The 72089-nt window shown below is 54.5% G+C and overlaps 2 protein-coding genes across 3 annotated transcripts; one reads left to right on the top strand and one right to left on the bottom strand.

Annotated features, from left to right (window-relative positions):
* The first annotated feature begins 25972 nt into the window (after positions 1-25972).
* tjap1 (tight junction associated protein 1) lies at positions 25973-52049 on the top strand. Of its 2 annotated transcripts, XM_031901846.1 has the most exons (10): positions 25973-26088; positions 35847-35983; positions 37435-37480; positions 39156-39280; positions 41813-41841; positions 43843-44004; positions 46019-46085; positions 47260-47367; positions 48296-48379; positions 49737-52049. In XM_031901846.1, the coding sequence occupies exons 4-10, from the start codon at positions 39167-39169 to the stop codon at positions 50937-50939; spliced, it is 1767 nt and encodes a 588-aa protein (XP_031757706.1). In that variant the 5' UTR covers positions 25973-26088; positions 35847-35983; positions 37435-37480; positions 39156-39166; the 3' UTR covers positions 50940-52049. The 2 variants fall into 2 exon arrangements, with proteins under 2 accessions (XP_031757706.1, XP_031757705.1); XM_031901845.1 differs by lacking the exons at positions 25973-26088; positions 35847-35983; positions 37435-37480; positions 39156-39280 and adding an exon at positions 39287-40309.
* A 3680-nt stretch (positions 52050-55729) lies between these two features.
* Positions 55730-67606, bottom strand: lrrc73 (leucine rich repeat containing 73). Its single transcript, NM_001126883.1, is given in 6 exon segments — positions 55730-56427; positions 56553-56739; positions 62093-62193; positions 64293-64415; positions 64692-64852; positions 67331-67606. Coding segments are annotated over 6 exon segments (915 nt in total). The 5' UTR covers positions 67603-67606; the 3' UTR covers positions 55730-56356.
* Positions 67607-72089: the final 4483 nt, after the last annotated feature.

The following is a 72089-nucleotide window of genomic DNA, read 5'->3' as shown; positions in this document are numbered from 1 at the left end:
TTTGGCCCCTTACGGTTCCATTGTGGCCCTGGTAGATCCCATTGAAGCCAACGTTACAGGATCCGCAGAGCCCAAATCCAGGTGACAGAGGGAAGCTCCAGCCCAGCGGTACCGGCGGGGGGTTCTGAGCCCCTATAATCCAGGAGTAGGGGAGATGCAGCGAGGTGTCCCTGGGGCAGTCAGTGGGTGAGTGGGGCCGGGGGGACGGTACCTGCGGCGGGAGGAGCCCCCGTTGGGGAGTAGGAATCCGCGGTGCAGGCAGGCACTTGTGCTGACAACACCTTCCCCTCTAATCCCCGCAGCAAAGTGAGGAGCGGAGGGACAGCTGCCGGGGGGGTCACAGCTCGTGCCCCATTGTCAGGCACAAGCCGAGCGGAACAGAAGGGTGGGATTAATGTATAGAAACAAATGTTTAACTGCCCCCCCTCCTGCCCCCAGTGCCACAAGCAGTGTGATCCCCTCTACTTATCCCATAATATCCGTCCCACAGAATCTGCCCCCCCCTGTAACTGGATCCATCCATTGTTTCCTATATTTGTGTGTGTCGCGCGCCTGTGTTTGGCTACAGCCCCATTCCCTGCGTGCCCCACGTGCCCCCGGCATAACTGCCCCCCCCCGTCTCCACTGGCCCACTGCCCGCCTCTAGCTCCGCTCCAACCCTCACTGCTGGGTCCAGTTCTGGCACAGTCATCGGGAGGGGTTCCACTCTCACTGGATCCAGTTCTGGCACGGCCATTGGGAGGGGTTCTACTCTCACTGGATCCAGTTCTGGCACGGCCATTGGGAGGGGTTCTACTCTCACTGGATCCAGTTCTGGCACGGCCATTGGGAGGGGTTCTACTCTCACTGGATCCAGTTCTGGCACAGTCATCGGGAGGGGTTCCACTCTCACTGGATCCAGTTCTGGCACGGCCATTGGGAGGGGTTCTACTCTCACTGGATCCAGTTCTGGCACGGCCATTGGGAGGGGTTCCACTCTCACTGGATCCAGTTCTGGCACGGCCATTGGGAGGGGTTCTACTCTCACTGGATCCAGTTCTGGCACGGTCATCGGGAGGGGTTCCACTCTCACTGGATCCAGTTCTGGCACGGCCATTGGGAGGGGTTCTACTCTCACTGGATCCAGTTCTGGCATGGCCATTGGGATGGGTTCTACTCTCACTGGATCCAGTTCTTGCACAGTCATTGTGAAATGTTCTACTCTCACTGGATCCAGTTCTGGCACGGCCATTGGGAGGGGTTCTACTCTCACTGGATCCAGTTCTGGCACGGTCATAGGGAGGGGTTCCACTCTCACTGGATCCAGTTCTGGCACGGCCATTGGGAGGGGTTCTACTCTCACTGGATCCAGTTCTGGCACGGCCATTGGGAGGGGTTCCACTCTCACTGGATCCAGTTCTGGCACGGCCATTGGGAGGGGTTCTACTCTCACTGGATCCAGTTCTGGCACGGCCATTGGGAGGGGTTCCACTCTCACTGGATCCAGTTCTGGCATGGCCATCGGGAGGGGTTCTACTCTCACTGGATCCAGTTCTGGCACGGTCATAGGGAGGGGTTCCACTCACTGGATCCAGTTCTGGCACGGCCATTGGGAGGGGTTCTACTCTCACTGGATCCAGTTCTTGCACGGTCATTGGGAGGGGTTCCACTCTCATTGGATCCAGTTCTGGCACGGCCATTGGGAGGGGTTCTACTCTCACTGGATCCAGTTCTGGCACAGTCATCGGGAGGGGTTCCACTCTCACTGGATCCAGTTCTGGCACGGCCATTGGGAGGGGTTCTACTCTCACTGGATCCAGTTTTGGCACGGCCATTGGGAGGGGTTCTACTCTCACTGGATCCAGTTCTTGCACGGTCATTGTGAAATGTTCTACTCTTACTGGATCCAGTTCTGGCACGGCCATTGGGAGGGGTTCTACTCTCACTGGATCCAGTTCTGGCACGGCCATTGGGAGGGGTTCTACTCTCACTGGATCCAGTTCTGGCACGGCCATTGGGAGGGGTTCTACTCTCACTGGATCCAGTTCTGGCACGGCCATTGGGAGGGGTTCCACTCTCACTGGATCCAGTTCTGGCACGGCCATTGGGAGGGGTTCTACTCTCACTGGATCCAGTTCTGGCACAGTCATCGGGAGGGGTTCCACTCTCACTGGATCCAGTTCTGGCACGGCCATTGGGAGGGGTTCTACTCTCACTGGATCCAGTTCTGGCACGGCCATTGGGAGGGGTTCTACACTCACTGGATCCAGTTCTTGCACGGTCATTGTGAAATGTTCTACTCTTACTGGATCCAGTTCTGGCACGGCCATTGGGAGGGGTTCTACTCTCACTGGATCCAGTTCTGGCACGGCCATTGGGAGGGGTTCTACTCTCACTGGATCCAGTTCTGGCACGGCCATTGGGAGGGGTTCCACTCTCACTGGATCCAGTTCTGGCACGGCCATTGGGAGGGGTTCTACTCTCACTGGATCCAGTTCTGGCACGGTCATCGGGAGGGGTTCCACTCTCACTGGATCCAGTTCTGGCACGGCCATTGGGAGGGGTTCTACTCTCACTGGATCCAGTTCTGGCATGGCCATTGGGATGGGTTCTACTCTCACTGGATCCAGTTCTTGCACAGTCATTGTGAAATGTTCTACTCTTACTGGATCCAGTTCTGGCACGGCCATTGGGAGGGGTTCTACTCTCAGTGGATCCAGTTCTGGTGCGGTCATTGGGAGGGGTTCTACTCTCACTGGATCCAGTTCTGGCACGGCCATTGGGAGGGGTTCTACTCTCACTGGATCCAGTTCTTGCACAGTCATTGTGAAATGTTCTACTTTTACTGGATCCAGTTCTGGCACGGCCATTGGGAGGGGTTCTACTCTCACTGGATCCAGTTCTGGTGCGGTCATTGGGAGGGGTTCCACTCTCACTGGATCCAGTTCTGGCACGGCCATTGGGAGGGGTTCCACTCTCACTGGATCCAGTTCTGGCACGGCCATTGGGAGGGGTTCTACTCTCACTGGATCCAGTTCTGGCACGGCCATTGGGAGGGGTTCCACTCTCACTGGATCCAGTTCTGGCACGGCCATTGGGAGGGGTTCTACTCTCACTGGATCTAGTATCTATCCAACTATATCTATCTATATAACTAATATCTATCATCTATGTATTTATCTTTCTTCCTATCTGTCTGTCTGTCTATATATCTATCTATGTTTGTCATGTTTATCTATATACCCCTATTGGGGCCAGTTAGAGGTCTGGTTGGCACGCGGGGGGGTTACATAGTTTTCCCGTGGGTGCCAGTGGGGCAGGAATGGCATCTGACCTCTGACTCTTTATAGGAACCTCACATCCCAGGGGTAAAACAATTGCACAGTAAATGCCCGGCAGCTATGTGCCCTATGGCAGCGCCTGCAGGGCCCGGGGGCCCCTTTCTATAAATGATATTAGAGAATGAGAGGGAGAAGGGAGATTAACCAAACGCTCCAAATATTTCCCTGTATGTATGCGCTCTAACTGCCCTATTTACTAACATCTCTCCCTCGGCGCCATGGCAACAGGGACGGCTTTTGTTTGTATTAAACACCGGGGGAATTTGGTGTAAATTCTGTTACATGTTCCACTAGCCCAACGGCCTCCTAATAACCGCGTGGCGCTGCATTCCCAGCCGTCTGTACATTAGATGGCAAGCTCTTGGGACCAGAGCAGAGCCAGACCAATGGGCTGCACATAATCATTTATCCACCGTCAGCGGCACACACAGGGTTAAGGGCCACTAAAATGCCGGGAATGGAAATTGCTCCCCTGTGGGCCAACAGCAGGTCGGGAATGGCTCCCAGCAACGCCTGCAATGTCAGGCACGAGCGGCGCCGGCCAGTGGGGCTCAGGGTACTGATCCGACAGCCGCCGGGGGGGAACCAGCCCTGACTGGCACCTTACTGGGCTATGGGGGCAGGTAACAGTTCCCTGAGGGGCCACATTCAGTATCTTATTGAAGGGACCATTCTTAGCAACTTTTCAATTGGTCTTTTTTTTTTTATTCTTTATAGTTAACAAATTAGCTCTTTCCGGCATTCAAATGGGGGTCATTGACCCCAGAAGGGAAAAGACGATTCAGTTTCTATTGAGACTCTCAATCCGCTGCCTGGTTGCTAGGGTAATTTAGACCCTAGCAACCAGGTAGCTGCTAACAAAAAGCTCAAAAACCACAAAAAAATGAAGAGAAATTGCAGTATATCAGTGGGAGGGGTATTATTAGTAGGGTGGGGTATTATTAGTAGGGTGGGGTATGTAAGAGTCCGACTGTGTATGACGCTGGGGGGGGCGGGGGGGTAACTGAAGATGAAAGAGAAGAAATGTTCTATGATGACCAACATTCTATCCTACTCTCCCCTCTTCCCCTGAAGGGTTAATGTTGCCCCCCTGACCCAGACTCTGATCAGCTGGTGTGACCTCTGCTGGGCAAGTGCCCAAGGTCAGGCTGTGTGGGGGTCCCAGCTGGCACTTGACATTGTGTACCTGAGGGTCAGGCTCAGAGGGGGACGTGGGAGCAGCTGTCCTGAGTCTTGTCACTGAGGGACATTAACCCGTCACCCCTATATAGTCACAGACTGTGTGTGCCCAGAACATTCCTTCTCTGTATATTTGTATTTATACATATGGGTAGGGGGTGCCATAGTGTTTCCCTTAGACAGTACAGTATGGGGGTACAGCTTATTGTGTGCCCAGAACATTCCCTCTCTGTATATTTGTATTTATACATATGGGTAGGGGGTGCCATAGTGTTTCCCTTAGACAGTACAGTATGGGGGTACAGCTTATTGTGTGCCCAGAACATTCCCTCTCTGTATATTTGTATTTATACATATGGGTAGGGGGTGCCATAGTGTTTCCCTTAGACAGTACAGTATGGGGGTACAGCTTATTGTGTGCCCAGAACATTCCTTCTCTGTATATTTGTATTTATACATATGGGTAGGGGGTGCCATAGTGTTTCCCTTAGACAGTACAGTATGGGGGTACAGCTTATTGTGTGCCCAGAACATTCCTTCTCTGTATATTTGTATTTATACATATGGGTAGGGGGTGCCATAGTGTTTCCCTTAGACAGTACAGTATGGGGGTACAGCTTATTGTGTGCCCAGAACATTCCCTCTCTGTATATTTGTATTTATACATATGGGTAGGGGGTGCCATAGTGTTTCCCTTAGACAGTACAGTATGGGGGTACAGCTTATTGTGTGCCCAGAACATTCCCTCTCTGTATATTTGTATTTATACATATGGGTAGGGGGTGCCATAGTGTTTCCCTTAGACAGTACAGTATGGGGGTACAGCTTATTGTGTGCCCAGAACATTCCCTCTCTGTATATTTGTATTTATACATATGGGTAGGGGGTGCCATAGTGTTTCCCTTAGACAGTACAGTATGGGGGTACAGCTTATTGTGTGCCCAGAACATTCCTTCTCTGTATATTTGTATTTATACATATGGGTAGGAGGTGCCATAGTGTTTCCCTTAGACAGTACAGTATGGGGGTACAGCTTATTGTGTGCCCAGAACATTCCCTCTCTGTATATTTGTATTTATACATATGGGTAGGGGGTGCCATAGTGTTTCCCTTAGACAGTACAGTATGGGGGTACAGCTTATTGTGTGCCCAGAACATTCCTTCTCTGTATATTTGTATTTATACATATGGGTAGGAACAATAATTATAAGAGCAGTATTTTGGGGGGCAGGGGGGGCAGTTTGCCAGTCGTAGGGGCAGGTAATGGGTTTGGGATGCTGTGCGGCACCAGTGTAACAAGGGAGAAATCCCCCCGGACAATGTGCTGGGAGGAATGTTAAAAGGAATGCACAAAGTGCTCCTGGAACAATAAACAATCAGTGCAGCTGGGGGGGGGGGAAATACTGCACCATCGGAAACTTCAAATGATCTAAATATAGAGAGAGGGCAACTAATTGTCCCCACAGAACAACAGATGGATGGAGACACCGGATCCCCACACAGATCTGCAGCTTGATGGGTTTGTGTGTTCTACACGGGGCCCCCAAACCACGGCCGGAGCCCCTAGCAACGTGATTGGTTCCTCCTCCGAAAGGGACAAAAATGACCATCACTGTGGCAACTGGGGGGGCTACAGAGTGATACGCAATATGGCATCTGTATAGGGGGTCATTGTGACTCCCATGCACTGCCCAACGCTGCCTGGCACTGCCCAACACTACCCAGCACTACTCACTGCCTGGCACTGCCCAACACTACCCAGCACTACTCACTGCCTGGCACTGCCCAACACTGCCCAGCACTACTCACTGCCTGGCACTGCCCAACACTACCCAGCACTACTCACTGCCTGGCACTGCCCAACACTGACCACTGCCTGGCACTGCCCAACACTGACCACTGCCTGGCACTGCCCAACACTACCCAGCACTACTCACTGCCTGGCACTGCCCAACACTACCCAGCACTACTCACTGCCTGGCACTGCCCAACACTGCCCAGCACTACTCACTGCCTGGCACTGCCCAACACTACCCAGCACTACTCACTGCCTGGCACTGCCCAACACTACCCAGCACTACTCACTGCCTGGCACTGCCCAGCACTACTCACTGCCTGGCACTGCCCAACACTACCCAGCACTACTCACTGCCTGGCACTGCCCAACACTACCCAGCACTACTCACTGCCTGGCACTGCCCAACACTACCCAGCACTACTCACTGCCTGGCACTGCCCAACACTACCCAGCACTGCTCACTGCCTGGCACTGCCCAACACTGCCCACTGCCTGGCACTGCCCAACACTACCCAGCACTATTCACTGCCTGGCACTGCCCAACACTACCCAGCACTACTCACTGCCTGGCACTGCCCAGCACTACTCACTGCCTGGCACTGCCCAACACTGCCCACTGCCTGGCACTGCCCAACACTACCCAGCACTACTCACTGCCTGGCACTGCCCAACTACCCAGCACTACTCACTGCCTGGCACTGCCCAACACTACCCAGCACTACTCACTGCCTGGCACTGCCCAACACTACCCAGCACTACTTACTGCCTGGCACTGCCCACTACTACCCAGCTGTACTCACTGCCTGGCACTACCAAACACTACCCAGCACTACTCACTGCCTGGCACTGCCCAACACTACTCACTGCCTGGCACTGCCCAACACTACCCAGCACTACTCACTGCCTGGCACTGCCAAACAACACTCACACTGCCTGGCACTGCCCAACACTACCCAGCACTACTCACTGCCTGGCACTGCCAAACAACACTCACACTGCCTGGAACTGCCCAACACTACCCAGCACTACTCACTGCCCAACACTACCCAGCACTACTCACTGCCTGGCACTGCCCAACACTGCCCAGCACTACTCACTGCCTGGCACTGCCCAACACTACCCAGCACTACTCACTGCCTGGCACTGCCCAGCACTGACCACTGCCTGGCACTGCCCAACACTGACCACTGCCTGGCACTGCCCAACACTACCCAGCACTACTCACTGCCTGGCACTGCCCAACACTACCCAGCACTACTCACTGCCTGGCACTGCCCAACACTGCCCAGCACTACTCACTGCCTGGCACTGCCCAACACTACCCAGCACTACTCACTGCCTGGCACTGCCCAACACTGACCACTGCCTGGCACTGCCCAACACTGACCACTGCCTGGCACTGCCCAACACTACCCAGCACTACTCACTGCCTGGCACTGCCCAACACTACTCACTGCCTGGCACTGCCCAACACTACCCAGCACTACTCACTGCCTGGCACTGCCCAACACTACCCAGCACTACTCACTGCCTGGCACTGCCCAACACTACCCAGCACTACTCACTGCCTGGCACTGCCCAACACTACCCAGCACTACTCACTGCCTGGCACTGCCCACTGCCTGGCACTGCCCAACACTACCCAGCACTACTCACTGCCTGGCACTGCCAAACACTACCCACACTGCCTGGCACTGCCCAACACTACCCAGCACTACTCACTGCCTGGCACTGCCCAACACTACCCAGCACTACTCACTGCCTGGCACTGCCAAACACTACCCACACTGCCTGGCACTGCCCAACACTACCCAGCACTACTCACTGCCTGGCACTGCCCAACACTACCCAGCACTACTTACTGCCTTGCACTGCCCAACACTGCCCACTGCCTGGCACTGCCCAACACTACCCAGCACTACTCACTGCCTGGCACTGCCCAACACTACCCAGCACTACTCACTGCCTGGCACTGCCCAACACTACCCAGCACTGCTCACTGCCTGGCACTGCCCAACACTACCCAGCACTACTTACTGCCTTTCACTGCCCAACACTGCCCACTGCCTGACACTGCCCAACACTACCCAGCACTATTCACTGCCTGGCACTGCGCAACACTACTCACTGCCTGGCACTGCCCAACACTACCCAGCACTACTCACTGCCTGGCACTGCCCAGCACTACTCACTGCCTGGCACTGCCCAACACTGCCCACTGCCTGGCACTGCCCAACACTACCCAGCACTACTCACTGCCTGGCACTGCCCAACTACCCAGCACTACTCACTGCCTGGCACTGCCCACTGCCTGGCACTGCCCAACACTACCCAGCACTACTCGCTGCCTGGCACTGCCCAACACTACCCAGCACTACTTACTGCCTGGCACTGCCCACTACTACCCAGCTGTACTCACTGCCTGGCACTGCCAAACACTACACAGCACTACTCACTGCCTGGCACTGCCCAACACTACTCACTGCCTGGCACTGCCCAACACTACCCAGCACTACTCACTGCCTGGCACTGCCAAACAACACTCACACTGCCTGGCACTGCCCAACACTACCCAGCACTACTCACTGCCTGGCACTGCCAAACAACACTCACACTGCCTGGCACTGCCCAATACTACCCAGCACTACTCACTGCCCAACACTACCCAGCACTACTCACTGCCCAACACTACCCAGCACTACTCACTGCCCAACACTACCCAGCACTACTCACTGCCCAACACTACCCAGCACTACTCACTGCCTGGCACTGCCAAACAACACTCACACTGCCTGGCACTGCCCAACACTACCCAGCACTACTCACTGCCTGGCACTGCCCAACACTACTCACTGCCTGGCACTGCCCAGCACTACTCACTGCCTGGCACTGCCCAGCACTACTCACTGCCTGGCACTGCCCAACACTACCCAGCACTACTCACTGCCTGGCACTGCCCAACACTACCCAGCACTACTCACTGCCTGGCACTGCCCAACACTACCCAGCACTACTCACTGCCTGGCACTGCCCAGCACTACTCACTGCCTGGCACTGCCCAACACTACCCAGCACTACTCACTGCCTGGCACTGCCCAACACTACCCAGCACTACTCACTGCCTGGCACTGCCCAACACTACCCAGCACTTCTTACTGCCTGGCACTGCCCAACACTGCCCACTGCCTGGCACTGCCCAACACTACCCAGCACTACTCACTGCCTGGCACTGCCCACTGCCTGGCACTACCCAGCCCTACTCACTGCCTGGCACTGCCCAAAACTACCCAGCACTACTCACTGCCTGGCACTGCCAAACAACACTCACACTGCCTGGCACTGCCCAACACTACCCAGCACTACTCACTGCCCAACACTACCCAGCACTACTCACTGCCTGGCACTGCCAAACAACACCCACACTGCCTGGCACTGCCCAACACTACCCAGCACTACTCACTGCCCAACACTACCCAGCACTACTCACTGCCTGGCATTGTCCAACACTACCCAGCACTACTCACTGCCTGGCACTGCCCAACACTACCCAGCACTACTCACTGCCTGGCACTGCCCAACACTACCCAGCACTACTTACTGCCTGGCACTGCCCAACACTGCCCACTGCCTGGCACTGCCCAACACTACCCAGCACTACTCACTGCCTGGCACTGCCCACTGCCTGGCACTACCCAGCCCTACTCACTGCCTGGCACTGCCCAAAACTACCCAGCACTACTCACTGCCTGGCACTGCCAAACAACACTCACACTGCCTGGCACTGCCCAACTCTACCCAGCACTACTCACTGCCCAACACTACCCAGCACTACTCACTGCCTGGCACTGCCAAACAACACCCACACTGCCTGGCACTGCCCAGCACTACTCACTGCCCAACACTACCCAGCACTACTCACTTCCTGGCATTGTCCAACACTACCCAGCACTACTCACTGCCTGGCACTGCCCAACACTACCCAGCACTACTCACTGCCTGGCACTGCCCAACACTACCCAGCACTACTCACTGCCTGGCACTGCCCAACACTACCCAGCACTACTCACTGCCTGGCACTGCCCAACACTACCCAGCACTAACTGCCTGGCACGGCCCAACACTACTCACTGCCTGGCACTGCCCAACACTACCCAGCACTACTCACTGCCTGGCACTGCCAAACAACACTCACACTGCCTGGCACTGCCCAACACTACCCAGCACTACTCACTGCCTGGCACTGCCCAACACTACTCACTGCCTGGCACTGCCAAACAACACTCACACTGCCTGGCACTGCCCAACACTACCCAGCACTACTCACTGCCTGGCACTGCCAAACAACACTCACACTGCCTGGCACTGCCCAACACTACCCAGCACTACTCACTGCCCAACACTACCCAGCACTACTCACTGCCCTACCCTGCCCAACACTACCCAGCACTACTCACTGCCTGGCACTGCCAAACAACACTCACACTGCCTGGCACTGCCCAACACTACCCAGCACTACTCACTGCCTGGCACTGCCCAACACTACCCAGCACTACTCACTGCCTGGCACTGCCCAACACTACCCAGCACTACTCACTGCCTGGCACTGCCCAACACTACCCAGCACTACTTACTGCCTGGCACTGCCCACTACTACCCAGCTGTACTCACTGCCTGGCACTGCCAAACACTACCCAGCACTACTCACTGCCTGGCACTGCCCAACACTACTCACTGCCTGGCACTGCCCAACACTACCCAGCACTACTCACTGCCTGGCACTGCCCAGCACTACTCACTGCCTGGCACTGCCCAGCACTACTCACTGCCTGGCACTGCCCAACACTACCCAGCACTACTCACTGCCTGGCACTGCCCAACACTACCCAGCACTACTCACTGCCTGGCACTGCCCAACACTACCCAGCACTACTCACTGCCTGGCACTGCCAAACAACACTCACACTGCCTGGAACTGCCCAACACTACCCAGCACTACTCACTGCCCAACACTACCCAGCACTACTCACTGCCTGGCACTGCCCAGCACTACTCACTGCCTGGCACTGCCCAACACTGCCCAGCACTACTCACTGCCTGGCACTGCCCAGCACTGACCACTGCCTGGCACTGCCCAACACTGACCACTGCCTGGCACTGCCCAACACTACCCAGCACTACTCACTGCCTGGCACTGCCCAACACTACCCAGCACTACTCACTGCCTGGCACTGCCCAACACTGCCCAGCACTACTCACTGCCTGGCACTGCCCAACACTACCCAGCACTACTCACTGCCTGGCACTGCCCAACACTGACCACTGCCTGGCACTGCCCAACACTGACCACTGCCTGGCACTGCCCAACACTACCCAGCACTACTCACTGCCTGGCACTGCCCAACACTACTCACTGCCTGGCACTGCCCAACACTACCCAGCACTACTCACTGCCTGGCACTGCCCAACACTACCCAGCACTACTCACTGCCTGGCACTGCCCAACACTACCCAGCACTACTCACTGCCCAACACTACCCAGCACTACTCACTGCCTGGCACTGCCCAGCACTACTCACTGCCTGGCACTGCCCAGCACTACTCACTGCCTGGCACTGCCCAACACTACCCAGCACTACTCACTGCCTGGCACTGCCCAACACTACCCAGCACTACTCACTGCCTGGCACTGCCCAACACTACCCAGCACTACTCACTGCCTGGCACTGCCCAACACTACCCAGCACTACTCACTGCCTGGCACTGCCCAGCACTACTCACTGCCTGGCACTGCCCGACACTACCCAGCACTACTCACTGCCTGGCACTGCCCAACACTACCCAGCACTACTCACTGCCTGGCACTGCCCAACACTACCCAGCACTACTTACTGCCTGGCACTGCCCAACACTGCCCACTGCCTGGCACTGCCCAACACTACCCAGCACTACTCACTGCCTGGCACTGCCCACTGCCTGGCACTACCCAGCCCTACTCACTGCCTGGCACTGCCCAAAACTACCCAGCACTACTCACTGCCTGGCACTGCCAAACAACACTCACACTGCCTGGCACTGCCCAACACTACCCAGCACTACTCACTGCCCAACACTACCCCAGCACTACTCACTGCCTGGCACTGCCAAACAACACCCACACTGCCTGGCACTGCCCAACACTACCCAGCACTACTCACTGCCCAACACTACCCAGCACTACTCACTGCCTGGCATTGTCCAACACTACCCAGCACTACTCACTGCCTGGCACTGCCCAACACTACCCAGCACTACTCACTGCCTGGCACTGCCCAACACTACCCAGCACTACTTACTGCCTGGCACTGCCCAACACTGCCCACTGCCTGGCACTGCCCAACACTACCCAGCACTACTCACTGCCTGGCACTGCCCACTGCCTGGCACTACCCAGCCCTACTCACTGCCTGGCACTGCCCAAAACTACCCAGCACTACTCACTGCCTGGCACTGCCAAACAACACTCACACTGCCTGGCACTGCCCAACTCTACCCAGCACTACTCACTGCCCAACACTACCCAGCACTACTCACTGCCTGGCACTGCCAAACAACACCCACACTGCCTGGCACTGCCCAGCACTACTCACTGCCCAACACTACCCAGCACTACTCACTTCCTGGCATTGTCCAACACTACCCAGCACTACTCACTGCCTGGCACTGCCCAACACTACCCAGCACTACTCACTGCCTGGCACTGCCCAACACTACCCAGCACTACTCACTGCCTGGCACTGCCCAACACTACCCAGCACTACTCACTGCCTGGCACTGCCCAACACTACCCAGCACTAACTGCCTGGCACGGCCCAACACTACTCACTGCCTGGCACTGCCCAACACTACCCAGCACTACTCACTGCCTGGCACTGCCAAACAACACTCACACTGCCTGGCACTGCCCAACACTACCCAGCACTACTCACTGCCTGGCACTGCCCAACACAACCCAGCACTACTCACTGCCTGGCACTGCCAAACAACACTCACACTGCCTGGCACTGCCCAACACTACCCAGCACTACTCACTGCCTGGCACTGCCAAACAACACTCACACTGCCTGGCACTGCCCAACACTACCCAGCACTACTCACTGCCCAACACTACCCAGCACTACTCACTGCCCTACCCTGCCCAACACTACCCAGCACTACTCACTGCCTGGCACTGCCAAACAACACTCACACTGCCTGGCACTGCCCAACACTACCCAGCACTACTCACTGCCTGGCACTGCCCAACTACCCAGCACTACTCACTGCCTGGCACTGCCCAACACTACCCAGCACTACTCACTGCCTGGCACTGCCCAACACTACCCAGCACTACTCACTGCCTGGCACTGCCAAACAACACTCACACTGCCTGGCACTGCCCAACACTACCCAGCACTACTCACTGCCTGGCACTGCCCAACACTACCCAGCACTACTCACTGCCTGGCACTGCCAAACAACACTCACACTGCCTGGCACTGCCCAACACTACCCAGCACTACTCACTGCCTGGCACTGCCAAACAACACTCACACTGCCTGGCACTGCCCAACACTACCCAGCACTACTCACTGCCCAACACTACCCAGCACTACTCACTGCCCTACCCTGCCCAACACTACCCAGCACTACTCACTGCCTGGCACTGCCAAACAACACTCACACTGCCTGGCACTGCCCAACACTACCCAGCACTACTCACTGCCTGGCACTGCCCAACACTACCCAGCACTACTCACTGCCTGGCACTGCCCAACACTACCCAGCACTACTCACTGCCTGGCACTGCCCAACACTACCCAGCACTACTCACTGCCTGGCACTGCCCAACACTACCCAGCACTACTCACTGCCCAACACTACCCAGCACTACTCACTGCCTGGCACTGCCAAACAACACTCACACTGCCTGGCACTGCCCAGCACTACTCACTGCCTGGCACTGCCCAACACTACCCAGCACTACCCAGCACTACTCACTGCCCAACACTACTCACTGCCTGGCACTGCCCAGCACTACTCACTGCCTGGCACTGCCCAACACTACTCACTGCCTTGCACTGCCAAACAACACTCACACTGCCTGGCACTGCCCAACACTACCCAGCACTACTCACTGCCTGGCACTGCCAAACAACACTCACACTGCCTGGCACTGCCCAGCACTACTCACTGCCTGGCACTGCCCAACACTACCCAGCACTACCCAGCACTACTCACTGCCTGGCACTGCCCAACACTACTCACTGCCTGGCACTGCCCAGCACTACTCACTGCCTGGCACTGCCCAACACTACTCACTGCCTTGCACTGCCAAACAACACTCACACTGCCTGGCACTGCCCAACACTACCCAGCACTACTTACTGCCCAACACTACCCAGCACTACTTACTGCCCAACACTACCCAGCACTACTCACTGCCTGGCACTGCCAAACAACACCCACACTGCCTGGCACTGCCCAACACTACCCAGCACTACTCACTGCCCAACACTACCCAGCACTACTCACTGCCTGGCATTGTCCAACACTACCCAGCACTACTCACTGCCTGGCACTGCCCAACACTACCCAGCACTACTCACTGCCTGGCACTGCCCAACACTACTCACTGCCTGGCACTGCCAAACACTGCCCACTGCCTGGCACTGCCTGGCACTGCCCAACACTACCCAGCACTACTCACTGCCTGGCACTGCCCAACACTGCCCACTGCCTGGCACTGCCCAACACTACCCAGCACTACTCACTGCCTGGCACTGCCCAGCACTACCCAGCACTACTCACTGCCTGGCACTGCCCAACACTACCCAGCACTACTCACTGCCTGGCACTGCCCAACATTAAGTCTATAGATATCAATATCTGCAGGCGGAAGTGGCGCAGCCCGGACCCCCATAAAGCAGTTTTGGGCCGCCCCGCACATCACTAACACCGATATATATGTATCTGGAAAGGAACAAGGGAGGAAGGGCCCTGCCCAGAAAGGTAACGAATGAAAGCATCATTTGTTTAACCCTTGCACAGCCAGGAGAGACGCTTCCCTGCTCCCCCCCCTCCCCACACACAGTTACGCAGACACCCCCGCAGGGGTTAATGGAGCGGCAGAGGTGCCTGGGCTTGTTCTCCCTCAGTCCTGCACGTTCTGTTTGTCATTGGCACAAATTCAATATTTTCCTTAATATAAAGCATTGAGCGGATACATCCCATGGAGCTGTGGGGGGGGGGGAGTGCGCTTTGAAGTCTAATGGAGACCTGAAGGGTGCAGGGAGGTTTGGGCCCCCAGACACTCACCCACAGGAGCACCTTAAATAAACCTTTTGTATGCTCCTTTCTATATACGTTGGCCTGGGAATGCCAGGGGGCGGGGCCATGTCACAGAGAAATGCTGTACTGTGCCTTTAAGGTTCCCCTCGAGTCGGTGATTTTGATGTACGACTGCATTGTGTCTGCGCCTCACTGAGGATTCTGGGAGTTCTGACAAGGATCCAATCAGTGTTGGACTGACCCACCAGGATACTAGGAAAACTCCCGGCGGGCCCTCCTGCTCACCCAATCATATGCCTCGTATGCCTACTCCATGGCCATTGCTCATTTCTACATGAGAACAAAGAGAAGAACAGAAGGAAGGAGAGATAATATGTACAGAGAAATGATCAGGAGAATGAAGTGAGGAGAATTGGAAGTGGGCCCCCAGCCCGAGGTTCTGCTCCCCAGCCCAAGGTTCTGCGCCCCAGCCCAAGGTTCCGCTCCCCAGCCCAAGGTTCTGCGCCCCAGCCCAAGGTTCCGCGCCCCAGCCCGAGGTTCCGCTCCCCAGCCCGAGGTTCCGCGCCCCAGCCCGAGGTTCCGCGCCCCAGCCCGAGGTTCCGCGCCCCAGCCCGAGGTTCCGCTCCCCAGCCCGAGGTTCCGCTCCCCAGCCCGAGGTTCCGCTCCCCAGCCCGAGGTTCCGCGCCCCAGCCCGAGGTTCCGCGCCCCAGCCCGAGGTTCCGCGCCCCAGCCCGAGGTTCCGCGCCCCAGCCCGAGGTTCCGCGCCCCAGCCCGAGGTTCCGCGCCCCAGCCCGAGGTTCCGCGCCCCAGCCCGAGGTTCCGCTCCCCAGCCCGAGGTTCCGCTCCCCAGCCCGGTGCCGTGGGCCCAAGTGGAATTTCATGAAATTTATTCCAAACTCCTAAACTGGCCAAAAGCCAAAAATTCAAGAGACTGATTTTTTTTAAGCAAAATACTTGAAAGGCGGAGCCAGGGAAATATACCTGAATGGGATTTGATGGAGTCGCCATTTCCGGATTGGGATTGGTTGTTTCAATGACTGATACCCAATGGCTTTCTTTTATTTATAAAAGTCTTTTATTTTCCCCCCAATTATTGAAATGCACTAAAGTAGCTCCGAGCTCTGTATAAAAAGCCCCCCCGGAACAGCTGCTCCTCCGCAGTCCGTAAAAGTCATTACCAGCTCCTCACAAGATGGCCGCCGAGGATAAAAGGTGCTGGGGGGGTTCCAGGACTTAACCCCGGAGCACTTGGGTGAAACACTTGAATGAGTGGAATCCAAATAAACCATGGAAAGAATCCATCAGGGGCCGTCTGTCTGTTTTACTGAGCTCATTGAAGGGGGAGACGGGGGTCCCGTGACTCTATAAACGTCCTCCAGTTTCCCCTAAACTGCGCGGCTGCACCTTCATCTCCATCCGACATCGGCTTATTTAGTATGAGCTGTTAGCTCTGTGGGCAACGGGCGGTGGCACTGCCATCCAGGGGCAATAATGGCGCCCAATATGCCTCTCTATACGTACTGCTGGGTACCAGGGAGCGGAGAGAAGGGAATTGGGGAGAATAGAGGGGATGAGAGAGAGAAGGGAAAGGGGGTTCGGGGAGTAGAGAGACAAATGGGGGGAGAGGGGAAATATAGAAGGGGGGAGAAGAGGGAGGATGGGGGGAGTAAGGCCAAACAGTTGGGGGGGGGGGGAATAGAAAAGGAAAGGAGAGGGGATGAGAGACAGAAGGAGAGAGGGGAAGGGAAAGGGGGTTCGGGGAGTAGAGAGACAAATGGGGGGAGAGGGGAAATATAGAAGGGGGGAGAAGAGGGAGGATGGGGGGGAGTAAGGCCAAACAGTTGGGGGGGGGGAATAGAAAAGGAAAGGAGAGGGGATGAGAGACAGAAGGAGAGAGGGGAAGGGAAAGGGGGTTCGGGGAGTAGAGAGACAAATGGGGGGAGAGGGGAAATATAGAAGGGGGGAGGATGGGGGGGAGTAAGGCCAAACAGTTGTCCCTATAACTATTCCCCTACCCAGACTATTATATGGGGAAGAGAGGTCTCTGGCAGGGAAGGGGCCCAGTGCCGGGGGGGCCGGGAGAGAAGGTGAGCTCAGGGCTGGGACACAATGGCAGCTGCTCCCCATGAAACATTGATGGACTGGGGGTGTAAGGAGAGACCCTGCACAGGTGGGAGATTATTCAATGGGCTCGTCAAGCAGGAGCTTTTATAATTGATGAGCAGGGAGAGCTGTAACCAGCGAGAGCCTAATGAATTAATTAACAGCGTTCCCAAATTACACTTTTTCTCAGTGTCCTGTTCAAACATAGAAAGTTCTCTGGATATTTTACTTGTGTCACTGCCGGTTCTGTCAGAACATTGGCCCCCGACTGTAGGGCAGGACAGAATGCTCTGTTATACAGATAGCTAGAATCTCAGCCATAAAGCAGGGCAGGACTGCTGCTTACAATGGGGGGATCAGATAGGATCTGTGCCACTGTGACAGAATGCTCTGTTATACAGATAGCTAGAATCTCAGCCATAAAGCAGGGCAGGACTGCTGCTTACAATGGGGGGATCAGATAGGATCTGTGCCACTGTGACAGAATGCTCTGTTATACAGATAGCTAGAATCTCAGCCATAAAGCAGGGCAGGACTGCTGCTTACAATGGGGGGATCAGATAGGATCTGTGCCACTGTGACAGAATGCTCTGTTATACAGATAGCTAGAATCTCAGCCATAAAGCAGGGCAGGACTGCTGCTTACAATGGGGGGATCAGATAGGATCTGTGCCACTGTGACAGAATGCTCTGTTATACAGATAGCTAGAATCTCAGCCATAAAGCAGGGCAGGACTGCTGCTTACAATGGGGGGATCAGATAGGATCTGTGCCACTGTGACAGAATGCTCTGTTATACAGATAGCTAGAATCTCAGCCATAAAGCAGGGCAGGACTGCTGCTTACAATGGGGGGATCAGATAGGATCTGTGCCACTGTGACAGAATGCTCTGTTATACAGATAGCTAGAATCTCAGCCATAAAGCAGGGCAGGACTGCTGCTTACAATGGGGGGATCAGATAGGATCTGTGCCACTGTGACAGAATGCTCTGTTATACAGATAGCTAGAATCTCAGCCATAAAGCAGGGCAGGACTGCTGCTTACAATGGGGGGGGGATCAGATAGGATCTGTGCCACTGTGACAGAATGCTCTGTTATACAGATAGCTAGAATCTCAGCCATAAAGCAGGGCAGGACTGCTGCTTACAATGGGGGGGGGATCAGATAGGATCTGTGCCACTGTGACAGAATGCTCTGTTATACAGATAGCTAGAATCTCAGCCATAAAGCAGGGCAGGACTGCTGCTTATAATGGGGGGATCAGATAGGATCTGTGCCACTGTGACAGAATGCTCTGTTATACAGATAGCTAGAATCTCAGCCATAAAGCAGGGCAGGACTGCTGCTTACAATGGGGGGGGGGGATCAGATAGGATCTGTGCCACTGTGACAGAATGCTCTGTTATACAGATAGCTAGAATCTCAGCCATAAAGCAGGGCAGGACTGCTGCTTACAATGGGGGGGGGGGGATCAGATAGGATCTGTGCCACTGTGACAGAATGCTCTGTTATACAGATAGCTAGAATCTCAGCCATAAAGCAGGGCAGGACTGCTGCTTATAATGGGGGGATCAGATAGGATCTGTGCCACTGTGACAGAATGCTCTGTTATACAGATAGCTAGAATCTCAGCCATAAAGCAGGGCAGGACTGCTGCTTACAATGGGGGATCAGATAGGATCTGTGCCACTGTGACAGAATGCTCTGTTATACAGATAGCTAGAATCTCAGCCATAAAGCAGGGCAGGACTGCTGCTTACAATGGGGGGATCAGATAGGATCTGTGCCACTGTGACAGAATGCTCTGTTATACAGATAGCTAGAATCTCAGCCATAAAGCAGGGCAGGACTGCTGCTTACAATGGGGGGATCAGATAGGATCTGCGCCACTGTGACAGAATGCTCTGTTATACAGATAGCTAGAATCTCAGCCATAAAGCAGGGCAGGACTGCTGCTTACAATGGGGGGATCAGATAGGATCTGTGCCACTGTGACAGAATGCTCTGTTATACAGATAGCTAGAATCTCAGCCATAAAGCAGGGCAGGACTGCTGCTTACAATGGGGGGGGATCAGATAGGATCTGTGCCACTGTGACAGAATGCTCTGTTATACAGATAGCTAGAATCTCAGCCATAAAGCAGGGCAGGACTGCTGCTTACAATGGGGGGATCAGAAAGGATCTGTGCCACTGTGACAGAATGCTCTGTTATACAGATAGCTAGAATCTCAGCCATAAAGCAGGGCAGGACTGCTGCTTACAATGGGGGGGATCAGATAGGATCTGTGCCACTGTGACAGAATGCTCTGTTATACAGATAGCTAGAATCTCAGCCATAAAGCAGGGCAGGACTGCTGCTTACAATGGGGGGATCAGATAGGATCTGTGCCACTGTGACAGAATGCTCTGTTATACAGATAGCTAGAATCTCAGCCATAAAGCAGGGCAGGACTGCTGCTTACAATGGGGGGATCAGATAGGATCTGTGCCACTGTGACAGAATGCTCTGTTATACAGATAGCTAGAATCTCAGCCATAAAGCAGGGCAGGACTGCTGCTTACAATGGGGGGATCAGATAGGATCTGTGCCACTGTGACAGAATGCTCTGTTATACAGATAGCTAGAATCTCAGCCATAAAGCAGGGCAGGACTGCTGCTTACAATGGGGGGATCAGATAGGATCTGTGCCACTGTGACAGAATGCTCTGTTATACAGATAGCTAGAATCTCAGCCATAAAGCAGGGCAGGACTGCTGCTTATAATGGGGGGGATCAGTGTCTGGTCTATGTCTCCCTGGGACGGAGAATGAAGAGTTAATAAAGTCACAGTCTCAGGATGAGGTCTGACCTCCGACTCCCAGGCTATACATGTGTTTAACCTGAGCAAACAATAAAGAGGGGCTCTATTACTTGCCCCGGGACCATTTAATGCCCCTGCGCTTCCCAAATGGCTGGGGGGAGATAACAAAGAGCCCCACCCCCAACCTGCGCTGTCCCAGAACATGAAGGAGCCGCAGCAAATGTCCTTTAGATTCACTGATTCCATAATTGCAGAATTTGGGCGAAAATCAAATGCGCCTGAACCCACAAAAAGTCTCAAAAAACGTTCATGACGTTCTAGAGCAGATTTAGCAAAAGATGTAAGAAATACTTGCTTGAATTTTCTTGTCGAGAAAACTCCAGAAAAATGGTCTCGAGGTTCCCATAATGCACCTTGAAAATCTTTTGAGAAACTGAAGTGTTTGAAAGACTTACAGAACCTGGTCGGAGCGCTAAGTAGACAGAACCTGGTTGAAGAGCTAAGGAGACAGAACCTGGTTGAAGAGCTAAGGAGACAGAACCTGGTTGAAGCGCTAAGGAGACAGAACCTGGTTGAAGCGCTAAGGAGACAGAACCTGGTTGAAGCGCTAAGGAGACAGAACCTGGTTGAAGAGCTAAGGAGACAGAACCTGGTTGAAGCGCTAAGGAGACAGAACCTGGTTGAAGCGCTAAGGAGACAGAACCTGGTTGAAGAGCTAAGGAGACAGAACCTGGTTGAAGCGCTAAGGAGACAGAACCTGGTTGAAGCGCTAAGGAGACAGAACCTGGTTGAAGCGCTAAGGAGACAGAACCTGGTTGAAGAGCTAAGGAGACAGAACCTGGTTGAAGGTCTAAGGAGACAGAACCTGGTTGAAGCTATAAGGAGACAGAACCTGGTTGAAGAGCTAAGGAGACAGAACCTGGTTGAAGCGCTAAGGAGACAGAACCTGGTTGAAGCGCTAAGGAGACAGAACCTGGTTGAAGCGCTAAGGAGACAGAACCTGGTTGAAGAGCTAAGGAGACAGAACCTGGTTGAAGAGCTAAGGAGACAGAACCTGGTTGAAGAGCTAAGGAGACAGAACCTGGTTGAAGAGCTAAGGAGACAGAACCTGGTTGAAGAGCTAAGGAGACAGAACCTGGTTGAAGAGCTAAGGAGACAGAACCTGGTTGAAGAGCTAAGGAGACAGAACCTGGTTGAAGAGCTAAGGAGACAGAACCTGGTTGAAGAGCTAAGGAGACAGAACCTGGTTGAAGAGCTAAGGAGACAGAACCTGGTTGAAGAGCTAAGGAGACAGAACCTGGTTGAAGCGCTAAGGAGACAGAACCTGTAAGGTTCCTGACTGCCAACTGTAAATTTAGTAATCCGTGGGAGCCCTCCTGCCAGGACACAACCAAATGGAAGTTCAAACTTGTTCAGTTTATTCTTATGTGCTCATAGTATTTATACCCCTTGTGTACGTGCAGATACAAAGAAATCATTATAAGAAAAGATGGAGTAGAACCTCATTATCTTCAAGGATGGCCTTCAAGGATGGCTAATGCGGGACAAAAATTTTAAGGAGGACACAAGGAGTAGAAGAGGCGTCAGTGCACAGATAAGATTAAGTTGTCTAAGGAGACAGAACCTGGTCGAAGCTCAGGCAGGGGGGCGGGGTTGTACCTAATGTAGGGGAACCAATGGTTGCACAGTATCAGGGACAGGCTCAGGCAGGGGGGGTTTGTACCTAATGTAGGGGAACCAATGGTTGCACAGTATCAGGGACAGGCTCAGGCAGGGGGGGGTTGTACCTAATGTAGGGGAACCAATGGTTGCACAGTATCAGGGACAGGCTCAGGCGGGGGGGGGTTGTACCTAATGTAGGGGAACCAATGGTTGCACAGTATCAGGGACAGGCTCAGGCAGGGGGGGTTGTACCTAATGTAGGGGAACCAATGGTTGCACAGTATCAGGGACAGGCTCAGGCAGGGGGGGGTTGTACCTAATGTAGGGGAACCAATGGTTGCACAGTATCAGGGACAGGCTCAGGCAGGGGGGGTTTGTACCTAATGTAGGGGAACCAATGGTTGCACAGTATCAGGGACAGGCTCAGGCAGGGGGGGGTTGTACCTAATGTAGGGGAACCAATGGTTGCACAGTATCAGGGACAGGCTCAGGCAGGGGGGGGTTGTACCTAATGTAGGGGAACCAATGGTTGCACAGTATCAGGGACAGGCTCAGGCAGGGGGGGTTGTACCTAATGTAGGGGAACCAATGGCTGCACAGTATCAGGGACAGGCTCAGGCAGGGGGGGGTTGTACCTAATGTAGGGGAACCAATGGTTGCACAGTATCAGGGACAGGCTCAGGCAGGGGGGGTTGTACCTAATGTAGGGGAACCAATGGCTGCACAGTATCAGGGACAGGCTCAGGCAGGGGGGGTTGTACCTAATGTAGGGGAACCAATGGTTGCACAGTATCGGGGACAGGCTCAGGCGGGGGGGTTTGTACCTAATGTAGGGGAACCAATGGCTGCACAGTATCAGGGACAGGCTCAGGCAGGGGGGGTTTGTACCTAATGTAGGGGAACCAATGGCTGCACAGTATCAGGGACAGGCTCAGGCGGGGGGGGGTTTGTACCTAATGTAGGGGAACCAATGGCTGCACAGTATCAGGGACAGGCTCAGGCAGGGGGGGTTTGTACCTAATGTAGGGGAACCAATGGTTGCACAGTATCAGGGACAGGCTCAGGCAGGGGGGGGGGTTGTACCTAATGTAGGGGAACCAATGGCTGCACAGTATCAGGGACAGGCTCAGGCAGGGGGGTTGTACCTAATGTAGGGGAACCAATGGCTGCACAGTATCGGGGACAGGCTCAGGCAGGGGGGGGTTTGTACCTAATGTAGGGGAACCAATGGCTGCACAGTATCAGGGACAGGCTCAGGCAGGGGGGGGTTTGTACCTAATGTAGGGGAACCAATGGCTGCACAGTATCAGGGACAGGCTCAGGCAGGGGGGGTTTGTACCTAATGTAGGGGAACCAATGGCTGCACAGTATCAGGGACAGGCTCAGGCAGGGGGGGTTGTACCTAATGTAGGGGAACCAATGGCTGCACAGTATCAGGACAGGCTCAGGCAGGGGGGGGTTGTACCTAATGTAGGGGAACCAATGGCTGCACAGTATCGGGGACAGGCTCAGGCAGGGGGGGTTGTACCTAATGTAGGGGAACCAATGGCTGCACAGTATCGGGGACAGGCTCAGGCAGGGGGGGTTTGTACCTAATGTAGGGGAACCAATGGCTGCACAGTATCAGGGACAGGCTCAGGCAGGGGCGGGTATTTGACCTCTCGATACCCTGCTTGCGGTTAATGGGTTAATACGAGGGCAGGAGCTGGCGCTGGGAGTGTTTACCAGCTCGGCGGGTTGGCGCCGGTCCCTGTACATGGGGTTGGCACTGAGTGCGGCTCAGGAATACGTGCCCCCCGGGCAGGGAACTCACGGCAGTAATTAGGGGCTCAGTAGGAACCGCCCGGATTAGTCACAGGCAAACACTGCAGCTTCATGTTAGATACACAACTACCCCTTAATCTTCCCGGGGGGGGGCACAGCCCACTATGGGGGGGGGGAATATGGGCACAGAGATGCCAAAGCAATGAGTATCTGTGTGGGCACCAATAGCAACAGGAACCCTATTCTGAGCCCCGGCCCCCTATTTCTATATATCTGTAACCTTGTTATGGGCTAAGGGGGCCCAGCCTGAAGGCCAGTTAGGGGGGGATTTGGGGTGAGTGCTTATTTGTGCCCTGGGTACCCCTGGAACTATAGCGGGGTGACTGTTACCCCAATGTTTCTATATATCTGTAACCTTGTTATGGGCTAAGGGGGCCCAGCCTGAAGGCCAGTTAGGGGGGATTTGGGGTGAGTGTTTATTTGTGCCCTGGGTACCCCTGGAACTATAGCGGGGTGACTGTTACCCCAATGTTTCTATATATCTGTAACCTTGTTATGGGCTAAGGGGGCCCAGCCTGAAGGCCAGTTAGGGGGGGGATTTGGGGTGAGTGCTTATTTGTGCCCTGGGTACCCCTGGAACTATAGCAGGGTGACTGTTACCCCAATGTTTCTATATATCTGTAACCTTGTTATGGGCTAAGGGGGCCCAGCCTGAAGGCCAGTTAGGGGGGGATTTGGGGTGAGTGCTTATTTGTGCCCTGGGTACCCCTGGAACTATAGCGGGGTGACTGTTACCCCAATGTTTCTATATATCTGTAACCTTGTTATGGGCTAAGGGGGCCCAGCCTGAAGGCCAGTTAGGGGGGATTTGGGGTGAGTGCTTATTTGTGCCCTGGGTACCCCTGGAACTATAGCGGGGTGACTGTTACCCCAATGTTTCTATATATCTGTAACCTTGTTATGGGCTAAGGGGGCCCAGCCTGAAGGCCAGTTAGGGGGGGGATTTGGGGTGAGTGCTTATTTGTGCCCTGGGTACCCCTGGAACTATAGCGGGGTGACTGTTACCCCAATGTTTCTATATATCTGTAACCTTGTTATGGGCTAAGGGGGCCCAGCCTGAAGGCCAGTTAGGGGGGGATTTGGGGTGAGTGCTTATTTGTGCCCTGGGTACCCCTGGAACTATAGCGGGGTGACTGTTACCCCAATGTTTCTATATATCTGTAACCTTGTTATGGGCTAAGGGGGCCCAGCCTGAAGGCCAGTTAGGGGGGGATTTGGGGTGAGTGCAAAATGGGGACATTAGAAGGTTCTCACATTAACCCCTTTAGGAATTGTTTTGGTGCCATTTCATTAACCCATTAGAGTCTGGGACACAAGACAGTACATTACATTAACCCCTTCAGAACTGGGATATGAAGGTGCAAGGGCAGTGGCAACATGCTGGGAAGCTCTATCAGGGACAACAGGGCGGGGGCATGTGCAGTTCTATTAACCCCTTCAGTTCCGGGGGGTACAGGGGCAGTTCTATTAACCCCTTCAGTTCCGGGGGGTACAGGGGCAGTTCTATTAACCTCTTCAGTCCCGGGGGGTACAGGGGCAGTTCTATTAACCCCTTCAGTCCCGGGGGGGGGGGGGTACAGGGGCAGTTCTATTAACCCCTTCAGTCCCGGGGGGGGGGGGGTACAGGGGCAATTCTATTAACCCCTTCAGTCCCGGGGGGGTACAGGGGCAGTTCTATTAACCCCTTCAGTCCCGGGGGGGGTACAGGGGCAGTTCTATTAACCCCTTCAGTCCCGGGGGGTACAGGGGCAATTCTATTAACCCCTTCAGTCCCGGGGGGTACAGGGGCAATTCTATTAACCCCTTCAGTCCCGGGGGGGTACAGGGGCAATTCTATTAACCCCTTCAGTACAGGGGCAATTCTATTAACCCCTTCAGTCCCGGGGGGGTACAGGGGCAGTTCTATTAACCCCTTCAGTCCCGGGGGTATACAGTGGGTACAGGGGGGCAGTTCCATAGGCCTCGGCGCTGCAGGAATCACAGGAATCTCCGAGTCGGCGGATCATGTGACAGAGCTGCTGACGTCAGACGCCGAGCGTTGGGATTCCGGAGTGTTACCCGGCGTGCCCTGCGGCAAGATGGCGGCCCGGAGGTGAGGCGGGAGGGGGGGCGGCAGGAGCTGGTCTGTGGGAGGGATGGGAGGCTGCGGGGGGCACACAGGGAGCTTGAGTTGGGGAGCCGGGTGGGTAGGGAGGGTGTCGGGCCAGAATGTAGGGTTACAGGGAGGGGAGCCGCTCAGTTGCGGGGGGAAGAGTTTGGGGGTGCCGGTAGAAGTTGAGGTGCTTGCAGCTGTGGGTTTGTGGGTGCTGCTGGGCGCCCCTGTCAGTGCGGTGATTTATACTGGGGGGGAGAGAGGGGCTGAAGGGGCAGGTAGGAAGCGTCTGGGGGTAACAGCTCCCCAAGGTACTGAGGGGGGGGGGGGGGCAGTGATTGGGGTACAGCTGGGGGGGGGGGGGCTTATAATTGGGAGATTGTACAGGTAATAATTGTTAGGGACCCTGTGTAATGGGGGGGAGTCCGGTAATACTGTTCTGATACACGGGGGGGGCGCTGTTCTACAACGGGGGGGCGCTGTTCTACAGGGCCACGGGGGGGCGCTGTTCTACACGGGGGGGCGCTGTTCTGTTCTAGGGGCGCTGTTCTACACGGGGGGGCGCTGTTTCTACACGGGGGGGCGCTGTTCTACACGGGGGGGCGCTGTTATACACGGGGGGGGCGCTGTTATATCACGGGGGGGGCGCTGTTATACACGGGGGGGGCGCTGTTATACCGGGGGGGGCGCTGTTATACACGGGGGGGGGCGCTGTTCTACACGGGGGGGGGGGGCGCTGTTCTACACGGGGGGGGGGGCGCTGTTCTACACGGGGGGGGGGGGGGCGCTGTTCATACACGGGGGGGGGGCGCTGTTATACACGGGGGGGGGCACTGTTAGGGATCTGATACACAGGGGGCACTGTTAGGGGATCTGATACACAGGGGGGCACTGTTAGGGATCTGATACACAGGGGGGGCACTGTTAGGGATCTGATACACAGGGGGGCACTGTTAGGGATCTGATACACAGGGGGCACTGTTAGGGATCTGATACACAGGGGGGCACTGTTAGGGATCTGATACACAGGGGGGCACTGTTAGGGATCTGATACACAGGGGGGCACTGTTAGGGATCTGATACACAGGGGGCACTGTTAGGGATCTGATACACAGGGGGCACTGTTAGGGATCTGATACACAGGGGGGCACTGTTAGGGATCTGATACACAGGGGGGCACTGTTAGGGATCTGATACACTGGGGGGCACTGTTATGGATCTGATACACTGGGGGGCACTGTTAGGGATCTGATACACTGGGGGCACTGTTAGGGATCTGATACACTGGGGGCACTGTTAGGGATCTGATACACTGGGGGCACTGTTAGGGATCTGATACACTGGGGGCACTGTTAGGGATCTGATACACAGGGGGGCACTGTTAGGGATCTGATACACAGGGGGGCACTGTTAGGGATCTGATACACAGGGGGGCACTGTTAGGGATCTGATACACAGGGGGGCACTGTTAGGGATCTGATACACAGGGGGGCACTGTTAGGGATCTGATACACAGGGGGCACTGTTAGGGATCTGATACACAGGGGGCACTGTTAGGGATCTGATACACAGGGGGGCAATATTCGTTGGGGGGAGCCTGTATAAAAGTGAATGCCGTGTATAGGACCTGGGGCAGTGCCCTTGTTACAGGCAGTTCTTTGCTGGCATGTGGGACAGGGCCACTGAGGGAACAAGCCCCCCCCCCCAAGCTCCATGACTGGGAATAAAGGCAGCGGCAGTTGTGTGGGGTCGGGGGCCTGGGCAGAACCAGGGGTGGTAATTCCGGCAGCTGCACCGATATAATGTAAGTGAATGGCAGGTATCAATGCCGCTCTGTTAGGCTGGGTGAGATGGGGCAGATCCAGTTTAGGGGGTACTGAGAGAGCCACAGTTATAGGCTTAATAGGGAACTTCACCTTTACATTAATAGTGTGTTATAGATTGGCCTATTAGCAAGGTTTCAATCAGCCTTCATTTGTGCTATATTGTAAAGAAAGCTAGAATCTCAGCCATAAAGCAAGGCAGGACTGCTGCTTACAATGGGGGGGATCAGATAGGATCTGTGCCACTGTGACAGAATGCTCTGTTATACAGATAGCTAGAATCTCAGCCATAAAGCAGGGCAGGACTGCTGCTTACAATGGGGGGGATCAGATAGGATCTGTGCCACTGTGACAGAATGCTCTGTTATACAGATAGCTAGAATCTCAGCCATAAAGCAGGGCAGGACTGCTGCTTACAATTGGGGGATCAGAAAGGATCTGTGCCACTGTGACAGAATGCTCTGTTATACAGATAGCTAGAATCTCAGCCATAAAGCAGGGCAGGACTGCTGCTTACAATGGGGGGGATCAGATAGGATCTGTGCCACTGTGACAGAATGCTCTGTTATACAGATAGCTAGAATCTCAGCCATAAAGCAGGGCAGGACTGCTGCTTACAATGGGGGGGATCAGATAGGATCTGTGCCACTGTGACAGAATGCTCTGTTATACAGATAGCTAGAATCTCAGCCATAAAGCAGGGCAGGACTGCTGCTTACAATGGGGGGATCAGATAGGATCTGTGCCACTGTGACAGAATGCTCTGTTATACAGATAGCTAGAATCTCAGTCATAAAGCAGGGCAGGACTGCTGCTTACAATGGGGGGATCAGATAGGATCTGTGCCACTGTGACAGAATGCTCTGTTATACAGATAGCTAGAATCTCAGCCATAAAGCAGGGCAGGACTGCTGCTTACAATGGGGGGGATAGGATCTGTGCCACTGTGACAGAATGCTCTGTTATACAGATAGCTAGAATCTCAGCCATAAAGCAGGGCAGGACTGCTGCTTACAATGGGGGGATCAGATAGGATCTGTGCCACTGTGACAGAATGCTCTGTTATACAGATAGCTAGAATCTCAGCCATAAAGCAGGGCAGGACTGCTGCTTACAATGGGGGGATCAGATAGGATCTGTGCCACTGTGACAGAATGCTCTGTTATACAGATAGCTAGAATCTCAGCCATAAAGCAGGGCAGGACTGCTGCTTACAATGGGGGGATAGGATCTGTGCCACTGTGACAGAATGCTCTGTTATACAGATAGCTAGAATCTCAGCCATAAAGCAGGGCAGGACTGCTGCTTACAATGGGGGGATAGGATCTGTGCCACTGTGACAGAATGCTCTGTTATACAGATAGCTAGAATCTCAGCCATAAAGCAGGGCAGGACTGCTGCTTACAATGGGGGGATAGGATCTGTGCCACTGTGACAGAATGCTCTGTTATACAGATAGCTAGAATCTCAGCCATAAAGCAGGGCAGGACTGCTGCTTACAATGGGGGGATCAGATAGGATCTGTGCCACTGTGACAGAATGCTCTGTTATACAGATAGCTAGAATCTCAGCCATAAAGCAGGGCAGGACTGCTGCTTACAATGGGGGGATCAGATAGGATCTGTGCCACTGTGACAGAATGCTCTGTTATACAGATAGCTAGAATCTCAGCCATAAAGCAGGGCAGGACTGCTGCTTACAATGGGGGGATAGGATCTGTGCCACTGTGACAGAATGCTCTGTTATACAGATAGCTAGAATCTCAGCCATAAAGCAGGGCAGGACTGCTGCTTACAATGGGGGGATCAGATAGGATCTGTGCCACTGTGACAGAATGCTCTGTTATACAGATAGCTAGAATCTCAGCCATAAAGCAGGGCAGGACTGCTGCTTACAATGGGGGGATCAGATAGGATCTGTGCCACTGTGACAGAATGCTCTGTTATACAGATAGCTAGAATCTCAGCCATAAAGCAGGGCAGGACTGCTGCTTACAATGGGGGGATAGGATCTGTGCCACTGTGACAGAATGCTCTGTTATACAGATAGCTAGAATCTCAGCCATAAAGCAGGGCAGGACTGCTGCTTACAATGGGGGGATCAGATAGGATCTGTGCCACTGTGACAGAATGCTCTGTTATACAGATAGCTAGAATCTCAGCCATAAAGCAGGGCAGGACTGCTGCTTACAATGGGGGGGGGGGATAGGATCTGTGCCACTGTGACAGAATGCTCTGTTATACAGATAGCTAGAATCTCAGCCATAAAGCAGGGCAGGACTGCTGCTTACAATGGGGGGGATCAGATAGGATCTGTGCCACTGTGACAGAATGCTCTGTTATACAGATAGCTAGAATCTCAGCCATAAAGCAGGGCAGGACTGCTGCTTACAATGGGGGGATCAGATAGGATCTGTGCCACTGTGACAGAATGCTCTGTTATACAGATAGCTAGAATCTCAGCCATAAAGCAGGGCAGGACTGCTGCTTACAATGGGGGGGATGAGATAGGATAAAGCTGGATGTGACGCTCACTATTCTGTCGTTACCAGACACCAGTAGAGAGAGGGTTAAGTGCTTATCTGACTCTAAGACTAATGTTCCTCCCTGAGCCCAAATGATCTCTGGAGTTTGACCCCATCCCTCCCTCCCTCCCAGCCGGCCGGACTCACTGCCCCAAGAGACTTTAGGTTTCCCAGGAGCAGCCGCTGAGTGGGGGGCAACGCTGAGTGGGGGGCAACGCTGGGCAGAAGGGACGGAACCTCGGGTCGGTATGTGTTTGCCTTGTGCTTGGGGAACCGGAACCGTGGAACCTCTGGTTAACCCTTTCCTCATTTGCTTAGGCAGTTGGGGGGGGCCCAGAGTAAGGGCCCCTATTGAAGGGTACTAAGTGCCTATGGGGGGGGGGGGGGGGAGTTGTGTGTGTATAGGATTCACTCATAGAGAATAATAGGGAACTCCTTGTACCTTGGTCATGTGACACCTTGTTTGTCTCTCCCCTTGTACTTGTCACTGCCCATATCTCCATAGAAACAAAGGGGGTTCCAGTCTGTGCCCCCTGATTTGCTGTATCTCTGCACCCAACCCTGTGTGTCGTTGTTTCTCGCGGGCTGGAGCTGCCATGTTGGTTTTTCTCTGCAATGGATAAAAGCATGTCTGCAGTGCAATGTCGCCCCCCGGTGCTTAGTGCTGGAGTATAGCAGATCTGTGATTGGTCGTTAGTGTGGGTTGGCTGGGTACAGGTGCCATAGCTCCCTTGTGTTGCCCTCAGTGGGGCATATGCCATGTCCAGTTACCCCCAGTGGGGCATATGCCATGTCCAGTTGCTCCCAGTGGGGCATATGCCATGTCCAGTTGCTCCCAGTGGGGCATATGCCATGTCCAGTTACCCCCAGTGGGGCATATGCCATGTCCAGTTGCTCCCAGTGGGGCATATGCCATGTCCAGTTACCCCCAGTGGGGCATATGCCATGTCCAGTTGCTCCCAGTGGGGCATATGCCATGTCCAGTTACCCCCAGTGGGGCATATGCCATGTCCAGTTGCTCCCAGTGGGGCATATGCCATGTCCAGTTACCCCCAGTGGGGCATATGCCATGTCCAGTTACCCCCAGTGGGGCATATGCCATGTCCAGTTGCTCCCAGTGGGCCCCCCCCATTGCTGTGTGTTGGGGGGGGCTGATTGCTGCCTTTGTGTCTCTGCCCCGACCCGTAACCCTATCCTGCTGCCGCCACTGACACCCAACACTCCCACCCGTGGGGGGGGGGGGGGGGCGACACCTGAGCCGGCAGCTTGAGTTTCCTGGAGCCTGACACCCAAACCTACAGCAGCAGCCTGGCATCTACGGGGCAGGGGTCAGTGAGAGAGGTGGGCACCCCCGGGCACCCTACCCACCCCCACAGCGGGGGATATAGTTTCTATTGTGCAACTGACTGTGCCACCTGCCGGCCCTGGCACCATAACAATAGGGCGGAATGTTCATTGGCCGGCGCCCAAATTAGTGCCATGGGGGCATCATCATAACATGGCACCTGTCACCCCTCACACCTTTGTGCTGCCAGTCAGTCTGGGCCCTGCCCTTAACCCTTACATCACCTCCCCTGAGACTGGGGCCCCACTCTGGCACCATTACAGGGCCCAAATCCAAACCCCATAGAGACAAGTGATTGGCCAGGGGATGTCACATGTCGTGGCCCCTTGTCCAGTCATCTCCACCATCTTCTGTCTCTATTGTGGCATCATTTTGCCCTACTGCCCCCGACTTGCCCTACTCTGCTCATTCAGTTGCCCCTCTGTACACTGCCCCTGACTTGCCCTACTCTGCTCAATCAGTTGCCCCTCTGTACACTGCCCCTGACTTGCCCTACTCTGCTCAATCAGTTGCCCCTCTGTACATTGCCCCCGACTTGCCCTACTCTGCTAAATCAGTTGCCCCTCTGTACACTGCCCCTGACTTGCCCTACTCTGCTCAATCAGTTGCCCCTCTGTACACTGCCCCTGACTTGCCCTACTCTGCTCAATCAGTTGCCCCTCTGTACACTGCCCCTGACTTGCCCTACTCTGCTCAATCAGTTGCCCCTCTGTACACTGCCCCCGACTTGCCCTACTCTGCTCAATCAGTTGCCCCTCTGTACACTGCCCCCGACTTGCCCTACTCTGCTAAATCAGTTGCCCCTCTGTACACTGCCCCCGACTTGCCCTACTCTGCTAAATCAGTTGCCCCTCTGTACACTGCCCCCGACTTGCCCTACTCTGCTCAATCAGTTGCCCCTCTGTACACTGCCCCCGACTTGCCCTACTCTGCTAAATCAGTTGCCCCTCTGTACGCTGCCCCTGACTTGCCCTACTCTGCTCATTCAGTTGCCCCTCTGTACGCTGCCCCTGACTTGCCCTACTCTGCTCATTCAGTTGCCTCTCTGTACGCTGCCCCTGACTTGCCCTACCCTGCTCAATCAGTTGCCCCTCTGTACACTGCCCCCGACTTGCCCTACTCAATCAGTTGCCCCTCTGTACACTGCCCCCGACTTGCCCTACTCAATCAGTTGCCCCTCTGTACGCTGCCCCCGACTTGCCCTACTCAATCAGTTGCCCCTCTGTACGCTGCCCCCGACTTGCCCTACTCAATCAGTTGCCCCTCTGTACACTGCCCCCGACTTGCCCTACTCAATCAGTTGCCCCTCTGTACGCTGCCCCCGACTTGCCCTACTCAATCAGTTGCCCCTCTGTACGCTGCCCCCGACTTGCCCTACTCAATCAGTTGCCCCTCTGTACACTGCCCCCGACTTGCCCTACTCAATCAGTTGCCCCTCTGTACGCTGCCCCTGGGCACAGAGCTGCCTGTAGGAGCAGAGGGTGCGCAGCAGTGCAGTAGAGCGAGGCTGGGGCCCCGGCAGGGCACAGATCTCTCATTCCTGGATTCGCTCAGGTTTCCAGCCCTGCTGGGTCTTGTCCGGACGTGGGTGGGTGGGTGCTGCTGTGTCTCGGGGCCCCCCCGTGTGTATTCCTGGCTCACAGGCCCCATCCACATTCTTCCTGTACAAGTCAGAGAGGCGCACGCTGTTTGTGCCCCCGGGGCATGGAGTTATGGGAGGCAGGTAACAGGAGTGGCAGCGCTGCGCGTGTCTGTACCTGGCCACACCTGGGGCCCCCGGGCAGGGGGGGGGGGGGGAGAGAAAAGCCTTTTGGGCTCTGTTAATAATTTATCCCATTGTATCTGATTCCTGGGGGGGAACTTAGAGCAGAACTTACCCATTGGTCACTACCCCCCCCCCGCTGGACCCCTGGCCATAGCTTCCATGTAAGTGCTAATACCCCGCCCCAGTGGCCCCCACACCTCCAGCCCCGGCCGCTAAGTGTCACATAGCAAGTTCATTCCTGTAGACTCAAAGTATATTTGCTCAGTAGGCCCAGTTGGATCAGAACCAGGCTGTGCTGGATGTACCCAGAACTGCTGCAGAACAGCTTTGCACACACTGCCCCCTGCTGGCTGCTCCTACATATCCCAAGTGCTAGAGAAGTAGCAATGTGCAGAGCTCCCCCTGCTGGCTGCTCCTACATATCCCAAGTGCTGGAGAAGTAGCAATGTGCAGAGCTCCCCCTGCTGGCTGCTCCTACATATCCCAAGTGCTGGAGAAGTAGCAATGTGCAGAGCTCCCCCTGCTGGCTGCTCCTACATAGCCCAAGTGCTGGAGAAGTAGCAATGTGCAGAGCTCCCCCTGCTGGCTGCTCCTACTACATAGCCCAAGTGCTGGAGAAGTAGCAATGTGCAGAGCTCCCCCTGCTGGCTGCTCCTACTACATAGCCCAAGTGCTGGAGAAGTAGATGATGTGCAGAGCTCCCCCTGCTGGCTGCTCCTACTACATAGCCCAAGTGCTGGAGAAGTAGATGATGTGCAGAGCTCCCCCTGCTGGCTGCTCCTACTACATAGCCCAAGTGCTGGAGAAGTAGATGATGTGCAGAGCTCCCCCTGCTGGCAGTCAGTGGCAGTGCGCAATTGCAAAAGGCTTGTGTCTAACTGAATAGCATGAAAATGTGATTGGTTCTGTCTGGCAAGGGACTTGGTGGAATCAAATAGATTAGTTCTGTCTGGCCAGAGGCTTGGTGGAACCATCTATCTATCTATCTGTCTGTCTGTCTGTCTGTCTGTCTGTCTGTCTGTCTGTCTGTCTGTCTGTCTATCTATCTATCTGGTTCCACTAAGTCTCTCTACACACGGTATCTGAGTGCATCGATGCAACCGATCTATTTGACTCCACGGAGTCTATCGCCAGATAAAACCAAATAGATTGCTTCTGTCTGGGGAAAGGGGTGCTGGGTGCCAGGGCTACAGAGGGTGATGTTGGGGGGGGGGAATGGGCGCTGGGTGCCAGGGCTACTGAGGGTGATGTTGGGGGGGGGGAATGGGCGCTGGGTGCCAGGGCTACAGAGGGTGATATTGGGGGGGGGGAATGGGCGCTGGGTGCCAGGGCTACAGAGGGTGATGTTGGGGGGGGGGAATGGGCGCTGGGTGCCAGGGCTACTGAGGGTGATGTTGGGGGGGGGGAATGGGCGCTGGGTGCCAGGGCTACAGAGGGTGATGTTGGGGGGGGGGGGGGGGAATGGGCGCTGGGTGCCAGGGCTACAGAGGGTGATATTGGGGGGGGGTGGGCGCTGGGTGCCAGGGCTACAGAGGGTGATGTTGGGGGGGGGGGGAATGGGCGCTGGGTGCCAGGGCTACAGAGGGTGATGTTGGGGGGGGGGGGGGAATGGGCGCTGGGTGCCAGGGCTACAGAGGGTGATGATGGGCGCTGGGTGCCAGGGCTACAGAGGGGTGATGATGGGTGCCAGGGCTACAGAGGGTGATGTTGGGGGGGGGGGGGGAATGGGCGCTGGGTGCCAGGGCTACAGAGGGTGATGTTGGGGGGGGGGGGGGGGGGGAATGGGCGCTGGGTGCCAGGGCTACAGAGGGTGATGATGGGCGCTGGGTGCCAGGGCTACAGAGGGGTGATGATGGGTGCTGGGTGCCAGGGCTACAGAGGGTGATGTTGGGGGGGGGGGGGGAATGGGCGCTGGGTGCCAGGGCTACAGAGGGTGATGATGGGCGCTGGGTGCCAGGGCTACAGAGGGTGATGATGGGCGCTGGGTGCCAGGGCTACAGAGGGTGATGTTGGGGGGGGCAATGGGTGCTGGGTGCCAGGGCTAGAGAGGGTGATGATGGGCACTGGGTGCCAGGGCTACAGAGGGTGATGATGGGTGCTGGGTGCCAGGGCTACAGAGGGTGATGATGGGTGGGTGCCAGGACTACAGAGGGTGATGATTGGTGCTGGGTGCCAGGGCTACAGAGGGTGATGATGGGTGCTGGGTGCCAGGGCTACAGTGGGTGATGATGGGTGCTGGGTGCCAGGGCTACAGAGGAGACAGAATAGAGCTGCTGATGAATGTTTCTCCTCTGGTTACAGCAGGCAGAGCCGGGGGGGTTAAGTTACCTGCTGGGGGGGTTCGGTTACCTGCCGGGAGACAAAGAGCCGAGGGAAAGCGGAGAAAGAGCAGCAGGAACATGTGTGAGAGGAGCAGGGAGTCCTGACAAGGTGGCACCGTGAGTATCTACTGACTGTAATTACCCCCCCGCACTCTGGTACTTACCCCTCCCCCCTCACTCTGGTACTTACCCCCCCCCCCGCACTCTGGTACTTACCCCCCCCACTCTGGTACTTACCCCTCCTGCACTCTGGTACTTACCCCTCCCCCCGCACTCTGGTACTTACCCCTCCCCCCGCACTCTGGTACTTACCCCTCCCCCCGCACTCTGGTACTTACCCCTCCCCCCGCACTCTGGTACTTACCCCTCCCCCCGCACTCTGGTACTTAGCTCCCCCCCCCCGCACTCTGGTACTTACCCCCCCCACTCTGGTACTTACCCCTCCTGCACTCTGGTACTTACCCCTCCCCCCGCACTCTGGTACTTACCCCTCCCCCCGCACTCTGGTACTTAGCTCCCCCCCCGCACTCTGGTACTTACCCCCCCCACTCTGGTACTTACCCCTCCCCCCGCACTCTGGTACTTACCCCCCCCCGCACTCTGGTACTTACCCCCCCCCCCGCACTCTGGTACTTACCCCCCCCCCCCCGCACTCTGGTACTTACCCCCCCCCCCGCACTCTGGTACTTACCCCTCCCGCGCTCTGGTACTTACCCCTCCCCCTGTATTCTGGTACTTACCCCCCTGCCCTCACTGATACCCCCCCCCCCGCGCACTCTTCTTTCTTCCTCACTTGCACCATCTTATTTAACCCTGACTGGAACTCTGTGTGTGTGTATATAAATATATATATATAATATGATATTTGATTCCCCCGGGGGTGTAGGGGCGCTAATGGACGCACCCTTGGTTCTCACTTACAGAGCCCTGGTGTCCCCAAGATTTCTCCTGTCTGCACAGAGAGAGGGGTCGGGGGGGGGGGCGCAGAGAGAGCAGGGTCGGGGGGGGCGCAGAGAGAGCAGGGTCGGGGGGGGCGCAGAGAGAGCGGGGTCGGGGGGGGCGCAGAGAGAGCGGGGTCGGGGGGGCGCAGAGAGAGCGGGGTCGGGGGGGCTTAGAGAGAGCGGGGTCGGGGGGCTTAGAGAGAGCGGGGTCGGGGGGCTTAGAGAGAGCGGGGTCGGGGGGCTTAGAGAGAGCGGGGTCGGGGGGGGCAGAGGGAGCGGGGTCGGGGGCTTAGAGAGAGCGGGGTCGGGGGCTTAGAGAGAGCGGGGTCGGGGGGCTTAGAGAGAGCGGGGTCGGGGGCTTAGAGAGAGCGGGGTCGGGGGCTTAGAGAGAGAGGGGTCGGGGGCTTAGAGAGAGAGGGGTCGGGGGGGCGCAGAGAGAGCGGGGTCGGCTCTCTATAGTCCATTCCCCAGCCTGTCCCCTGTCTGTTTTCATTCTGTCTGACTCCCTAGGGACCCCCCCCCCCCACCTGCCCCAGTGCTGCTCCCGCTTCTCTAGGTGCCGACTGGCACAGCGCCCCCCCGCACTGTCTGTGGCATAACTGTGTATTTGTTGTTTGTGCCCTGCAGGGGTCCTCACTCGGACTCTTCTGATTTGCTGATCAGGTCCTTCCTGGTAAGTACAGACCGACCGTTACTCTTCTTTGGATTGGGACTTGGATTGGATGGGGAAAAAATTATGTAATAATAGTTTGTTGTTATTTGTCTGTATATTTGTATTTATACATATGGGTAGGGGGTGCCATAGTGTTTCCCTTAGACAGTACAGTATGGGGGTACAGCTTATTGTGTGCCCAGAACATTCCTTCTCTGTATATTTGTATTTATACATATGGGTAGGGGGTGCCATAGTGTTTCCCTTAGACAGTACAGTATGGGGGTACAGCTTATTGTGTGCCCAGAACATTCCTTCTCTGTATATTTGTATTTATACATATGGGTAGGGGGTGCCATAGTGTTTCCCTTAGACAGTACAGTATGGGGGTACAGCTTATTGTGTGCCCAGAACATTCCTTCTCTGTATATTTGTATTTATACATATGGGTAGGGGGTGCCATAGTGTTTCCCTTAGACAGTACAGTATGGGGGTGGAGCTTATTGTGTGCCCAGAACATTCCCATACAAACCAGTTGCAGTGCATTAAACTCCATGCAGATGCAATTGGCTCCACCCCTCAATTAACCATGTACTGGTGCTTAGCAAGGACTGTTTCTGGGAATTTTGGGGGTCTGGTTAGGGGGTTTCAGACTGGGGTAGGGCATTTCTTGGGAAGGGCAGTGTCGAGTGAGTGAGTGAGAGAGTGAGTGAGAGTGAGTGAGAGCCGGGCAGAGTTAGGAGAGTGCCCGTGCCCCCCTGCCGTCTCTCCCCCGTGCCCCCCTGCCGTCTCTCCCCCGTGCCCCCCTGCCGTCTCTCCCCCGTGCCCCCCTGCCGTCTCTCCCCCGTGCCCCCCTGCCGTCTCTCCCCCGTGCCCCCCTGCCGTCTCTCCCCCGTGCCCCCCTGCCGTCTCTCCCCCGTGCCCCCCTGCCGTCTCTCCCCCGTGCCCCCTGCCGTCTCTCCCCCGTGCCCCCCTGCCGTCTCTCCCCCGTGCCCCCCTGCCGTCTCTCCCCCGTGCCCCCCTGCCGTCTCTCCCCCGTGCCCCCCTGCCGTCTCTCCCCCGTGCCCCCCTGCCGTCTCTCCCCCGTGCCCCCCTGCCGTCTCTCCCCCCGTGCCCCCCTGCCGTCTCTCCCCCGTGCCCCCCTGCCGTCTCTCCCCCGTGCCCCCCTGCCGTCTCTCCCCCGTGCCCCCCTGCCGTCTCTCCCCCGTGGCCCCCCTGCCGTCTCTCCCCCGTGCCCCCCTGCCGTCTCTCCCCCGTGCCCCCCTGCCGTCTCTCCCCCCGTGCCCCGCTGTCTCTCCCCCGTGCCCCCCTGCCGTCTCTCCCCCGTGCCCCCCTGCCGTCTCTCCCCCGTGCCCCCCTGCCGTCTCTCCCCCGTGCCCCCCTGCCGTCTCTCCCCCGTGCCCCCCTGCCGTCTCTCCCCCGTGCCCCCCTGCCGTCTCTCCCCCGTGCCCCCCTGCTGTCTCTCCCCTGTGCCCCGCTGTCTCTCCTGGGTCAATAGACCTCTCCCTGCTGAGTTCACGCCCATTGCAGGGATCAATACGGAGCCTGTGGCTGCTGCCCTATGTGTGTGTGTGTGTGTGTGGCAGCTGGCGAGGCTTCCCTGCAGTAGCGCTGGTGCCCACTTACCCGCTGTCTCTGCCAGGCACACTGTAGGCCCCTCCGTGCCCCTCATGCCCTCTGCGTTTCTCCTCGGCAGGAGCAGCAAGAATGAGCAGCACTGCCGGCGCCAAGAAGCCTTACCGTAAAGCCCCGCCGCAGCACCGGGAGACGCGCCATGAGGTGCCAGGGCCCAGAGAGGAGGTGCCGGAGAAAGCCAGCCAGGTAAAGGTGATGCCAGCGCGCCAGCGGGCACAGGTAGCGCAGCTAAAAGATACACAGGGCTCCGACGCCTGCAATTTCAGCTGCTCCTCTACTTGGTCTTTAGCCTCCAGCAATGAGAGAGATGGTGAGGGGCCGGGGGGGCTGAGGGGCAGAGCGGGCACATTGTTCCGCAGGGTCAGGTCGCTGCAGGCCAAGGGCAAACAGGGCAGGGGTTCCAGGCTGAGGGGCTTGCGGAGGTTCCTGAGCCGCAGTGAAGAGAACATTACAGGGGCAACGGGGCAGCAGCGGGAGGGCAAGAGCCGGAGCCTGGAACGCAGCCTGGCATTCAAAGAAACGGCCGAGGTGCTGGCACCCAGGAAATGCCAACTGCAGTCTCCCTGCGCCCAACCGCTCAAGAGCATCCTGAAGCACCCGGGCACCCTCAGTCTCAGCTCCGAGGCACCGGGCAGCGCAGCATGGAGACTGGCGGAGCGGCTGAACTCGCCTGTGGCCCTCTCGCCCGCGGCCCTCTCGCCCGCGGCCCTCTCGCCCTCTCACAGGGACTCCCGGAGGTTCCGGACCCCCTCCCCAGACAAGAGCCAAGAGGACAAGGCCCGCTTCTCCCAGTTCTTGGATGAGATCACTTTCCGGGTGCTGAGCCCAACCAACGGGCCGGGGGGCAGGCAGAGGGCATCGGGGCGCGGTACTGATGAGGAATCCCCCACCTCTGAGCAGTGGGCTGTGCCAGAAGCACTGTCTGGGGTCCGGAGGTCTCAGGAACATGGAGACCCCTCACGCAGGTCCGGGAAGTCTCCGGGGGGCTCGGTGGACAATGATGGGGTTGTTGGCCAGGCAGAGGCAGGGGTATTACCTTGGGGGCTGAGGGAGGGAACTAGACAACAGAAGCCTTCAGTGGCCAAATTGGCCAAACCTCAAACCTCATCTGAGCTGAGCTTCATGGACTCGGAGTCCCTCTCCTCCCACCTGAGCCCAGAGGCTACAAGCCCCTCCCCTAGAGCTTCCTCCTCATTGGCCGGCAGTCACAGTAAGGTAAGTGCCCACGTTTCTACCACTGCTTCTCTCTCAATCTGCCCCATGCATTTTCATTCTGCGCAATGCATTTTCATTCTGCCCCATGCATTTTCATTCTGCCCCATGCATTCCCATTCTGCCCCATGCATTCCCATTCTGCCCCATGCATTCCCATTCTGCCCCATGCATTCCCATTCTGCCCCATGCATTCCCATTCTGCCCCATGCATTCCCATTCTGCCCCATGCATTCCCATTCTGCCCCATGCATTCCCATTCTGCCCCATGCATTCCCATTCTGCCCCGCCCCATGCATTCCCATTCTGCCCCATGCATTCCCATTCTGCCCCATGCATTCCCATTCTGCCCCATGCATTCCCATTCTGCCCCATGCATTCCATTCTGCCCCATGCATTCCCATTCTGCCCCATGCATTCCCATTCTGCCCCATGCATTCCCATTCTGCCCCATGCATTCCCATTCTGCCCCATGCATTCCCATTCTGCCCCATGCATTCCCATTCTTCCCCATGCATTCCCATTCTTCCCCATGCATTTTCATTCTGCCCCATGCATTCCCATTCTTCCCCATGCATTCCCATTCTTCCCCATGCATTTTCATTCTGCCCCATGCATTTTCATTCTGCCCCATGCATTTCCATTCTGCCCCATCCCATTGCTCATTCTGCCCCATCCCATTGCTCATTCTGCCCCATCCCATTGCTCATTCTGCCCCATCCCATTGCTCATTCTGCCCCATCCCATTGCTCATTCTGCCCCATCCCATTGCTCATTCTGCCCCATCGCATTGCTCATATAACCCTCCAGCTCCCCTTTATTTTACTTCTCTCTCCTACAATCTACCTTTTACCCCCCCCCCCCCCCCCCCCCGTTCCATTTTCAGACTATTGGCTAAAATATTTATATGTTTTTAGTACCAAAAGTCTGGAGCTCCCCATAACGGAAAGACCCCTTATCCAGAGAGCCCACGTGCCATTCCGGATGGTACATCCCCGTGCCAAGTTTAATCTGGGGCTTATTGGCCCACAGTTACCCGTCATTATCCGGTCATTAATTGATTGGCAGAGAATTTTCTCTCCTGTTGGTTTTCCCAGTGAGCGCCCCCTAGTGGCACAACCCAATCTGTCTGTATCAATATATATTATTATTAACATTTATTTATAAAGCGCCAACATATTCCGCAGCGCTGTACAATAGGTTTCCATAGATAACAAATATCTGCCCCACCCTGGCATTTGCCCCTTTGTTCTTACCCAGCGACTCTCTCTCCTGCCTTTTCCTCTGCCCCCCCCCCCCCCCCCCAGCTCATTTCTCTCACTCCCGGATCTTGGCCGACAATGTGATAGAGCAAAGCAGAATTGGTTTCTGGGAGTTTTTCCTTCCTCGTTAAGGATCTGATTAGCAATGGGGCATTCCCTGCAGAGCTTCTGCCCCTGGCCATGGGGGTGTGGCTGGGCGTGGCTATGCGCAGGGTCATGTGACTGATTCTCTCCTTTCCCACAGGAGCTGCAGACAGAAGGGGAACGTATCCAGTAAGTACTGGGTCATGGGAAATAACCTGCACCCTTTGGGGGCATCAGTATATACCATGCCAGGGCAAAACAACTCTGGGATAATGAATTCATGTTAAAGGGGAACTAAAGCCTAGAAAAGAATCTTGGGGAACCAGCCCAGAGGTACAGCCGCCTTATAACAGGGTCTTGGATCTTGTTAGGCCGCCTGTTATGTCAGTGGCACTGCACATGCTCAGTGGGCTCTGGGCTGCTGGGGAGGAGCTAAGCTTAGGGGGTGTGGAAATGATATAAACCATGATACAGTGGAGCCCCCTGTTTTCTGTCTGGGGGAGCGACAAGCATAGAAAGTGATCAAGCCCCGCCCACTCCCATTTACCTTGAAGCTCACTGGCAGCCAATGGGGGCTTTGGTATCTCATTGGGGGCCCCAGGGGCTGAAGGGAACTTGCCCTTTAATCTTTTGCCGCTATTGATTTAGAAGTCAATATGGTCTGGCCCTTGTGCCCCCTACTTATAACGTCAGTGGGACGGACTCTCCCCATGCTGGACTGTACCAAACTGAGTAATGGGGGGGTTCTTCCCTCTCTCTGTGCTCTGATATTCCCCCCCCCCGGTCTGTAATTAGTAGGAGATAAATCTGTTTGGAAGAGGTTCTATTCAGGCCGCCGTACATAGAGCCCGGGGGCCCATTTGTGTTTCATAACAGGAGGGGGGGGGGTGGGGGAGTACAGTGTTTGGGGCCTGGGAATGCCTCTCTGCTGGGGGGGGCCTCATTCATTGTTAGATTTGTGCAACTGCGTCACAGCCGCTCAATAGGGCCCCCCGGGCAGTCAATTAAATGCCTGTCACTGCAGCTCTGTGATCACATGACTCCTGAGCCAATGGGGGTGGGGGTCAGAGGGAGAGAGAACCTTATATCCTGAGCCAATGGGGGGGGGGGGCAGAGTGAGAGAGAACCTTATATCCTGAGTCAATGAGGGTGGAGATCAGAGGGAGAACCTTGTATCCTGGGCCAATGGGGGGGGGGGGGGGGGCGCAGAGTGAGAGAGAACATTATATACTGAGCCAAAGGGGGGGGGCATTAAGAGAACCTTATATCCTGGACCAGTGGGGAGTTGGTGGGTGAGCCAATTGAGGGGGGGGGGGGTAGGGGTAGATTTTAATATCTTAAACCAGTGGGGGTCAATGGGAAGGGCTTTGTATCCTGAGCCAATGGGAAGGGCTTTGTATCCTGAGCCAATGGGAAGGGCTTTGTTTCCTGAGCCAATGGGAAGGGCTTTGTATCCTGAGCCAATGGGAAGGGCTTTGTATCCTGAGCCAATGGGAAGGGCTTTGTATCCTGAGCCAATGGGAAGGGCTTTGTATCCTGAGCCAATGGGAAGGGCTTTGTATCCTGAGCCAATGGGAAGGGCTTTGTATCCTGAGCCAATGGGAAGGGCTTTGTATCCTGAGCCAATGGGAAGGGCTTTGTATCCTGAGCCAATGGGAAGGGCTTTGTATCCTGAGCCAATGGGAAGGGCTTTATATCCTGATTTGGTAGATTATAAGAGACCGGGATCTGATTGGTCTGTAACTTAAATATAATTTAAATTCCTCAAGTGAATTGGCTCCCATTTGCACAGATAGAGCCCACCCTGCCAGCAGTTACCCCCCCAAGGGGCATTTATTTCCGTGCCGTGTGTGCCAGCTTGGAAGTCTCACCCTGAAAGGCGCCCCAACCATAAAGTTTTGGGGAGCCCAGAAATACCAAGCGGCACCCACACATGAACCCCTATATAGAGAGGGGGTGCCTGCAAAATTCAAAAAATGTGCCCCCCTTGGCTGGGCAAACTCAATATGGCAGGGTGGCGCCATCCCCATTGTGCCCCAGCAGCTGCCAAACATGCCCCCCCCCCTCCACCCAGCTCTGCCCAGCCTCAGCACCCGGTACCTGCACTGTAGGATCCCACTCATGAGCAGTTGTATGGGCGCCCCCTGCACTGCTGCCCCATACACACCAACCCCTGTATCTGCCCCTCAGGTTCCTGCAGCACCAGAACGATGAGCTGCGCCGGCGCCTGGCCTACGCCACCACCAAGATGGAAGCCATGGAGCACGAGGTGGACGCCCGGGGGCAATACTCGGAGATGGAACTGAGTCGCAACAGGGAGGAGCTGGAAAAGCTGAAGGACAAATTCCGTAGGTGGGTTGTGGCCTTTTCCCATCTTTCTGGGGGGTCCTGTGACCCCCACTTCTTACTCTGCCCCCACTCACCCCTGTATCTGCCCCTCATATCCCTCTGCCCCACTCACCCCTGTATCTGCCCCTCATATCCCTCTGCCCCACTCACCCCTGTATCTGCCCCCACTCACCCCTGTATCTGCCCCCACTCACCCCTGTATCTGCCCCTCATATCCCTCTGCCACACTCACCCCTGTATCTGCCCCCACTCACCCCTGTATCTGCCCCCACTCACCCCTGTATCTGCCCCCTCATATCCCTCTGCCCCACTCACCCCTGTATCTGCCCCCCATATCCCTCTGCCCCACTCACCACTGTATCTGCCCCTCATATCCCTCTGCCCCACTCACCCCTGTATCTGCCCCTCATATCCCTCTGCCCCACTCACCCCTGTATCTGCCCCTCATATCCCTCTGCCCCACTCACCCCTGTATCTGCCCCTCATATCCCTCTGCCCCACTCACCCCTGTATCTGCCCCCACTCACCCCTGTATCTGCCCCCACTCACCCCTGTATCTGCCCCTCATATCCCTCTGCCACACCCACCCCTGTATCTGCCCCCCATATCCCTCTGCCCCACTCACCCCTGTATCTGCCCCTCATATCCCTCTGCCCCACTCACCCCTGTATCTGCCCCCCATATCCCTCTGCCCCACTCACCCCTGTATCTGCCCCCCATATCCCTCTGCCCCACTCACCCCTGTATCTGCCCCTCATATCCCTCTGCCCCACTCACCCCTGTATCTGCCCCCCATATCCCTCTGCCCCACTCACCCCTGTATCTGCCCCTCATATCCCTCTGCCCCACTCACCCCTGTATCTGCCCCCCATATCCCTCTGCCCCACTCACCCCTGTATCTGCCCCCCATATCCCTCTGCCCAACTCACCCCTGTATCTGCCCCCCATATCCCTCTGCCCCACTCACCCCTGTATCTGCCCCCCATATCCCTCTGCCCCACTCACCCCTGTATCTGCCCCCCATATCCCTCTGCCCCACTCACCCCTGTATCTGCCCCCCATATCCCTCTGCCCAACTCACCCCTGTATCTGCCCCTCATATCCCTCTGCCCCACTCACCCCTGTATCTGCCCCTCATATCCCTCTGCCCCACTCACCCCTGTATCTGCCCCTCATATCCCTCTGCCCCACTCACCCCTGTATCTGCCCCCACTCACCCCTGTATCTGCCCCCACTCACCCCTGTATCTGCCCTCATATCCCTCTGCCACACTCACCCCTGTATCTGCCCCCCATATCCCTCTGCCCCACTCACCCCTGTATCTGCCCCTCATATCCCTCTGCCCCCACTCACCCCTGTATCTGCCCCTCATATCCCTCTGCCCCACTCACCCCTGTATCTGCCCCCCATATCCCTCTGCCCCACTCACCCCTGTATCTGCCCCTCATATCCTCTGCCCAACTCACCCCTGTATCTGCCCCCCATATCCCTCTGCCCCACTCACCCCTGTATCTGCCCCCCATATCCCTCTGCCCCACTCACCCCTGTATCTGCCCCCCATATCCCTCTGCCCCACTCACCCCTGTATCTGCCCCCCATATCCCTCTGCCCCACTCACCCCTGTATCTGCCCCTCATATCCCTCTGCCCCACTCACCCCTGTATCTGCCCCTCATATCCCTCTGCCCCACTCACCCCTGTATCTGCCCCTCATATCCCTCTGCCCCACTCACCCCTGTATCTGCCCCCACTCACCCCTGTATCTGCCCCACTCACCCCTGTATCTGCCCCTCATATCCCTCTGCCCCACTCACCCCTGTATCTGCCCCACTCACCCCTCTCTCTGCCCCCACTCACCCCTCTCTCTCTGCCCCCACTCACCCCTCTCTCTCTGCCCCCACTCACCCCTCTCTCTCTGCCCCCACTCACCCCTCTCTCTCTGCCCCCACTCACCCCTCTCTCTCTGCCCCCACTCACCCCTCTCTCTCTGCCCCCACTCACCCCTCTCTGCCCCACAGGTTACAGAACAGCTACACGGCCTCCCAGAGAGTGAACCAGGACCTGGAGGAGAAGCTGCACACTCTGGTATTACCCACAATTCCCTGTGTCATTCCGACATTTGCCCCCTTGGCCTGTAACTGGGTCACACTCTGCGCTGGGGCATTTCCTATTGGCCCTAGGGGTACGGGAGCCCCGGGGCTCTATACAGATTAGCCCTAGGGGTACGGGAGCCCCGGGGCTCTATACAGATTGGCCCTAGGGGTACGGGAGCCCCGGGGCTCTATACAGATTAGCCCTAGGGGTACGGGGCCCCGGGGCTCTATACAGATTAGCCCTAGGGGTACGGGAGCCCCGGGGCTCTATACAGATTAGCCCTAGGGGTACGGGAGCCCCGGGGCTCTATACAGATTGGCCCTAGGGGTACAGGAGCCCCGGGGCTCTATACAGATTGGCCCTAGGGGTACAGGAGCCCCGGGGCTCTATACAGATTGGCCCTAGGGGTACGGGGCCCCGGGGCTCTATACAGTTTGGCCCTAGGGGTACGGGAGCCCCGGGGCTCTATACAGATTGGCCCTAGGGGTACGGGGCCCCGGGGCTCTATACAGTTTGGCCCTAGGGGTACGGGGCCCCGGGGCTCTATACAGTTTGGCCCTAGGGGTACGGGGCCCCGGGGCTCTATACAGTTTGGCCCTAGGGGTACGGGAGCCCCGGGGCTCTATACAGATTGGCCCTAGGGGTACGGGAGCCCCGGGGCTCTATACAGTTTGGCCCTAGGGGTACGGGAGCCCCGGGGCTCTATACAGTTTGGCCCTAGGGGTACAGGAGCCCCAGGGCTCTATACAGTTTGGCCCTAGGGGTACGGGAGCCATGTTGTATCACTTTCAACTTCACCTGTCTCTCTTTCTCTCTCTCTCTCTCTCTCTCTCTCATGCTGTCTCTTTCCCATCCAGGCGTCACTCAGCCAGAGTTGGATCTATTCAGTTGCGTTTGGTAGATTGGGGGGGGGGGGGGTTGGTTACCATCTCACCCTGTCTGGGCCCCCAGCCCTCCCCTTGTTGCCCCCTGCTCACGCCCACTAGATATTTGCCCTCAGCCCCAATAGGTATTATTATTCCCTCAGATTCCCAGAATTCCTTCCCACCTTCTGTCTGTCTGGGGGTCTCACTGGGGGTGGGTTCCTCCAGCCCACTCTGTGCCCCCCCCCCCCAAACTCGCTGTCACCCTGCCCTCTCCTTAACCCTTTCTCTGCCCCCCACAGATAAAGAAAGCTGAGATGGACAGGAAAACGTTGGACTGGGAGATAGTGGAGCTCACAAACAAACTGCTGGATGCAAAAACCACCATCAACAAACTGGAAGAGCTGAATGTAAGTGCGGGGGGGGGGGCATTGTATATGTGGGGGCTATGTAGGAGTTGGGGGACTGTAGGGTGTAGCATTGTATATGGGGGGGCTATGTAGGAGTTGGGGGACTGTAGGGTGTAGCATTGTATATGGGGGGGCTATGTAGGAGTTGGGGGACTGTAGGGTGTAGCATTGTATATGGGGGGGCTATGTAGGAGTTGGGGGACTTTAGGGTGTAGCATTGTATATGGGGGGGCTATGTAGGAGTTGGGGGACTTTAGGGTGTAGCATTGTATATGGGGGGGCTATGTAGGAGTTGGGGGACTGTAGGGTGTAGCATTGTATATGGGGGGGCTATGTAGGAGTTGGGGGACTTTAGGGTGTAGCATTGTATATGGGGGGGCTATGTAGGAGTTGGGGGACTGTAGTAGCACAGGCTATCGGGCAGGAGCAGTAGGGGCTCTATGGTGTAACGCAGGCAGTTAGAGAGCGGCAGGGCAGCATATGGGGGGGTAGAACATTGGGGGGTAACAGGCAGGAGTAGGGCAGTTAGAGAGCAGCAGGGGGGGTAGAACATATGGGGGGTAGAACATTGGGGGGTAACAGGCAGGAGTAGGGCAGTTAGAGAGCAGCAGGGGGGGTAGAACATATGGGGGGGTAGAACATTGGGGGGTAACAGGCAGGAGTAGGGCAGTTAGAGAGCAGCAGGGGGGGTAGAACATATGGGGGGGTAGAACATTGGGGGTAACAGGCAGGAGTAGGGCAGTTAGAGAGCAGCAGGGGGGGTAGAACATTGGGGGGGTAACAGGCAGGAGTAGGGCAGTTAGAGAGCGGCGGGGGGGTAGAACATATGGGGGGGTAGAACATATGGGGGGGTAGAACATATGGGGGGGTAACAGGCAGGAGGGGGGCAGTAGATGAGAGTTGGTGACACTTGTGATCTCTCACTCAGGATCGGTATCGGCAGGACTGTAACCTCGCCGTGCAGCTCCTCAAATGTAACAAGTCCCACTTCCGCAACCACAAGTTTGCCGATGTGAGTATATGGGGGGGCTGAGTGTGAGTATATGGGGGGGCTGAGTGTGAGTATATGGGGGGGCTGAGTGTGAGTATATGGGGGGGCTGAGTGTGAGTATATGGGGGGGCTGAGTGTGAGTATATGGGGGGGCTGAGTGTGAGTATATGGGGGGGCTGAGTGAGTATATGGGGGGGCTGAGTGTGAGTATGGGGGGGCTGAGTGTGAGTATATGGGGGGGCTGAGTGTGAGTATATGGGGGGGCTGAGTGTGAGTATACGGGAGGGGCTGAGTGTGAGTATACGGGGAGGGGCTGAGTGTGAGTATACGGGGGGGGCTGAGTGTGAGTATATGGGGAGGGGCTGAGTGTGAGTATACGGGGAGGGGCTGAGTGTGAGTATACGGGGAGGGGCTGAGTGTGAGTATACGGGGAGGGGCTGAGTGTGAGTATACGGGGAGGGCTGAGTGTGAGTATACGGGGAGGGGCTGAGTGTGAGTATACGGGGAGGGGCTGAGTGTGAGTATATGGGGGGGCTGAGTGTGAGTATATGGGGGGGCTGAGTGTGAGTATATGGGGGGCTGAGTGTGAGTATATGGGGGGGCTGAGTGTGAGTATATGGGGGGGGCTGAGTGTGAGTATATGGGGGGGCTGAGTGTGAGTATATGGGGGGGCTGAGTGTGAGTATATGGGGGGGCTGAGTGTGAGTATACGGGGAGGGGCTGAGTGTGCGTATACGGGGAGGGGCTGAGTGTGAGTATACGGGGAGGGGCTGAGTGTGAGTATACGGGGAGGGGCTGAGTGTGAGTATATGGGGAGGGGCTGAGTGTGAGTATATGGGGAGGGGCTGAGTGTGAGTATATGGGGAGGGGCTGAGTGTGAGTATACGGGGAGGGGCTGAGTGTGAGTATACGGGGAGGGGCTGAGTGTGAGTATACGGGGAGGGGCTGAGTGTGAGTATACGGGGAGGGGCTGAGTGTGAGTATACGGGGAGGGGCTGAGTGTGAGTATATGGGGGGGCTGAGTGGGAGTATATGGGGGGGGGCTGAGTGGGAGTATATGGGGGGGGCTGAGTGGGAGTATATGGCGGGGGGCTGAGTGTGAGTATATGGGGAGGGGCTGAGTGTGAGTATATGGGGGGGCTGAGTGGGAGTATATGGGGGGGGCTGAGTGGGAGTATATGGGGGGGGCTGAGTGGGAGTATATGGGGGGGGCTGAGTGGGAGTATATGGGGGGGGGCTGAGTGGGAGTATATGGCGGGGGGCTGAGTGTGAGTATATGGGGGGGGCTGAGTGTGAGTATATGGGGATGCTGAGTGGGAGTATATGGCGGGGGGCTGAGTGTGAGTGAGATCACTGAGTGCTTGCTCTGTCCCCCCAGCTTCCCTACAGACTGCAGGACCTGGTGGCCAAACACATGCAGAGTTCGCCGACCCCCCCGGGCTCCGGGCAGGACAGTCCGTCTGGCCCCTGCCAGTCAGGCCCCTCCCAGTCGGACGTGGTGCCCACCTCAGTCATCGCCCGAGTGCTGGAGAAGCCGGAGTCGCTCATCCTGAACTCGGCCACATCAGGCAGCGGGGGGGGCCCCACGGCGGAGGACGTGTTTGTGCACGTGGACATGAGTGGCTCCGGGGGGAGAGCGAGGAACGGGGGGCGCCGGCAGCACAATGGGGGTCTCCAACACCAGGGCAGCACCGACAGTGCTTCTGAAGATCCGCCCACTTTTGAAAAACTCAACCCGTACCCCACCCCTCCCCCGCCCCACCCCATGTACCCCGGGCGCAAAGTCATCGAGTTCTCCGACGAGAAGGTGCGGATCCCCAAAAACAGCCCCCTGCCCAACTGCACCTATGCAACCCGCCAAGCCATCTCCCTCAGCTTGGTACAGGGGGAGGAGGGCCCCGACCGGCACCGCACCGTGCCCAACAGCCCCGCCTCCACAGCCAGCTACCCGCAGCGGGCACGCAGCGCCGATAACCCCGCCCGCTCCCCCGTCAGCAGCGCCGCCCCCAGCTCCGCCAGCTCCGAGGAGGACATGTTGGCCAATTGGCAGAGAATGTTTGTGGAGAAGTCCGCGCCCAGCACCGAGGGCTGCCTGGCCCACCGGACCTCCTACAGCCGGGACTCGGCGGCCGAGCTGCAGAAGAGGTTCAGTCGCTCCATGCAGGAACTCAGTTGGGCGGCGCAGGCCTTCTCTGAGCGCGAGAGCTTCGGCCAAGGTTGGGCGGGGGGCCGGGACGCCAGTCTGGAAGAAGAGGGCACGGTGGGAAGCCGCCGGGGGCACGTGCCCAGTCACTATGGCAAGGAGTTCTCCCAGGAAGAAGCCCAGGACTTGCTCTCTGGGGCGGTGGAAGAGGAGGATGAGGAGGAGGGGGCAGAATATATGTTGCCCCCAGAGGAGGCAGAAGAGGAGGAGCAAATAATAGAGGAGGAGACTCTGGCAGAGGGGCGGGACGGGCTGAGTACGGAGACTCCTCCCCCAAACACTCGGCCCCACCGCAGCCCCAAACGTATGGGCGTCCATCACCTCCACCGTAAGGACAGCCTGACGCGGGCGCAGGAGCAGGGCAACCTGCTGAATTAGGGGAGTGGCTAATATCTGGGGGGGCTCCGTAGCCGCCATTCCCATGGCAACGACACTCCAGGGGGCGAGGCGGGCGCCCGTAGGCCATTGGCTGCCAACCCGCCTCAATCATAATATGCATTTATTAACACTACGTTAGGGGGGGGGGGGGAGTCTCCTCCTCCCTTTATATTGTGTCCCGGGGCCACAGAGGTGCCAGCTGCTTCCTATTGGATGAGGCACCATGGGCACCAGGCAGTATTAACTCTTCCAGTATCTAAGGGCTCTGCGCCCAGCGGTGCCGCCTTGGCAAGGGGGCCGGCCCTTCAGCCATTCCAGCTGCTCCGTGTGAATGTAAGGGTTAAATCTCCTACTGGGATCTTCCATGGGGGGGGCAATGGAGTTGCCATGGTTACCACCGTTCCCAGTGTGCAATATTTCACGTCTGTTTTTTTTAACTGAATTTTGAGTCTTTATTGGACTTTCTCCCCCCCCCCGACCCCCCCCTCCTGATGCTTTGTTTCCCTGTATTGGGGGGCGCAGGGTGCTATCGGGGGGGGGGGGGGGTCTCATCTGGTTTAGTTTCATTTTGTTTGTTTTTGGTTTGTTTTGTTTAATTGTTGCAATAAACAGTGTGCGGTGTCCCCGCCCCTCCCGGGGGGGCCCTGGTTCTCTAACCGGTCCAACGGTACCAGAACCCCCAGCTGTGGGACTCTATGGACCCCTTGCACCCGTCACCTTTATGACACACAGTATGTAAAGCTGTACGATTGGCTTCCAATAGATCTTGTAACCTATAGCAACCAGGTGTCTGATGTTTTTATTTCAGTTGCTATGGGTTACAAGGCCTAAACACTCCGGTGCAAAGGGTGCGCAGGTCCATGGTTGGGGAATCATTGGGCACTGGGGCTTATTCTTCTCATTTTTATTACCCCCCCCCCCCCCCCAGGCTGCTCTGTGTATTGGCTTTGTGCCCCCAGACTTGTACCGGGGGGGCAGTATTACCGGCAATGTGCCCCCCTATTGCCCCCGCCCCACAGATCTCAGACTGTTAATCGCATTTAGTATTATTTTCCAGATTTTTTTCAGAACTGTCTATTTTCTGAGGAGAAATAAAACTATTTTAAAATACCTCGTTTCTTTCTGTTTTGTTGGCGGGAAGGGAAACCCCGAGGGGGCGGAGCCGGGCACAGGGGCCCCGCCATAAGCACCGCCCTCCCTTCCCATCATGCCCCAGGCAGCGCGGGGATTGGCCCTCAGTTCAGTGAGTGAATCCTACGTGGGACACGGAACCCGGATCTCGGTAATTGCCCTTAGCACCGAGGTACTGGGGCAGATAATGCGACGTATGGGGTCCAACGAGGTTCCCTGACCAACGGGAGGTTCCAACCAGCACAGAAATATTAGGGGGGCACGGGATGATTATTTTAGGATTTGGTCGAACCCAGAATCCTTTGTGAAAGAATTGGCCGAATGCCGAACGAACCATAAGGATTTGGATTGGCCAGGAGCGCGGATTCGGCGATTCCAAATTCTGCTGAAATAGGCGGGATCCAGTATTGGGCACATCCCTAGTAGATATGGGCAGGTACCGGTTCTGAAGGCCCGAGTACAGGGGGCAAGCAGGTGCTGACTGGGTCGGGAAGGGCAACACTATTATGGGAAATGTTCTGGCACCAATAGAAACCCGTTGTGACCGTAGAGACCCGCCCGACAGAAGGATCCCAGTAACAGATTCTGATTTCATTGGCTTTGGGCCAAATCGCTACCTGTTGCCCCTCGTCATCCATCATGTGACCGACTGGGGCAGCGCTGAGATCTACATGGGTGATTGGGCTGTGGGTGTGGGGGGATCCATTAGCCGATAGTCCCAAATCTGCTTGTTTCCCATTGGCCTGAAGGGTCCCAATCAGCAGCTGAAATCTACTCATGTATGGCCAAATGTAATCTGTCTGTCTGTCTGTCTGCCACATATTGCTGGTACTGGGGTACTGAGATATTGACACTGGGTACTGGGATATTGGTTCTGGGTACTGGGATATTGGGTACTGGGATATTGGGTACTGGGATATTGGGTACTGGGTACTGGGATATTGGGTACTGGGATATTGGTACTGGGTACTGGGTACTGGGATATTGGGTACTGGGATGTTACTGGACTGGCACATGACACTGGGTTTAGGGAAAAGATTTCCTTACCAGCCGATCAGCAGAACAATGGGAAGGGAGCAAGATAGCAGCTCCCAGTAGGTATCAGAATAGCACTCAATAGTAAGAAATCCAAGTCCGGCTTGGGACTCCTCCAGTTACATGGGAGTAGGAGAAACAATAGGTTAGCTGAAAGCAGTTCTAATGTGTAGCGCTGACTGAAAGCTCAGACTCAGGCACACTTTACTGCTGCGCTGCAAGTTGGAGTGATATCCCCCCCCTCACCCCCAGCAGCCGATCAGCAGAACAATGGGAAGGGAGCAAGATAGCAGCTCCCAGTAGGTATCAGAATAGCACTCAATAGTAAGAAATCCAAGTCCGGCTTGGGACTCCTCCAGTTACATGGGAGTAGGAGAAACAATAGGTTAGCTGAAAGCAGTTCTAATGTGTAGCGCTGACTGAAAGCTCAGACTCAGGCACACTTTACTGCTGCGCTGCAAGTTGGAGTGATATCCCCCCCCTCACCCCCAGCAGCCGATCAGCAGAACAATGGGAAGGGAGCAAGATAGCAGCTCCCAGTAGGTATCAGAATAGCACTCAATAGTAAGAAATCCAAGTCCGGCTTGGGACTCCTCCAGTTACATGGGAGTAGGAGAAACAATAGGTTAGCTGAAAGCAGTTCTAATGAGTAGCGCTGGCTGAAAGCTCAGACTCGGGCACAAGGCACTGAGATGGCGCCTACACACCAATATTACAGCTACAAATATATTTGTTGGTACAAGAATAAAAGGTTAAATGGCAGAGGGAATTATTTGCTGTGTTACAGGGTTATTTAGAGATAAACAGCGCCCCATAAATATCATGGCAGGGTCCCTTTAAAGGGATCATTCTGGGGAACCATAAGCCCTTAGGTTAAAGGGGACACTAAACCCTGCGGCACAGCGCGGCTCAACCCAACGTTACTCAGCTGTTGCCGGACTACAAATCCCAGAATAATGTAACATATAATGAAGGGTGAGGCATGCTGGGAGCTGTAGTCCAGCAACATCAGGGCTGTATTCTTAAAGCAATTTTGCCCAATAAAACTGCATTAAAATGCAAGAAATCCCCCAATGAGAATCCCAGCTGATGTGAGTAAATCCGGCTCCCTGTTCTCTGTTCCTGCAATTGGAGTTGGGAGCAATAAGCACAGTTTCCCAGCACTGAACAAGTCTGTCCCTTTATCCCCATGTCTGATTCCTGTGCCATATAATGACGGGAAAATGCCATCATTATCTCTATATGTAAGGTACCAGCAAGGGGCCTGACACAGGGAATCAGCATTCTCATTGGTCACTTCTCTTGCACTTATAATCACATGTTGCTCAGTAGAAGGCTCATTGGGGAATTTTCTTGCATCTAGAATTACGTTTTTTAACAACTTCTATAGCAACACTAGGGGGCGCCGTGGGGCAGCGTTATGGTTGGGTTTATATCCCCTTTAAGTTAACTGTTAGTATGTTACAGAATGGCCAATTCTAAGCAACATTCCAATTGGTCTTCATGATTTATTTCTTATAGATTTTGAATTATTTCCCTTCTTCTTCTGACTCTTTGCAGCTTTCAAATGGGGGTCACTGACCCCGGCAGCCAAACCCTATTGCTCTGTGAGGCTCCAGTTTTATTGTTATTGTTACTTTTTATTCCTTATCTTTCTATTCAGCCCCTCCCCCTATTCATATATCAGTCTCTCAACCAACCCACTCCCTGGTTGTTAATGTAATTTGGACCCTAGCAACCAGATAACCGTTATAACTCCAGACTGGAGCAGCTGAACTAGTTCTTTCAAGATGTTTGAGGTTTTTGGAGCAGATTTATATCCCACAGACCAGTTACTTGAAATAATCTGTAGCGCCCAACTCTCTTAAAGGAACAGTAACACCCCCCTGCGCTGGTCATAGTTCTGTGTTTACTTCAGAAAGTCTCCTACATTATCTCTGTGTAGCCACCGGGGGAGCCATTCAGCCATTGGCATCAATGTATCAGCTCAGTGCTACTGTCCCTTCTCTATCAGGGGCAGAAAGTCCGGCCCAGACTCGGTTGTAGCTCCGCCCCCTCAGTCACTTCTCCTTGGCATGTTCTCATTGGCCATCTTCTGAGCAACCCCGGCCGTGGCCCCCAGTCTAATGGGGCCCCAACTCCCGTCACTGTCAGTGGAAGGAACCATTGTTCTACTCGGTTGACTTCAGTATACAGGCAGCCTGTATACTGAAGTCAACCGGGTAGAACAATGGTCCTTCAGACCAACTCAGCAGCTTATCTGCCCCAGTATGGGCCCCCCAACAATTGCCCAGGTGTCGATAGGACAGGCATGATTTTCTGTCGGATCTGGAACCGCATTGGCTCATTCATACAGAGCTTGTTCCGACGTCTCCGTATCATAGAAAGGCGCCCAAGGTGGGGGTATAGGTGGGGATTGCTGCACAGGACACTGGAGGGACCAGTGGAACAAAATGGCGGTTTGTCGGTGACACTAAATCCCTCAATGATTAACAGGAACCCGACTGAGTCCGATGAGCTGATTTTGCTAAGGGACATAATGGGCAGTTAATGTAGGGGGTGGGGTTACTGCTCGGAGCTCCACCCCCTGAGTCACTGTAGCCACACCCATCACAGGAGCCATGTTTGTTTGCAATAAACTTTATTGACATGCTTGTGCTTTAACAATGAATCTCCCAATCATCTCTCTGTGCCAAGGGCCCCCCCCTTGCCGCCCCTACACACATGGAAGCGAGTGGGGCAGTGTCTGCCCTCCCTGTATAGACTACATGTATCTGCTGGTTGGCCCAACAGCCACGGAGCACTTAGTGGGTTAAATAAAATCTCTCATTTATATCTCTCTCTGGTAATAAATACATTGCCTTTTGCCCTCAGTGGGGGTTGCGGAGACCCACGGGGGGGGGGGTATATGGGATACGAGACTTTGGTAAAAGTGCAGAAAGAACCTTCGTCTTCCTCAGAGATTTCTCCTATTGGGTCGGATCAGTGAGTTGGTACCACAGTGCCCCCCCTGGGTGTTGCTAAGTGCCCCCAGTGGATCATTAGTGCAATCTAGTTGCCATTTGGGGGAGCAATGCTGCCATTGGTGCATTTTTGGGAATAATTATAAATGTGTCATTCAGCAATGAGTGGGGGGAGTGGCTTCCCCTTGCTGCCCCGCCCCCCGGCTGTGCTTGGTACAGACTTGTGCTACTGGGTGCTTCTGTGGTTACATGGGGGCCACGTGCGTCACGGTGCGTCAGTTCCAGCGCTCACATCTCTGTCTCTGTGAGGAGACTGTCTCCTAGGCCTGAGGTCAGCAGCACCCTGTGAGGGGCAGAACCTGAGACGAGAGGGGCAGATAATCATTATGGGACAGATATAGACGGTCCCCAAATAATGACCCCCAAAATACCAGCCCCCCCCCACCCCTAACCGATCAATTCCTATTGGCAGAGAAGCAGGTACCTTGCGAGTGTTTGAGACCCTTCTCCCTGACTGGCTGCTCTGGGAGTCGCCCATCGTACTCCTCCTCTTCCTCCCCCTCAGAGAGCAGGTCGGCAATTTGCTGCTGTAGGTCCAAACTGATGTTGTTCTCTGACAGAACCAGGGACTTCAGGGGGGTCGGATAATTCTGCACCATGTCAAGGAGAATCTGCAGCAACACCGAGATCAGTAAAGTCATTATATAATAACCAGCCATTCCCCTGCTGGAAAGTTCATGTAGGAGCCGCTCATATCATTCAGTAAATAGATCCCAATACACACAGCCGATGTGACTCTATAATAACCAGTCATTCCCCTGCTGGAAAGTTCATGTAGGAGCCGCTCATATCAGTCAGTAAATAGATCCCAATACAAACAGCTGATGTGACTCTATAATAACCAGCCATTCCCCTGCTGGAAAGTTCATGTAGGAGCCGCTCATATCAGTCAGTAAATAGATCCCAATACAAACAGCCGATGTGACTCTATAATAACCAGTCATTCCCCTGCTGGAAAGTTCATGTAGGAGCCGCTCATATCAGTCAGTAAATAGATCCCAATACAAACAGCTGATGTGACTCTATAATAACCAGTCATTCCCCTGCTGGAAAGTTCATGTAGGAGCCGCTCATATCAGTCAGTAAATAGATCCCAATACAAACAGCTGATGTGACTCTATAATAACCAGTCATTCCCCTGCTGGAAAGTTCATGTAGGAGCCGCTCATATCAGTCAGTAAATAGATCCCAATACAAACAGCTGATGTGACTCTATAATAACCAGTCATTCCCCTGCTGGAAAGTTCATGTAGGAGCCGCTCATATCATTCAGTAAATAGATCCCAATACAAACAGCTGATGTGACTCTATAATAACCAGTCATTCCCCTGCTGGAAAGTTCATGTAGGAGCCGCTCATATCAGTCAGTAAATAGATCCCAATACAAACAGCTGATGTGACTCTATAATAACCAGTCATTCCCCTGCTGGAAAGTTCATGTAGGAGCCGCTCATATCAGTCAGTAAATAGATCCCAATACAAACAGCTGATGTGACTCTATAATAAAGTCATTCCCCTGCTGGAAAGTTCATGTAGGAGCCGCTCATATCAGTCAGTAAATAGATCCCAATACAAACAGCCGATGTGACTCTATAATAACCAGTCATTCCCCTGCTGGAAAGTTCATGTAGGAGCCGCTCATATCAGTCAGTAAATAGATCCCAATACAAACAGCTGATGTGACTCTATAATAACCAGTCATTCCCCTGCTGGAAAGTTCATGTAGGAGCCGCTCATATCAGTCAGTAAATAGATCCCAATACAAACAGCTGATGTGACTCTATAATAAAGTCATTCCCCTGCTGGAAAGTTCATGTAGGAGCCGCTCATATCAGTCAGTAAATAGATCCCAATACAAACAGCCGATGTGACTCTATAATAACCAGTCATTCCCCTGCTGGAAAGTTCATGTAGGAGCCGCTCATATCAGTCAGTAAATAGATCCCAATACAAACAGCTGATGTGACTCTATAATAACCAGTCATTCCCCTGCTGGAAAGTTCATGTAGGAGCCGCTCATATCAGTCAGTAAATAGATCCCAATACAAACAGCTGATGTGACTCTATAATAACCAGTCATTCCCCTGCTGGAAAGTTCATGTAGGAGCCGCTCATATCAGTCAGTAAATAGATCCCAATACAAACAGCTGATGTGACTCTATAATAACCAGTCATTCCCCTGCTGGAAAGTTCATGTAGGAGCCGCTCATATCAGTCAGTAAATAGATCCCAATACAAACAGCTGATGTGACTCTATAATAACCAGTCATTCCCCTGCTGGAAAGTTCATGTAGGAGCCGCTCATATCAGTCAGTAAATAGATCCCAATACAAACAGCTGATGTGACTCTATAATAACCAGTCATTCCCCTGCTGGAAAGTTCATGTAGGAGCCGCTCATATCAGTCAGTAAATAGATCCCAATACAAACAGCTGATGTGACTCTATAATAACCAGTCATTCCCCTGCTGGAAAGTTCATGTAGGAGCCGCTCATATCAGTCAGTAAATAGATCCCAATACAGACAGCTGATGTGACTCTATAATAACCAGTCATTCCCCTGCTGGAAAGTTCATGTAGGAGCCGCTCATATCATTCAGTAAATAGATCCCAATACAAACAGCCGATGTGACTCTATAATAACCAGTCATTCCCCTGCTGGAAAGTTCATGTAGGAGCCGCTCATATCAGTCAGTAAATAGATCCCAATACAAACAGCTGATGTGACTCTATAATAACCAGTCATTCCCCTGCTGGAAAGTTCATGTAGGAGCCGCTCATATCAGTCAGTAAATAGATCCCAATACAAACAGCTGATGTGACTCTATAATAACCAGTCATTCCCCTGCTGGAAAGTTCATGTAGGAGCCGCTCATATCAGTCAGTAAATAGATCCCAATACAAACAGCCGATGTGACTCTATAATAACCAGTCATTCCCCTGCTGGAAAGTTCATGTAGGAGCCGCTCATATCAGTCAGTAAATAGATCCCAATACAAACAGCTGATGTGACTCTATAATAACCAGTCATTCCCCTGCTGGAAAGTTCATGTAGGAGCCGCTCATATCAGTCAGTAAATAGATCCCAATACAAACAGCTGATGTGACTCTATAATAACCAGTCATTCCCCTGCTGGAAAGTTCATGTAGGAGCCGCTCATATCAGTCAGTAAATAGATCCCAATACAAACAGCTGATGTGACTCTATAATAACCAGTCATTCCCCTGCTGGAAAGTTCATGTAGGAGCCGCTCATATCAGTCAGTAAATAGATCCCAATACAAACAGCTGATGTGACTCTATAATAACCAGTCATTCCCCTGCTGGAAAGTTCATGTAGGAGCCGCTCATATCATTCAGTAAATAGATCCCAATACAAACAGCCGATGTGACTCTATAATAACCAGTCATTCCCCTGCTGGAAAGTTCATGTAGGAGCCGCTCATATCAGTCAGTAAATAGATCCCAATACAAACAGCTGATGTGACTCTATAATAACCAGTCATTCCCCTGCTGGAAAGTTCATGTAGGAGCCGCTCATATCAGTCAGTAAATAGATCCCAATACAAACAGCTGATGTGACTCTATAATAACCAGTCATTCCCCTGCTGGAAAGTTCATGTAGGAGCCGCTCATATCAGTCAGTAAATAGATCCCAATACAAACAGCCGATGTGACTCTATAATAACCAGTCATTCCCCTGCTGGAAAGTTCATGTAGGAGCCGCTCATATCAGTCAGTAAATAGATCCCAATACAAACAGCTGATGTGACTCTATAATAACCAGTCATTCCCCTGCTGGAAAGTTCATGTAGGAGCCGCTCATATCAGTCAGTAAATAGATCCCAATACAAACAGCTGATGTGACTCTATAATAACCAGTCATTCCCCTGCTGGAAAGTTCATGTAGGAGCCGCTCATATCAGTCAGTAAATAGATCCCAATACGAACAGCTGATGTGACTCTATAATAACCAGTCATTCCCCTGCTGGAAAGTTCATGTAGGAGCCGCTCATATCAGTCAGTAAATAGATCCCAATACAAACAGCTGATGTGACTCTATAATAACCAGTCATTCCCCTGCTGGAAAGTTCATGTAGGAGCCGCTCATATCAGTCAGTAAATAGATCCCAATACAAACAGCTGATGTGACTCTATAATAACCAGTCATTCCCCTGCTGGAAAGTTCATGTAGGAGCCGCTCATATCAGTCAGTAAATAGATCCCAATACAAACAGCTGATGTGACTCTATAATAACCAGTCATTCCCCTGCTGGAAAGTTCATGTAGGAGCCGCTCATATCAGTCAGTAAATAGATCCCAATACAAACAGCTGATGTGACTCTATAATAACCAGTCATTCCCCTGCTGGAAAGTTCATGTAGGAGCCGCTCATATCAGTTAGTAAATAGATCCCAATACAAACAGCTGATGTGACTCTATAATAACCAGTCATTCCCCTGCTGGAAAGTTCATGTAGGAGCCGCTCATATCATTCAGTAAATAGATCCCAATACAAACAGCTGATGTGACTCTATAATAACCAGTCATTCCCCTGCTGGAAAGTTCATGTAGGAGCCGCTCATATCATTCAGTAAATAGATCCCAATACAAACAGCTGATGTGACTCTATAATAACCAGTCATTCCCCTGCTGGAAAGTTCATGTAGGAGCCGCTCATATCATTCAGTAAATAGATCCCAATACAAACAGCTGATGTGACTCTATAATAACCAGTCATTCCCCTGCTGGAAAGTTCATGTAGGAGCCGCTCATATCAGTCAGTAAATAGATCCCAATACAAACAGCTGATGTGACTCTATAATAACCAGTCATTCCCCTGCTGGAAAGTTCATGTAGGAGCCGCTCATATCAGTCAGTAAATAGATCCCAATACAAACAGCTGATGTGACTCTATAATAACCAGTCATTCCCCTGCTGGAAAGTTCATGTAGGAGCCGCTCATATCATTCAGTAAATAGATCCCAATACAAACAGCCGATGTGACTCTATAATAACCAGTCATTCCCCTGCTGGAAAGTTCATGTAGGAGCCGCTCATATCATTCAGTAAATAGATCCCAATACAAACAGCCGATGTGACTCTATAATAACCAGTCATTCCCCTGCTGGAAAGTTCATGTAGGAGCCGCTCATATCAGTCAGTAAATAGATCCCAATACAAACAGCTGATGTGACTCTATAATAACCAGTCATTCCCCTGCTGGAAAGTTCATGTAGGAGCCGCTCATATCATTCAGTAAATAGATCCCAATACAAACAGCTGATGTGACTCTATAATAACCAGTCATTCCCCTGCTGGAAAGTTCATGTAGGAGCCGCTCATATAAGTCAGTAAATAGATCCCAATACAAACAGCTGATGTGACTCTATAATAACCAGTCATTCCCCTGCTGGAAAGTTCATGTAGGAGCCGCTCATATCAGTCAGTAAATAGATCCCAATACAAACAGCTGATGTGACTCTATAATAACCAGTCATTCCCCTGCTGGAAAGTTCATGTAGGAGCCGCTCATATCAGTCAGTAAATAGATCCCAATACAAACAGCTGATGTGACTCTATAATAACCAGTCATTCCCCTGCTGGAAAGTTCATGTAGGAGCCGCTCATATCAGTCAGTAAATAGATCCCAATACAAACAGCTGATGTGACTCTATAATAACCAGTCATTCCCCTGCTGGAAAGTTCATGTAGGAGCCGCTCATATCAGTCAGTAAATAGATCCCAATACAAACAGCTGATGTGACTCTATAATAACCAGTCATTCCCCTGCTGGAAAGTTCATGTAGGAGCCGCTCATATCATTCAGTAAATAGATCCCAATACAAACAGCTGATGTGACTCTATAATAACCAGTCATTCCCCTGCTGGAAAGTTCATGAGGGACAGGTGGGGACAAGGGACAGGGGGGGGACAAGGGACGGGGGGGGGGGGGGGGCGGTACCTGAGCAGATTTATTGGTCAGTCCTGTCCCTTCCAAATCCAGAACCTCCAAAGTCCGACTGGAAGCCACACACACAGCTAACATAGATGCAATGTGATCCCCTGGGGAGACACAAGCCACAAACAGTGACACACACAGACAGACACACAGAGATAGATAGACAGACACAGACAGACACACAGAGATAGATAGACAGACACAGACAGACACACAGAGATAGATAGACAGACAGAGACAGACACACACAGACAGACACACAACAATAGACAGACAGACAGACAGAGACAGACACACACAGACAGACACACACATAAAGACACACAGAGATAGACAGACAGACAGAGACAGACACACACAGACAGACACACAAAGATAGACAGACACAGACAGAGACAGACACGCACAGATAGACAGACAGAGACAGACACACAGACAGACACACACACACACACAGACAGACACAGACAGAGACAGACACACAGACAGACAGACACACACAGACAGACAGACACACAGAGACAGTCAGACACACACACAGACAGACACACAGAGACAGACAGACACACACAGACAGACACAGACAGACAGACACACAGAGAGACAGACACAGACAGACACAGACTGACAGACACACAGTCAGACACACACACAGACAGATAGACACAAAGAGACAGACAGACACAGACAGACACACACACACACAGTCAGACACACACACAGACAGACACACAGAGACAGTCAGACACACACAGACAGACACAGACAGACAGACACACAGAGAGACAGACACAGACAGACACAGACTGACAGACACACAGTCAGACACACACACAGACAGATAGACACAAAGAGACAGACAGACACAGACAGACACACACACACACAGTCAGACACACACACAGAGACAGACAGTCAGACACACAGACAGTCAGACACACAGAGAGACAGACAGACACACACACAGTCAGACACACACACAGACAGACAGACACAGACAGACAGACACACACACACACACACACAGACAGTCACAGACAGTCAGACACACAGACACAGACAGACAGACACACACACACACAGACAGACACACAGACAGATAGACACAAAGAGACAGACAGACACACACACAGACAGTCAGACAGACAGACAAAGACAGTCAGACACACACACAGACAGATAGACACAAAGAGACAGACAGACACAGACAGACAGACACACACACACACAGACAGTCAGACACACAGACAGACAGACACACAGACAGACAGATAGACACAAAGAGACAGACAGACACAGACACACACACACACACAGACAGTCAGACACACAGACAGACAAAGACAGACAGACACACACACAGACAGACACACACACACACAGACAGATAGACACAAAGAGACAGACAGACACAGACAGACACACACACAGACAGATAGACACAAAGAGACAGACACAGACAGACAGACACACACAGACAGTCAGACACACACACAGACAGACAGAAAAAGACAGACAGACACACACACAGTCAGACACACACACAGACAGATAGACACAAAGAGACAGACAGACACAGACAGACAGACACACACACAGACAGATAGACACAAAGAGACAGACAGACACAGACAGACAGACACACACAGACAGTCAGACACACAGACAGACAGACAAAGACAGACAGACACACACACAGTCAGACACACAGTCAGACACACACACAGACAGACACAGACAGATAGACACAAAGAGACAGACAGACACACAGACAGACAGACACACACACACAGACACAGACAGATAGACACAAAGAGACAGACAGATACAGACAGACACACACACACAGTCAGACACACACACAGACAGACACACACACAGACAGACACACACAGACAGACACACACACACACAGTCAGACACACACACAGACAGACACAGACAGATAGATACAAAGAGACAGACAGACACAGACAGACACACACAGACACAGTCAGACACACACACAGACAGACACAGACAGATAGATACAAAGAGACAGACAGACACAGACAGACACACACAGACAGACAGTCAGACACACACACACAGACACACACACAGACAGATAGATACAAAGAGACAGACAGACACAGACAGACACACACAGACAGACAGTCAGACACACACACAGACAGACAGACAGACAGACGGTGCCACTTACCCAGCGGATTATAATCCAGGTTGAGAGTGCGCACCTGGGAGCTGTGAGACAGGCCAATAGCCAGACGGGCCCAGCCCAGGCAGCTGATAGCCGGATTAGCCGAGAGGGTCAGTTCCCGTAGCCCTGTACAGACACACAGTGGGGTAATTATGTCGCAGTGGGGTAATTGTGCCAGTCAGTGTCTCTGGGCTCAGGCTGCTACAGGTGCCAATAGGGGGCAAATCTTAGTGTTGGGTTTGCCCCAGGAGCTATTCATTGCCCAGACTGTGTGCCACATACAGTGCCACTGTCACTTATATTAACCCCTCCACCTCCCCAGAAAGTGACACCCCTGCTATGGGACTTTTGCCCCCCAGTGCATTTATAGGGCACCCCCGGGGCACATAAGAGGAGACTCACCTGGTTTGGCCCCATCAGGGGGCAGAAGGCCGCAGATCAGACTGATGCCCTCGTCCCCAAGCAAACAGTCCCCCAGGTCCAGCGACAGGAGTGACGGGTGCCCGGCCAGTGCGGGGTTAAGGAGGGCCAATCCCGTGTCTGTCAGAGGGTTGCCATGGAGGCTGCGGGGGGAAACAGGGTTAGAGACACAGGTTACAGACTGGGCACCCTGGCACACACACAGCAGCCGGGGGTACAGACTGGGCACCCTGGCACACACACAGCAGCCGGGGGTACAGACTGGGCACCCTGGCACACACACAGCAGCCGGGGGTACAGACTGGGCACCCTGGCACACACACAGCAGCCGGGGGTACAGACTGGGCACCCTGGCACACACACAGCAGCCGGGGGTACAGACTGGGCACCCTGGCACACACACAGCAGCCGGGGGTTACAGACTGGGCACCCTGGCACACACACAGCAGCCGGGGTACAGACTGGGCACCCTGGCACACACACACCCTGGCACACACAGCAGCCGGGGGTACAGACTGGGCACCCTGGCACACACACACCCTGGCACACACACACCCTGGCACACACAGCAGCCGGGGGTACAGACTGGGCACCCTGGCACACACACACCCTGGCACACACACAGCAGCCGGGGGTACAGACTGGGCACCCTGGCACACACACACCCTGGCACACACACACCCTGGCACACACACACACACCCTGGCACACACACACACACACACACCCTGGCACACACACCCTGGCACACACACACACCCTGGCACACACACACACACACCCTGGCACACACACACACACACCCTGGCACACACACACACACACCCTGGCACACACACACACACCCTGGCACACACACACACACCCTGGCACACACACACACACACACACCCTGGCACACACACACACACCCTGGCACACACACACACCCTGGCACACACACACACCCTGGCACACACACACCCCTGGCACACACAACACCACCCTGGCACACACACACCCTGGCACACACACACACACCCCTGGCACACACACACCCTGGCACACACACACACACCCTGGCACACACACACCCTTGGCACACAACACACACACCCTGGCACACACACACACACACCCTGGCACACGCACACACCCTGGCACACACACACACACCCTGCACACACACACCCTGGCACCACACACACACCCTGCACACCACACACACACCCTGGCACACACACACACCCTGGCACACACACACACACCCTGGCACACACACACCCTGGCACACACACACACACCCTGGCACACACCACACACACCCTGGCACACGCACACACCCTGGCACACACACACACACCCTGGCACACACACACCCTGGCACACACACACACACCCTGGCACACACACACCCTGGCACACACACACACCCTGCACACACACAACACCCTGGCACACACACACACACCTGGCACACACACACACACACACCCTGGCACACACACACCCTGGCACACACACACACACACCCTGGCACACACACACACACACACCCTGGCACACACACACCCTGGCACACACACACCCTGGCACACACACACACACCCTGGCACACACACACACACCTGCACACACACACCACACCCCTGGCACACACACACACACCCTGGCACACACACACACACACACCCTGCACACCACACACCCTGGCACACACACACCTGGCACACACACACCCTGGCACACACACACACACCCTGGCACACACACACACACCCTGGCACACGCACCACACCCTGGCACACACACACACACACACCCTGGCACACACACACCCTGGCACACACACACACCCTGGCACACACACACCCTGGCACACACACACCTGGCACACACACCACACCCTGGCACACACACACACACCCTGGCACACACACACACACCCTGGCACACGCACACACCCTGGCACACACACACACACACACACACCCTGGCACACACACACCCTGGCACACACACACCCTGGCACACACACACACACCCTGGCACACACACACACCCTGGCAGACACACACACACACACCCTGGCACACACACACCCTGGCACACCACACACCCTGGCACACACACACACACCCTGGCACACACACACACCCTGGCAGACACACACACACACACCCTGGCACACACACACCCTGGCACACACACACCCTGGCACACACACACACACACACCCTGGCACACACACACACACACACCCTGGCACACACACACCCTGGCACACACACACCCTGGCACACACACACCCTGGCACACACACACACACCCTGGCACACACACACCCTGGCACACACACACCCTGGCACACACACACACCCTGGCAGACACACACACACACACCCTGGCACACACACACCCTGGCACACACACACCCTGGCACACACACACACACACACCCTGGCACACACACACACACACCCTGGCACACACACACCCTGGCACACACACACACCCTGGCACACACACACCCTGGCACACACACACACCCTGGCACACACACACCCTGGCACACACACACACCCTGGCACACACACACCCTGGCACACACACACACACCCTGGCACACACACAATACTCACAAGAGGGACTGCAGCGAGCGGTTGGCATGGAGGGAGTGTGCCAGCTGTTGGACCCGGGCGGCGCTGGATACCACCCCAAGGTTGAGGTTGAGTTGCACCAGGGAAGGGGACTGGGAGACCCCCTGGCACAGACGGGCAAAGTCCCTATCAGACAGGTGGCACCCCCTTAGGGACAGCAGGCGCACGGTGCCCCCCATCAGCCCCTCACACACCCCTTTAACCTCAGCGCCCGACAGCGTCTCCCCCGACATCTGGATGCTGCCCGGCAACATGTTGGCAAGGGGGGCAAACCCGGGGGCAGGAGGGGTAAGTGTGGGCAAATCAGCTCACAAACCTACAGCCAGAGAGGCACATTCTGCCCCATATGCCCCACTGAGGGGTATTATTACTATGAATGTTACAAATGGAAGAGTGTGAGCTCCTCAGGCGAGAGGGCCATGGGGGAGGAGCCAAGACCCACCCTTAATCCCTCCCACAATCCCTCCGCCAGAGATTATACCCCAGCACAGGGCAAATAACCCTCCGAGGGGCTAAAGGGCCAAGTCCGGGGCAGAAGGGCAATAAGGGAAGACTGGGGCGGCCCCTGCCCTGACAGGAAAACAACTGCCCCTAGCGCTGGGGTAACTGCCCCGACATGGCAACTGGGGGGTCGCCTCCGAGCCCAGTCTCCTTCCCGGTGATGCCGTCCTGTTCCTATGGCAACCGAGCGTCACTGCCCTAGCCCCGCCCACCCACGCTTCCTTTAAGGACCTGTCACAGCGGCTTAAAGGCGCCTCCGCCGTATCTGCCCTCCGACACTAATGCACCTGCGCCGCCGGGAGAGTGGGCGGGGCCGGGAGAGTGGGCGGGGCCTTGGGCCCGGAGGGGGGGATCTTGGCTGTGGGGGCGGGGCTGGTACCGAGGGGCTCAATTTCTCATCCCGATTGTTATTAAAGGATTGTCATTTCCCATCTGGGGACTTTCATGTTACACAGGGGAGAGTCTGATGTTGCTCATTATCGGGGGCTCCGGGGGCTGCTCCATGGGGAACACCCTAAGGGGCTGATTTACTAATCCACCAATCCCGAACGGGAAAAAATCCAATTGGAAACGAACATTTTGCGACTTTTTCGTATTTTTTGCGATTATTTGTCACCGTTGCGACTTTTTTGTAGCCATTATGACTTTTGCGAATTGTCGCGACTTTTTCGTATTGAGCTCTTGAAAAATTCGCGACAATTCGCGAAAAAGTCGCAAAATACCGATCATTACGAAAAAAAACGCATTCGGACGCTTTTCGGAAGTTCATGGATTAGTGAATGTGCCCCTAGTGCCCAGGCTTTGGCGCCAGTAGAGGTAAGTGGCCCTGGTCCCTGGGTGGGCAGTGTATACGGGGCTGAGACCCTTACAGAAGGATCTGGATCGCTTGGAGATGGGGTCGGGGTAGAAAGCGGGGACGCTGGGGGTAAGTTACACCTTGACTCCAACTTTTACCCCAGGGCGGGAACTAGGGGGGGGCAGAAGAGGCAGCTGCTTAGGGCGCAATGATTGGGGGGTCTCTCCTGCCCACCCCTAGCACTACTTTGTCATTAGCGGCGGAGGCAATAACCGATCTAATCGCCCCGCCCCCCCTGCCCCTCCTCCTGTGCTTTGGCGCACATGCGCCGTTGGGGGGGCGGGGAGGTGGGCGGAGTTGGCCGACCGTGTTGCCTAGGGCGCCCGGTCGCTTGGCCCGCCCCTGTTTTACCCTTTACACTCGAGGGTTAATACATTAGATGCCTTTCAAGACTTAGTTGAGAGACATTTATTGGCCCTAAAAGCCGATACGGATGGGGGGGGGGTGTCAAGCGCTCAAAGAGTTAAGGGCTCTGGCACACGGGGACATTAGTTGCCCCCGACAAATCTCCCCGAAACTGCCATCCCACCGGCGAACACGAAAGTCCCTGGCGGGATGGCACGCGCGGCGCAGGCGATTTTGGCAAATTGCTGAAGTTTCCTCGCGAGGCATTTCCGCTGATTTGCCAAAATCGCCTGCGCCGCGTGTGCCATCCCGCCAGGGACTTACGTGTTCGCCGGTGGGATGGCAGTTCGGGGAGATTAGTCGCCCGTGACAAGGGAGATTTGTGGGTATTTGCCGGAGCCCTTAAGGATGATAAGTGGTTAATTGTTAAGAATGGCGATAAAGGCGGAAAGGTTGCGCTTATGGAGCCAATCACCTACAGGGCTGAAGTCATGTGACAGGGGACACACCGACTTTTGTTAAGATTCTCGAAACTCAGATTTCCACTGCGAGCGGTCTCATTCGGGAAAAGACTAAGAACCATCTGATACCCCCCCACACTAATACCCCAGCTTCCCACCCAAGGGGCATAACGAGCGTCCTCCTATCGGGAGACCAGTAGTGTCTGGGATCAGGTCGGAGGTTGTTGATTGGCTCCCTGTGTGACAGATACGGAGCAGGTTTCGCACATTTTGGGGGATTTCAGTCTGATTTTGCTTGGGGCACAGTGTCACCCCCCCCCCCCCCCCATCATAAAGGTTTCAGGCTGTTTCTTATCACTTAGAGAAATACAGCACATATGATGGAATAATGAGAAATGTTATTTTAGATGCTATTTGGTATTTACTAACACACAATTTTTTAAAGCTTGATGGCGTCTATTACCTCCAGAGATGCGGGACTTCAATGGGTGCGAAATTTGTGCCCACCTATGCCAACCTGTACATGGGCAGGTGGGAGGAGCCCCACATCTGGAGGAGACACCCCTACATTGCACAATATAGTACTTTATAGGAGATATGTGGACGACTTACTGTTCATTTGGGGGGGCACTAAATGCACTAAGGGCACTAAATGCACTAAGGGCACAAAATGCACTAAGGGCACAAAATGCACTAAGGGCACAAAATGCACTAAGGGCACAAAATGCACTTTCTTGGAGTTTGTGAGTGAATTGAATACAAATGATTTCAATGGAAGACTCACAAGTGATTATAGTAGTGTAAATATCCCATTTTTGGATCTCGAATGAGGGGTGTGGATGCTGCCATTGAGACTAATGTTTATAGGAAACCTTGCGCCGGTAACTCACCCCTAAGAGCAGATTCTCGCCCCCCAAATCACCTGTTCCGGGGGATCCCATTGGGACAGTTTGTCAGGTTACGGAGAAACACTAGCACTGATGGAACCTTCATTGAACAGGTTGGTACATTGAGGGATCGCTTCTTAAATCGTGGGTACGCCATGAAGCATCTCCGGCCTTTATAACAACCCTCCGTATGGAGAGATCGGCTTTACTACACAAGGGGGGGCTGAGAGTGGGAGGAGCCCACTGAGAAGGGCGGAGAAGCCACTGGTGGAAAGGAGCGGAATGTTCCGGTGTTTGTAACCACATACAGCAGACAATTTCACAAAGTGAAAAATATTATTCAGAACCTGTCAGGGCTGTGGAGTCGGTAGATAAATTCTCCGACTCCGACTCTTCAGTTTCTGATACTTCCGACTCCGACTCCTCAGTTTCTGATACTTCCGACTCCAACTCCTCAGTTTCTGATACTTCCGACTCCGACTCCTCAGTTTCTGATACTTCCGACTCCAACTCCTCAGTTTCTGATACTTCCGACTCCGACTCCTCAGTTTCTGATACTTCCGACTCCAACTCCTCAGTTTCTGATACTTCCGACTCCGACTCCTCAGTTTCTGATACTTCCGACTCCGACTCCTCAGTTTCTGATACTTCCGACTCCAACTCCTCAGTTTCTGATACTTCCGACTCCAACTCCTCAGTTTCTGATACTTCCGACTCCGACTCCTCAGTTTCTGATATGTCTATGAAGATTTTCATTCATCCAGGTCATGGTATATCTAGTATAAATAAATTTGAAGCAACTGGACTTGTTTAGTAATCATTGAAGACGTTTCACTACTCATCCGAGCAGCTTCTTCAGTTCAACTGACTGGTATGGGAAGTCCTCAGCATATATACTCTTCCACTAATCCAATCACAATGGCACTATGTAACTCTTCAGAAAGGTGACATCTGAAACTCACAGAGGTGTGAATGCTGGGAGTTACTTTGAAAGGATTACCCAAGTATCATGCGACTCTTCAAACAGGTGTTACTTGTTAGAGTTGCATGAATGGATGAAGAGTTCTGAAACTGCCGGGGTACAGCTGGTAGAACAGCAGTGTATGTAGCAGACAGATGGTGTCGAAGTCCCCCGCCTCTGTTTAGGGATGGTTTCTCCACTTTGACATGAATGGCCTCTTTTACACCTCTTTCAAACCAGCGGTCTTCTTTGTCCAAAATTTGGACATTGCTATTTTCAAAGGAGTGTCCCTTGTCTTTTAGGTGTAGAAATACAGCAGAGTCCTGGCCTGTAGTGTTCGCCCTCCTATGCTGAGCCATTCGCTTGGAGAGCAGTTGCTTTGTCTCCCCAATGTAAAGGTCTGTGCACTCCTCGCTACACTGGGCTGCGTATACAACATTGCTTTGTTTTTCCTTTGGTGTTGGATCCTTTGGGTGTACAAGTTTGTGTCTCAGTGTGTTGCTAGGTTTGAAAAACACAGGGATGTGGTGTTTGTTGAAAATTCTCCTGAGTTTCTCCGACACTCCTGCTACATAGGGGGTGACTATATTGCGCCTTCTCTCTGTCTCAGGACGGTTATTCCTTTTGGTGTTCCTGTTGGGCTTAGTTGCTCTTGTTTTGACAAAGGCCCAGTATATATTGCATGATACTTGGGTAATCCTTTCAAAGTAACTCCACAGCATTCACACCT

Source organism: Xenopus tropicalis, chromosome 5, assembly GCF_000004195.4.
Source record: "Xenopus tropicalis strain Nigerian chromosome 5, UCB_Xtro_10.0, whole genome shotgun sequence".
NCBI lineage: Eukaryota > Metazoa > Chordata > Amphibia > Anura > Pipidae > Xenopus > Xenopus tropicalis.
The sequence above is the reverse complement of the archived record's forward strand: the minus strand, read 5'-3'. Positions and strand labels throughout refer to the sequence as shown.

What these genes read in the sequence shown, in the direction of transcription:
- tjap1 (XM_031901845.1), top strand. Translation starts at nt 39,290, where the DNA reads ATGCCAGCGCGCCAGCGGGCACAGGTAGCGCAGCTAAAAGATACACAG. An exon ending in CTGAAGGACAAATTCCGTAG is followed by an intron (nt 44,005 to 46,018) that starts GTGGGTTGTGGC and finishes TCTGCCCCACAG; the next exon opens with GTTACAGAACAGCTACACGG. An exon ending in AGGAGAAGCTGCACACTCTG is followed by an intron (nt 46,086 to 47,259) that starts GTATTACCCACA and finishes TGCCCCCCACAG; the next exon opens with ATAAAGAAAGCTGAGATGGA.